At 45.7% G+C, this 72,089-nt stretch overlaps 1 protein-coding gene across 2 annotated transcripts; it reads right to left on the minus strand.

The window, feature by feature from the left end:
* Nucleotides 1–6,115: 6,115 nt before the first annotated feature.
* Nucleotides 6,116–56,802, minus strand: CHPF (chondroitin polymerizing factor). 2 transcript variants are annotated; one of them, XM_033944863.1, is made up of 4 exons: nt 56,421–56,802; nt 51,954–52,518; nt 26,162–26,344; nt 6,116–9,365 (listed from the first exon to the last, which is right to left on the minus strand). In XM_033944863.1, exons 1-4 carry the CDS (start codon nt 56,705–56,707, stop codon nt 8,103–8,105), a joined length of 2,298 nt encoding a protein of 765 aa, XP_033800754.1. In that variant the 5' UTR covers nt 56,708–56,802; the 3' UTR covers nt 6,116–8,102. The 2 variants fall into 2 exon arrangements, with proteins under 2 accessions (XP_033800754.1, XP_033800755.1); XM_033944864.1 differs by having other exon boundaries at nt 56,426–56,617.
* Between the last annotated feature and the right edge of the window lie 15,287 nt (nt 56,803–72,089).

A 72,089-nucleotide genomic window follows, 5' to 3' on the forward strand; every position in this document is an offset into this window, starting at 1 on the left:
AGCCTTGCTAGGACGACCGGCACGTTCCTCATTAGGGATTGATGTTCGCCCATTTTTAAACACATTTACTGACTCATACATTCTTTTCTTGTCAATGCAGGCATCACCATACTGTTGCAGCATTCTTCTATGAATTTCATGAGGTTTCACACATATCCTCCTCCGATCACAAAAATTAGATGACTGCTCCTCTACATACAATCAACCAAAGGTACCACCATTTTGTATATGTGCCCTACCAATTAAGCACACCATTCCATCTATTGAGCAGGGCTAACACTTCCTCGTTGCATGAAATACTGTCAATTTGTTCTGCTTCCCTGCCTCTGAAACCAAGGTGTTTTTTTTTTTTTTATATTAATACTCACCTTAGGTATCTCCTACTGGGGGGAACATTTATGCCAGTAAAGCAAAAGGTTCATTTTCTTCTTGTTGCAGCAGACTGTAGGCCAGTGCTCACTTCTACCATTTCATGCAACACAGTTGTCAGAATCTGTTACACAAAGTAATAATGACCAGCACAAACAGCTGTCTAATCTATTTTTATTAGATTTACAGGTGAATTTACACCTCTGTCTGAGCAAATATAAAATTTCACTAACCACACTTGCAAATTACATATTTCCATAGAAAACAACCCTGGCACACACTATTCCATGAGCATGAGGCGAGTACTCTTCCAGGGTAGAAGAGACATCAGTCACAAAAACAAAACAGAGAAAAGGCCCATTCGAGGCTTTCCTTGATCAGGTCACACTACCTATTCCATCTATCAATCAAAAGGGAATAAAAGTTTATTCAAATTGGAATTTAGGACTTAACACACATTAAAAAAAATGGTTCTAAAAACACTCATTAGCATACAAAGTTGCCTTGTGTGCATAAACAGATACATACCTGAGCACACAACTTTTTTTTAACTGTGATTACCAAATCCAGGGTGAGAGTGGCTAGTGCTGAGAGGTAGGACACCGTTAGGGACTAAGTTAGGTAAAAACACTGCATGAGTTAGGTAAGGCAGCACTGGCATGAGAGTCCAAAGGAAAGGTTTGGAACAGTCAGTGACATCAAAAACATAAAGGGAGCAAAAATCTAAGGAGTGTATGTGACTTCTCCTAATGGAGTACTTCACTGCATGTTTATAGCTCTTTACTTATTCATTGGTCTTCAGAAGTGCCAGTATCAACCAATTGATTTGAGTGGCCAAATACTATGTGGCACTGACCTCCTCATCAGACCATTGTGTTTTATATAAGGTGCTTTAGTGCTTCAATACTTGAGTAAGTAAATAAATAATTAATCTTTCAACTTATCTTTTTTCCTTTTTCTGAGTTTTCCCTTGGTCAGTGATTTCAGGAAGGGACCTGTCATTCCGACATTTTTCGCCCGAAGGCTGTATCAAGAGAAAGTCCCCTGCAATAAAATACATTCATTAAACTCAGTATAAAATACTGATTTAGTAAAAAAGCCTTTTTGCTATTACAAACCTCTCTAAAAACATCTTTAAAGAAAGGGGTCCCCCCCAACCAGCAAACCTTTTAGTAGTTGAATAGTTACCCCTTCTACTTTAGCTCCACACCATCCCGATCACTGGCAATTTTGTGACAAAGAGTCTGCAGCATTTTTTGCTCCTCTTTTTAAACCTCCCTCCTCTCTGACCTCAGGGGCAGCAGTAGCGAATCAGCAATCAGATAAGAGATATCCATTCTATTTCTTGGTTTGCTGGTTGGGAGGGATGTTTTTAGAGAGGTCTGTAATAGCAAAAAGGCTGTTTTACTAAATCGATATTTTATACTGAGTTTAATGAATGTATTTTATTGCAGGGGACTTTTCTTGATACAGCCTTCAGGCGAAACATGTTGGAATAACAGGTCCCTTCTCGATAATCATTGACAAAGGAAAAACTCAGAAAAAGAAAAAAAGAAGTTGAAAGACTAATCAGTGTTCTCCTTAGGGCCTTTTAGCTGGGTGGTCCGCCCAGCTATCATCTGCTGCTGCCGCCGCTGCTGAACATTAAAAAAAAACAAAAAAAACCCGGCTTGGAGATTTCAGCCCGTAGCGAACTAATGCTCCGGGGCTCTAACGTGTGCGTGCCGGCTTCCCTTCTCTCCGAAACCGGAAGTTATGTCCGGGAGGGGGAGAAGAGAAGTCGGCACGCACATGTTGAGAGCCCTGAAGCAAATGTTCGCTACGGGCTAAGGTGGGAGACAGGTTAGTGAAACATTTGCTCTTCTTGCTGCCGGGTCCTGCCCACTTTCTGTTTCCGCGAAGGCAGGACCCGGCAGCATTTCCCCCAATAGGTTGATCGCGATCTTGGGCCGATCAGCCTTCCTCTCCCCGACGGTAGAATTGACGTCGGGGAGAGGAATGCTGGTCGGCCGAAGCAGGGAGAGCTTGGAGCGGCGTCGGCTTTCGGCCTGTTATTTGTGGCGGTTTGGGTCCTGGTCCCCGATGGCAGTGGCAGTGGCTTGGGGGAGGGCAGGGAGAAAGAAAGAAAAAGGGCAGGCAGGGAGACAGAAGGAAAGAAGAGAAACAGAAAAAAAAGAAAGGGAGGCAGAGAGAAAGAAAGGGCAGGGAGAGGAAGGAAAAGTTGGGGGAGGGAATGAGGTCTGGAGGAGAGGAAGCATACAGGCTGAAAGAAGGGAAGAAAGATTGGATGCACAGTCAGAAGAAGAAAGTGCAACCAGAGACTCATGAAATCACCAGACAAGGTAGGAAAAATGATTTTATTTTAAATTTAGTGATCAAAATGTGTCTGAATTTATATCTGCTGTCTATATTTTACATTAAGGTCCCCTTTTACTAAACCGCAATAGAGGTTTTTAGCACAGGGAGCCTATGAGCGTCGACAGCAGCGCTGGTCATTCAGCGCAGCTCCCTGCGCTAAAAACTGCTATCGTGGTTTAGTAAAAAGGGAGGGGGGTATATTTGTCTATTTTTGTATGGTTGTTACTGAGGTGACAGTGCATAGAGTCATCTGATTTGACCTCTTTGAAAAACCCTGGAATAGGAATGATAATTAACATTTTCTATGCATACAGTGTGCTTTGTGTTTTTTAAAAATTTTATTGTTGGTAGATCATTTTGACTTGGACATTTTAAAAGTAGCTCGCAAGCCCAAAAATTGTGGGCACCCCTGCTCTAGAACATCGCTCCTTAGTTTTATCAAGTGGTGCAGTGAGGTGCCAGCACTTTACATCTTATCACCTCATTCTTTCTTTTTTTCTCCTCATGTACATCACGGTTCTTTATTCTAAGCAGCTCTGGCACTAACAGTATTACGGGTGCCTTATGCTACTTTCACTACTACTTGCAGCCAGGTTCGGCATTTTATCATGGTTTTGGTTTTTATTTAGTTTTTCACCAGTATTTTCATTTATTTATTAAAGCAGCCTTTTTTAACAGCTTGATGCCCCTCCCCTATCAGTGTGCATTCAATCCACTGCCAACACATTTTTGGCGCCTCTTTCAACAGATCAAATATCATAGCCCCACTGTCGCGTGTTCACATTTATTCTGCGTACGAGTTTATCTCATCAGTGCAGAGACCTTTTCGTTAAGTCCATTTTACTCTCCCTTTTTTACTTTCCTGAGTGCTGTGGTTTTATTCTTTGGTTTTAATAGAAGCTCATTTGAACAATAATTTAGATCTTTCCCAGGTTTTTCATCTACCCGGTCTTTTCTGGTTTCCTTTCTATAGTCTGCTTTTCGTCTGGAGTCTTTTGAGTTTAGAATTACATTTTATGACATATTTTTGTGGTTATAATTGTATGACATGTCTAAATTGGTCAAGTTATCCATTCTTTTTATTATTTTTTGTCCCCTCATACAGTGGCAGACCGCCCCGGGTGCTAGCCTTAGGGGGGTACACAGCCGGCTGGATCCAGATCTGCTCTAAATGGCACCTGCACCTCAGCGCGGCTGCCGTACTTATTCCGAAGCAGAGTAGGCAGCCACACTGAAGTGCAGGAAGGTCCTGCGATAACTGCATTTGCCGCCTCTGCCTCCGGAAGACATAAGTGGCGTCGGAAGGGGTGGACTGGCAGCTGCAGTCATTGCGGAACCTTGCCATAACTCCCTGGGTCTGCCGACCCGCCCCCCTCCAACATCACTTACGTCTTCCAGAGACAGAGGCAACAGAAGCAGTCATCATGGGACCTTGCTGGTTTGGAGGGAGAGAGGAGCATAGATGGGTGGTAGAGGGAGTAAAAGGGGGTCAGGGTGGTATGGAATGGTGGTGGAGGGAGAGAAAGGGGGCAGATGCTGATGGAATTGGTATGCAGGGAAAGGAGAGAGAAACATAAGGGGGAAGGATACTGGATGGAATTGGGTTGGAGGGAAAGAAAGGGGGCAGATGCTGATGGAAGTGGGGGGAAGAGAGAGGAGAGAGTGAAATGCCAGACCATGGGAGTATGCGAGAGGGAAGGGAAGAGCAGGAGAGAGATGCCAGACCATTGGAGGAGGGAAGGGAAGAAGATGGATGCCAGAATAATAGGGGTGAAGGGAGAGATGGAAGAGGAATACAAGGAGAGAAGATGCCACGTCACCAATTTTTACAACAAACTTCATTGGCTACCCTTAGAATCCAGAGTCCTATTCAAATTTGCCTGCTTCTGTTATAAAACAGTATTTGGCCTATCCCCAAACTACATCAACCCTCACTTCTACCTGAATCGCACAAACAAGCACTCCCGCAGAATTCAGCTGTTCACCTTCCCCTCCCTAAAACTATGTCACTCCAAAAGATTTATCGACAAAACCTTTGCATTCCAAGCTGCCAAACCGAACCCGTGGCTAGCCCAAATGATCCTTGAGGCCCCCACCTACCTCGGGTTTAGAAAATCACTCAAAATTCATCTATTCCATGGACAAGACCCCTAACGTCCCTCTTCAATGAACCATAACATCCTCCTTCTCCCTCCATCACAACCCTCTCCCCCCTGACCTACTTGTCCCTTCTCTTGCTAACCTCAACTACTTCGTTGCTTCCAACTTTGATCCACTTGTAATTTTTTGATAAACAAATGTGAACCGCCTAGAACTCCCTGGGTATGACGGTATATAAGAATAAAGTTATTATTATTATTATATAGAAGGGGCAAAGAGAGGGTAGACAGTGGATGAAAGGAAGAGAGTGACAAAACTATGAGGAAAGCAGAAACCAGAGAAGACAATGTAGAAAAAAATTATATTTATTTTTTTGCTTTAGGGGAGATGCATCGCTGTTTCTGTGGTGTTGCATTGAATACAGAGTCCAGCTTCTTGGTGGTTCAATTTAACCTTTGTCTACGTTTTTCTATTTTATCCCCCCTTTTACAAAACTGTAGAGCGTTTTTTTTAGCACCGGCCATGGTGGTAATTGCTCAGAATTCTATGAGAGTCTGAGCTGTTACCACCATGGCTAAAAACCACATTATAGTTTTGTAAAAGGGAGAGGGGTTAGTTTGTGATTACATATTCCATACTAGGCGAAGGTGTTTTCTGTGTTCTGTGTGTTCGAAAGACATGGTTTTCAGTTAGGATTGACTGTGTAGGATTGATCTGTACTAGACTGGCTTGTTTAGTTTTACAATGGGTGTATTGATATTGTACTGCTCACTGCAGTATGTAAGATGCTGCCTTTTCCTAGGTACACTCTTGTGTGATGTGTGGATTGTTATAAAAATCATGTTTTTCATACAGATGAGGGGGTGTAAAAAAATGATGGGCCTCAGGTGTCACATATGCTAGGTACATCACTGCCTTCATAGTTTATATCTAATCCACAAGCCTGCTTTTAGGACCTAAAGGGTATGTATCCCTCCGATTCATAACAATTTCACTTCTCATGTTATCTTATCCATTCTTTTTATTATACAACTGCCCAGATAAGCATCATTCTTTGACGTGATTGGACCTTGAAAACTAAAGGCATCAGTGTTCTCCCCAGAAATTTTTTCCAGCCATGAAAAACATTTGCTGCATTTAGTGTGCCACAAAAAACATTTGCTCCGTTTAGTGTGCCGGAGTTAAAAAAGTTTGAGAGACGCTGCTCTATACCATTTGAAAGAGGTCAAATATCTAATTATTCACTTCTAGAATTGGATACTTCTTAAATTTAATAAAAAATTATGGAACAAGTGTCAAACCTTAAGAAAGGCTGCCATATTGAGCATTGGAAAATAACTAATAACAATTAACTAATACAAATAGTACACATTTAGGGCTCCTTTTACTAAGCTGCGCTAGCGGTTTTACCACGCGCTTAGCTCGCACAGAATTGCTGCATGTGCTAGACGCTAATGCCAGCATTGAGCTGGCGTTAGTTCTAGCCGTGTAGCGCGGCAATTCTGCATGCTCTAAAAACGCTATTGCAGCTTAGTAAAAAGAGCCCTTAATTTTCCCCACCACCAAATTTCCCCGTCCCGCCCCATCCGGCTACTTTTTCATGCCACCCAGCTGGAAAAAATTTCTGGGAAGAACACTGCTAATTATTTATTTACTTACTCAAGAACTGAAGTATTGAAGCATTAAAGCACCTTATATAAAACACAACGGTCTGATGAGGAGGCTAGTGCCACATAGTCTGATACTGGGATCTCTGAAGACCAATGAATAAGTAAAAAGCTATTTAAAACAAAACTAAAAACATTCTTGTTCCAGGACGCCTTTGGATAACATCTGTCCTTTTAAGGACATCATTTAGATTAAATTGATAATTTTTCCCTAACCTATTGTACTTTCCTTTTATGTTGCACTTTTCTTTCATGATTGTAGTTCTTCCCCACTCTCCTATTGTTTGAAATAAGTCCATATGTCTATCAGTGTTTCGTTATGACGCTTGTTTTTTACCTAGCATCCCTTATTTTAACATGTATTTAAATAATTTTAGAGTGTACACCACTTAGAATACCAATTAAGCGGTTTAAAAAGATTTTTAATAAACTTGAAACTATTAATAAACATGCTGTTTTTGGAGAACACGAGTGATAGTATGACAGTACAAAGGATTGCTGCACATATTACTTGCTCCTAATGGAGAGCATTGGCCTGACCGTCCAAGGCAGGGGGCCAGGAGTGGTCTTGTATGCAAATGCCCCTCTAGCAGGGAGTGACAATATCAGGAGAACTGGAGTGAATACTCTGAGGGGCTACAAGTGGTCATCCATATCCTTCTCTCCAAAACACAAGTCATAAGGCCAAGGATTATGAGGGAGTTAGACACAGCTTTCAATCATGTCCACCCAAAAAACATTTTTAAATACTGCACAGGTCCATAGAGGTCAGAGTTAGTATTGCAACCAGGAAGAGGATAGGGCAGGGTGCTCATGTCAGTCTGAGGGCCACAACCTGGTCAGGTTTTCCCCAATGAAATATATACAAGATCTATTTGCATGCACTTCCTCGTCTGTACACAAATAGATCTTATGCAGCCCTTGAGGATTGACATTAAGAACCTCTCCCCAGGGAAAGGGCTTTAGTGCCTCACTGCAAACCATGCCTACAGCACATGGGCATTGAGCTACCAATTCTTACAGGCCTCCAACCTTCTATATTGCCCCAGTGCTATGCCAGGGATGGGAAGAAGGTTCAGAACCACTGGAGAGAAGCACTTTGTATAAAAAACAGCACTCGTCCCAGGGTAAGCTTCCACATATCATGAACTGCTAGGGTACTTTATGCTGAGCCTGTATGCAGTACTGGTTCTGTGGTAGACTTAGAAGAGGGCTTTATTATAAGCCATTCTGAAGGCCTGAGATTATATACATGGAGACAAGGTGATAAGGGACTGACCCAAGATCACACAGTCAGTGGCAGAGCTGGGATTGTACACGCATAGGCACAGGAAAATACAAAGGGACTTAGCTGAGGTACGATCAGTGCCACAGGACGACCTAAACCAGATTCACAAGCCCCCGTATCTGAAAACAAATGTAATGAAGACCAATTGTCCACATCACATGCACTACCCACCCTGGCACAATATCAGTTTCAAAGGAGCCCTTCCCCCTATAGTCAAATTCAAGATTTATTTTAAAAATATTTTTGTTCTAAAATTGTATTGTGTGCACTTAGTCCATCTATCCTATTCCAAGTCCAGTGGATTGTTGTTTCTCTAGGGCTCATGTGCTGTTAGTCTGCTCCTGCTCAAACAGCAGCATAGCCAGCTGGGAACGGGAGCCCAGCCCCTCCAAGTTACTCTGCACACAGCGGTGGTAGAGCTCTTCACTGAGGCGGGGGTTGCAGTTCTGCTGACGATATTTCTGCCGCAGTGCTGGCTCCACTGCCCGAAACACATGCAGATTCGAGTACTTGATAAACATGTCATAAATATCCATTGTCTCCAGGATCTCCTCATTCTCCTGCACATCCAATGCCATTTTGGTCCGTGCAGCCATATAATCAGCATTGTAGAAGCAGGCTTCATCAAAGACATCCCTATCAAAGCGCCCAGCATCACGCACCAGCTCAACAGTGTCAGGCGGGGGCTGGCCATGGTAGGCAATACTGGGGTTATAGCCCTGGAAGTGGATGGGGAAGAAAACCTGCCAGCTATTGATGGTGTTCATACGGCAACGGTTCAGGAATTCTGTGTTCAGCTCACTGTTCACCCCAGCTATAAAGAACAAGGTGTCCACAGGGTGTTTTTTGGAGATTATGTCCATGATCTTAATCTGTGATGGTGCATCAGTCTTCACGCTGATCCAGGGTATCTTCACCTCGGTGTACTTACGCTCATACACTGCAATATTTGCCTTCACCTGGCCAAAGATATCATTCTGACTGACTTGTTGAGCCTCAAAGGGATCATAGATAAAAAGGAAAGTAAGCAAGGCATTCTCATTGCTTTCAAAGGCAGCAGCTGCATATACCTCCAGGAAATGAGCTACGTACTCACGGTCCGGGACAGTGAGTGGAAGAATAATATTGATACGATTGGCTTCAGTCACGTAAGGCATAGGGATGATTTCCACTTCGCTCAATGGCCGCACCAAGTGAACTCGTTTAGTGAGAGAACGGCTGTGACCCTTCTGGGTAACCAACTCAAGCTGCAGATCTAGGGTATACTCCATGCCACGTGTAGGGTCAAATCGACGATAGCCATTGACCAACTGCTGCTTACGGATGTGCAGTACTGGTTGATACTTCTTGTTCAGTTCCTCCAGTGCCATCTCCATCACATCAGCCACATCTGCCATGTCCACACCATGCAGCTCACATTTGGGGCACCCATCAACACAAGAGTACACATGATCCTCTGTAAAATAGTCCCACCGCAACACTTCAAAGCGCGTTTTGGGCTGGAAGGGACGGTTGATTCCAACTGGCCATGTAGCAAACTGGTTTCCATCAGCAGACAGAGCACTAGTGTTCTGAATTTCAAGCTGTAAAAGAGATGAGGAAAAAATTAATACTGCCAAATATTTAAAACACCAACCTCATCACCCCAGGAAATGGGGACACGGGACATAAAATGTTTTAGCTAATACAAAGATCAGAGATACAGGAAAGCAAAGTTACTTACCGTAACAGGTATTATCCAGGAACAGAAGGCAGCTATTCTCATAAGTGGGTGACGTGATCCAACGGAGCCCCGATGCGGACGCCTCACAAGCAGACTTGCTTGAAGAAACTCGAAGTTTCGAATCGCCCACACCGCGCAGGCGCGAGTGCCTTTCCGCCCAGCGCAGGGCACGTCTCCTCAGTTCAGATAGCTAGCAGATAAGCCAACCCGGGGAGGAGGGTGGGATGTGAGAATAGCTGCCTGCTGTTCCTGGATAATATCTGTTATGGTAAGTAATTGCTTTATCCCAGGACAAGCAGGCAGGTATTCTCACAAGTGGGTGACCTCCAAGCTAACCAAAGTGGGATGGTGGGAGAGTTGCCAACTTAGGAGAATAAATTTTGCAATACTGTTTGGCCAAACCGTCCATCCCATCTGGAGAAAGTATCCAGAAAATAATGAGAAGTGAAGGTATGAACCGAGGACCAAGTGGCAGCCTTACAAATTTCCTCAATAGGTGTAGATCTGAGGAAAGCCACAGAAGCTGCCATTGCTCTGACCTTATGGGCTGTGACTTTACTGTGAAGAGTTAATCCAGCCTGGGCATAGCAGAATGAGTTACAAGCCGCCATCCAATTACAGATTATACGCTTAGAGATAGGACGTCCCAACTTGTTCAGAGCAAAGAAGACAAAAAGTTGAGGAGCATTTCTGTGTGGTTTGGTGCGTTCCAAATAGAAAGCCAAATCAGGTTTACAGTCCAGAGTATGAAGAGCTAATTCTCCAGGATGAGAATGAGGCTTTGGAAAAAACACTGGAAGTACAATGGATTGGTTGAGATGAAACTCCGAGACCACACTAATGCCCAGGTCAAAAAATGCTTTTACACCCTCTGGAAATTCCGTACCATCAAACATTACTTCGACTTCCCCTCCTTCAGACTGCTGGTCCAATCCCTAATCTTAAGCACCCTGGATTACTGTAATATCATATATTTGGGCTCCTACAAGAAAACCATCAAACATCTGAGACTCATTCAAAACACCGCCGTCCGCCTAATCTATGGCCTCAAAAAGTCAGACCATATCAGCCCTTACTACAGAAAACTTCACTGGTTGCCAATAGAAGCAAGAGTCATCTTCAAATTTGCCTGCCTCTGCTTCAAAACCTTAACTGGCTTGGCCCCGATATATCTGTCTCACCACTTTGCGTTCCCAGGCACCAATCGTACGCACAATGCCTATCTGTTTATCTACCCAAGTGGCAAAAGGAGTCACATGTACTGTGGAAGCCATGTAACCCAGAAGAACATAGAAACATAGAAGATGAAACATAGAAGATGACGGCAGAAAAGGGCTACAGCCAATCAAGTCTGCCCACTCTGCTTACCCACCCCTTGTCTATGCCCTAATGACCCAATTTCCTTATCTTGACCCTCGCAGGGATCCCACATGGGAATCCCATTTATTCTTAAAGTCTGGCACACTGTCTGCCTCGATCACCTGCACTGGAAGCTTGTTCCAATGATCAACCACTCTCTCTGTGAAGAAATACTTTCTGGTGTCGCCATGAAATTTTCCGCCCCTGAGTTTGAGCGGGTGACCTCTTGTGGCCGAGAGTCCCTTGAGAAAGAAAATATCATCTTCCACTTCGACACGTCCCGTGAGGTACTTAAATGTTTCGATCATGTCTCCCCTCTCCCTACGTTCCTTGAGAGTGTAGAGCTGCAATTTGTACAGTCTCTCTTCGTACGAGAGACCCTTGAGCCCCGAGATCATCCTGGTGGCCGTCCGCTGAACCGATTCAATTCTGCGCACATCTTTACTGTAATGTGGCCTCCAGAATTGCACACAGTACTCCAGATGAGGTCTCACCATGGCCCTGTACAACAGCATTATAACTTCAGGCTTTCGGCTGACAAAACTTCTATTGATACAACCCAATATCTGCCTTGCCTTAGATGAAGCCTTCTCCACTTGATTGGCAGTTTTCATGTCTGCACTGATGATTACTCCTAAATCTCATTCTGCTGAAGTCCTAGTTAAAGTTTCTCGGTTCAAGAAGTATGTCCTGCATGGATTTCCGCTTCCGAGGTGCATGACCTTACATTTCTTAGCATTGAAGCCTAGCTGCCAGGTTGAGGACCAACTTTCCAATGTAAGCAGGTCCTGCGCCATATAATTCTGTAAACTGCATTCACTTACTATATTACACAGTTTGGCGTCATCGGCAAATAGTGTTACTTTACCTTGAAGCCCTTGAGTCAGATCCCCTATGAATATGTTGAAAAGGAGTGGACCCAGGACCGAGCCCTGCGGCACTCCACTGGTCACCTCCGATGTTTTAGAGAGGGTACCATTAACCACCACCCTCTGAAGTCTGCCACTCAGCCAATCATTGACCCATGCAGTTAGTGTCTCTCCTAACCCCATCGATTCCATCTTGCTTAGCAGCCTGCGGTGTGGGACACTGTCAAAAGCTTTACTGAAGTCCAGGTACACGACGTCCAAAGACTCTCCCAAGTCCAACTTTCTTGTTACCCAGTCAAAGAAGCTGATGAGATTGGATTGGCAGGACCTACCTTTGGTGAATCCATGCTGATTGGGATCCCGAAGATTCCCTTCATTCAAGATCGTGTCCAATTTGCTTTTAATTAGTGTTTCCATGAGTTTGCACACTATTGATGTGAGACTCACCGGTCTATAATTCGCAGCCTTTGCTCTGCAACCCTTTTTATGCAGAGGAACGACATTAGCTAATTTCCAGTCCAGGGGAACTTTCCCCTTACTTAGGGAGAGATTGAATAGCTCAGCCAACGGTTTTTCCAGGACATTGCTCAATTCTCTGAGCACTCTTGGGTGCAAATTGTCTGGTCCCATGGCTTTGTTCACCTTGAGTCTTGCCAGTTCACTGTAAACTTCACCTGGTGTGAACTCAAAATTCTGAAACGGGTCTTCTGTGCTTTGTGTTGCCTTCACTGCGGACCATGTCCCGGTGCCTCACCGCAGAAGTATTCATTCAGTAGTTCGGCTTTATCGGAATCTGCTTCCACGTAACTTCCGTCCGGTCTTCTAAGGCATACTATCCCACCTGTGTTCCTTTTTCTGTCACTAATATGCCTGAAGAAGGATTTGTCCCATAAGAACATAAGCAATGCCTCTGCTGGGTCAGACCCGAGGTCCATCATGCCCAGCAGTCCGCTCACGCAGCGGCCCAACAGGTCCAGGACCTGTGCAGTAATCCTCTATTTATACCCCTCTATCCCCTTTTCCAGCAGGAAATTGTCCAATCCTTTCTTAAACCCCTGTACTGTACCCTGCCCTATTACTCCCTCTGGAAGCGCATTCCAGGTGTCCACCACTTGTTGGGTAAAGAAGAACTTCCTAGCATTCGTTTTAAATCTGTCTCCTTTCAACTTTTCCAAGTGTCCTCTTGTTCTTTTATTTTTCGAAAGTTTGAAGAATCTGTCCTTCTCTACTCTCTCTATGCCCTTCATGATCTTATAAGTCTCTATCATATCCCCTCTAAGTCTCCTCTTCTCCAGGGAAAAGAGACCCAGTTTCTCCAATCTCTCAGCGTATGAGAGGTTTTCCATCCCTTTTATCAAGCGTGTCGCTCTCCTCTGAACCCTCTCGAGTAACGCCATATCCTTCCTAAGGTACGGAGACCAATATTGGACGCAGTATTCCAGATGCGGGCGCACCATCGCCCGATACAATGGCAGGATAACTTCTTTTGACCTTGTTGTAATACCCTTCTTGATTATGCCTAGCATTCTATTTGCTTTTTTTTTTTTTTTTATAATTCTTTATTCATTTTTAAACTTTCAACAAGTGTACAATATAAGTAATACATAGATTTACTAACATCACTTGATAAATCTATCAAGATCATAACAAAGGTATATATATCTAAACCCTTCTTCCCCCCTCCCTTTCCATACAATTATTTAATTGAATCAATCTTTGTCATATTTCTTTTTTTTACATTTTTATTTATTTATTTTTTTTCATTTATATAAACCCTCCCCTTTCCCTTCCAATCATAAATAATGTTAATAAAATGGTGTTTATTCATTACAAAACAATGTCAATGGCCCCCATATTTCATTAAACCTTTTATAATTTCCATTTTGTATTGCTATTGAACGTTCCATTCTATATATGTGACATAGTGAATTCCACCAGAAATTAAAATTAAGTCTTGTGTGATCTTTCCAATTTGTAGTAATATGTTGCATGGCAACTCCTGTCATAATCAATAAAAGTTTGTTATTACTTGCCGATATCTGACTCTTTTTCCTCATAGATATGCCAAATATCACAGTATCATAAGTTAATGCTACAGGATTATCTAATAAAGAATTTATTTGATCCCAGATCGAATTCCAAAAGGCTAATATATAGGGACAGAAAAATAAAAGATGATCCAAAGTCCCTACTTCAAGCTTACAATGCCAGCATCTATTAGACATTGAACTATTTAATTTTTGTAATCTAACAGGGGTCCAAAATGCTCTATGCAAAAGAAAAAACCAAGTTTGTCTCATAGATGCTGACAGTGTACATCTTATTCTCCAAGACCAAATTTGTGGCCATTGAGATGCCAAAATTTGATGATTAATCTCAATGCTCCAAATATCCCTAAGACCATTTTTAGGTTTTTTATTAACCAATTCACTAATAACTTTATACCACTGTGCGGCCTGGTGACCCAGAAAATCTGCCTGGAAGCATAAAAATTCCATGCTGTATTGAAAATTTAAAGTTTTCCATTCAGGGAACCCTGCCTGAATGGCCTGCTTCAATTGCAACCATTTATAAAATTGTGATTTATTCAGTCCAAATTTATTTTGCAATTGTGTAAACTCAAGCATTTTTCCATTTGAAATAACATCATTTAAAGTTCGTATTCCTGCATTTAACCAATGCCTCCAGACAATCTTAGTTCCGCCAATCTGAATCTTGGAGTTTAGCCATATAGATTGATTTGTCGATTTACTAATAGGAATTTCAGTTAAATTACTTACATATCTTAGAGTTTTCCATGTATCTAATAAAAGTTTATTTTCTTTATACAATCTGGGCATCTTGATACTGAGAATGTGACAAAGATGTAAAGGAGACAGGAGTCGCCATTCCAAGTATAACCAATCTGGAGTGTATTCAATGAGATCTGGGAGGACCCAATACATACCTTGACGTAAAATATAGGCCTGATGATACCTATAGAAATTTGGGAAATTTACCCCACCCTCCTTAATTGATTTCTGTAAAGATACCAAAGCAATTCTAGGTGTTTTGCCAAGCCAAACAAACTTAATAATTATTGCATTCAATTTTTTATAAAAAGAGTTCTGAAAAAATACCGGAATCATACACATTTGATAGCAAACCACAGGCAATATCATCATTTTTATGGTTTGAACTCTTCCCCACCAAGATATATGTAATGGGTTCCATTGTTCACATAATTCCGAAACCTTTTTTAATAAAAGTTTTTCATTTTCTTTTACTGTATCTTCTATTGAATTTTTAATCCAAATTCCTAAATATTTTAATCCATCCTCTTTCCATACAAAAGGAAATGAATCAAACATAGATTTTATGCAATGCACATTAAGCGAAAGAATTTCAGATTTATTCCAATTGATTTTATATCCTGAAAACATTCCAAATCTTTCAATCAATTCTAACAAACATGGTATAGATGAACCTGGATTGCGCAAATATAATAAAATATCATCCGCATAAGCAGATAATTTGTATTCCCATTCTTTCAAGGGAATACCCTGTATCCCCCTTGTCTGATTAATAGCTATCAATAAGGGTTCTAAGACAATATCAAACAGCAAAGGAGATAATGGACATCCTTGTCTAACTCCTCTATGTAATTTAAAACTCTCAGATAAATTATTATTAATGTATAATCTTGCCATAGGGGAGCTATACAAAGTTTTAATCATTTGAACAAAACCAGGACCCACACCAAACCAATCCAAAGTCTGATACATGAATGACCATTCTACCCTATCAAAAGCTTTTTCTGCATCTAATGAAAGAGCAAAAGCTGGTTCATTCATCATTTTAGTTAAATTTAATGTATGAAATGTCAATCTTGTATTGTTAGAAGAATGTTTGTTAGCAATGAAACCTGTTTGATGTACATCAATTATGTAAGGAAGAGCCTTTGCCAATCTTAATGCCAGTGTTTTAGCCATTAATTTTCCATCAACATTAATTAATGATATTGGCCTGTAATTTGAAACCATAGTGGGATCTTTATTTGGCTTTGGCAAAACAATCACCATAGATTCTGCCATAGTACTTTTAATACAACCTTTATTAAGTTGAAACTGATATAAATTTAGTAAATAGGGTAATAAAGAATTTTGAAATGTTTTATAGAATTCCACAGTAAAACCATCCCCACCTGGAGCGGATCCAACTCTAAGAGACTTCAATGCTGTTTCTAATTCTTTTAATGATATAGGTTCTTCTAAACTTCTTTTTATATGATCAGGAAGCTTTGGACCCTCAAGAAGATTTAAAAATTCCATACCTTTTTGAACTTTATCAATAGAAGACTCGGAAGAATACAACTCTTTGTAAAAAGCCAAAAATTGATTTAAAATGTTATTAGTTTGATTATGCATATTTCCTTTCTCATCTTTTATTGCACTTATTTTTATTCTTCTCTTTTTTGCTTTAAGATAATTTGCAAGTAAACTTCCTGCCTTATTAGATTTTCCATAATACAAGGTTTGCAGAGAAAACAAATCTTTCCTTGCCATTTTTGAAGAAATTTCATTATATTTGCCTTTAGCCTTTAATAAAGTTTGCAAATTTTCGTGATTCCAATCATCTATTAATTTGGATTCCAGCAGTTTAATTTCTTTTTCCAAATCTGAAAATTGTTTAATAAGTTGTTTTTTAATATACGCAGAATAAGAAATAATATTACCTCTTATAGTAGCTTTAAATGCATCCCATAAGATTTCCGCATTAATATCTGCTGAGGTATTTATTTGGAAAAATTCCAAAATTTTTAACTTAATTTCTTCAAGAAAAGTTGAATCTGAAACCAATGTATTATCAAACCTCCATAATGATCTATTGTATTCATTATTATCTAGTGTAAGTGTAATCCACACTCCTCCATGATCAGACAAAATAATTGGATCAATGGAAGCTTGTGTCACTTGTTGCACTATGGAATTTGATACCAATATGTAATCAATTCTTGAAAAAGATTTATGAACTGGTGAGCAAAAAGAGAACTCCTGATCATTAAAATGAAGAATACGCCATATATCTTTCAAATTACAAGTATTCACCAAATTATCTAACCCTAATGATTTTATATTTTTGCTTGGTTTTTTATCTAAAAAAGGATCCATAACAGCATTAAAATCTCCAGCTACTATTAAATTAGAAGCAGCCAGTGGGAGTATTAATTTTTGTATATTAATAAAAAAATCATTTTGATTCGAGTTCGGGGCATAGATATTTAATAAAGTCAAAGTATTATTTCCCATTCTCATTTCCGCTCGTATCCATCTCCCTAAAGGATCAAAATCTATCATTTTAAATGAAGCTAAACATTTTGTGTTCACTAATATAGCCACTCCTGCCTTTTTCCCTATTGCGGGAGCGAAAAAACAGTGTTTCACCCAATTATCTTCTAGCTTTTTGGATTCAACCACTGATAAATGTGTCTCTTGAATATAATACACATCAGCCTGTTGCCTTTTTAAAAATGCTAACATTTTTTTTCTCTTTACTGGGTGATTAAGGCCATTAACATTGAGTGAAAAAATTTTAATCTCCATCAATCCAAATAATTTTTACAAAAGTTCTTCCAATTATTATATCTGAACAAAAAACTGAAATCATTTGAAATGAATAAACACCACCTTCATTTATATCTCCCAATCCAACATCTCTACCCCAATTATCAAATCCCTTTAACCCCCCTCCCATCCCTCCCTCTCCCACCCTTAATATTGGCTGATAAAACCTGGAACTGCACATACAAGACCAAGTAAAGCTAAACTAAAAGCTCTATACAGACTTCAATTATAAAACAATATTGTATGTAATAATCATATGTATTTTTATAAATAATTTATGTAATATTCTCAAAATATTAAAAAATCAAAATAAGAAACTAAATAAAGATCTTCCACTCACATTATAAATGATAAAAAAGAATGTAAAACTCTGTCTGCTAAAAGTATCAGACTTGTAAGAAACCTATAAATGAAAATTAAGCATTAATAATATATTTTCCTTTTTTTAAAATTATTGTTATTATTTATTTTTAAATACATATATTCCCCTTAAATATTCTCAAAGAAGCCTACTAAACCTTAAACTAGAGTCCCTTGAAAATCTTTGCTAACTGAAATCTTTTGTACTGAATTTTTATCAAAACCTCCATTAACTCATCATAACCTATGATCTAAATCTGCCACTATAAGCTCTGTATATTAATATCTTATCTTCATGAATATATTGCAATAACATATATCAGAGATTCTAATATCTTATTAAGATATGTAACAGCAAAGGAACAAATCATTTCAACTTTAAAAGTCATCCTTTGAGAAAGAGATATTAAAGGCTCACAGAGAAACAAACTGCCTTTTTCATCAACATTCCATTTCACAGTGTCCATTCAAAATAAACAGAGCCAAACTGTCAGTTAGCAGATTCTCAAATATATTAAAGATGAATAACAAATAAAATCAAATAAAAACCAAGAAGAATCAACTCCAACTCCAGGAAGTGAATAAGTCAAATTAAATTGACATCGGCTGCTCCCTTTGATTTAAAAACATTTCCAACTTCACAGGTTCATCAAAGCTCATAGTTTTGTTGTCAATAGTTATTTTCATAATCGCAGGGTATATCAAGCCAAATCTAGCTCCGATTTCTCTTAACTTCGGCCTCATGTCTAGAAATTTTTTCCTTTTATCTGCCGTTGTTTTAGCGAAATCAGGAACGATGTGAACTTTGGCATCCTGACATTTTAAATTTGCATGTTCTTTAGCCATTCTTAACACCTCTAAAACTTGCTGGTGTCTTAGCAACTTGAAAATTATAGGGCGAGGACCTTTTAAAGTATCCAGTCTTTTCACTGGTATGCGATGTGCACGTTCAACTTCTATCGGGTAATTGGATTTGAGGGGCAGGACTTTCATCAAAAAATTTTCCACAAATGAAACTGGATTATTTTTCTCCACCCCTTCCGGTACGCCCAAAAGTCTCAAATTACTCTGTCTCATGCGATTCTGGCAATCCTCAACTTCCCTGGTGAGTGTAAAGATTTTTTCTCTGTCCAGTTTATATTGCCTTTTTTCTGCTTCAAAACTGTCCATTCTCATTTCCATTTTTGTTGTTTTAATCTCCAGCACTTCTGTTCTTTTATTTAAAGTCATTACTTCTTCCTGTATTTCATCCAGCTTTTTGGCGTTTTTTAGAAGAATTTCTTTTATCTCTTGTATTTCTTTCCAGAAATCAATGTCACTTTTCTCTCTTGACAACGGACACTTTGAGGGTGTTGCCGGCTCTGGCTTAGATCTCTTAACACTGCCAGTATTAGAAATCCCCATTTCAGACTTGTTTTGTTTTCCTGAAGCCATCACGTTGTATTTTCCTTCGTTTCTTCAGTTAAAATGAAAATTTTATTTCAGTATTTTATGTCATTAATGTCTGTATGTACAGAGCCTCTGCCCTACCCGACCATCCTCGTGCACTCCCAAGCCACGCCCCGATACAACGGCAGGATAACTTCTTTCGTTCTGGCTGTAATACCCTTTTTGATTATACCAAGCATTCTATTTGCTTTTTTAGCGGCTGTTGCGCACTGTGCCGTCGGCTTCATTGTCATGTCCACCATTACCCCCAAGTCCCTTTCTTGGTTGCTCTCATTCAATAATATCCCTCCCATCGTATAGTTGTACCTCGGGTTTCTGTTTCCAACATGCAATACTTTATATTTCTCAACGTTGAACTTCATCTGCCATCTCGCCGCCCATTCCCCCAATTTGTTCAAGTCCCTTTGCAATTCTTCGCATTCCTCTTTAGTCCCAGCTCCACTAAATAGTTTTGTATCGTCCGCAAATTTTATTATCTCACACTTCGTGCCTGTCCCCCTTTTTAATGTTTTTTGCCAGAATTTCTTCCACTCGAAGTTTTGCCTCCCTAACTGCCATTTTGACCGCTGTAGACCTGGTCCTATATTTTACCTTTGCCTCTTTTTTCTCCGTGCGCTTGTAGGAGAGAAACGCTTTTTTCTTCTCCTTAATGAGGTGTGAGATCTCCGCGGTGAACCATTGGGGTTTATTGTTTCTTTGTCGTTTATTTACTGATTTTATGAAGCAGCTAGTTGCTTCATGTATGGTTGATTTCAGTGTTAACCACTTAGCTTCTACATCATCGTCTCCACTTGGTCCTGCAGCGTCCGATGGACGAAATCTCCCATGCGTGCGAAGTCTGTGCCCCGGAAATTGAGTACCTTTGTTTTCGTGTTTTATCTAGGGAAGCCTTTCCTAAGGTTGAACCATACTATGTTGTGGTCGCTGGAGGCTAATGTATCTCCTACTGAGACCTCTGAGACGCTTTCTTCGTTGGTGAGTACCAGGTCGAGGATCGCCTGGGCCCTAGTGGGCTCCATTACCATTTGTTTGAGACGTGCTCCCTTTATGGAGGTTAAGAGCCTCCTGCTACAGCTGGTTGTCGCTGAAAATGAGTTCCAGTCTGCATCAGGCATATTGAAGTCCCCTAGTAGTACAGCTTCTCCTCGTAGAGTGATATTCTCTATGTCTTCAATTAATTCTGCGTCCATGTCTTCCAGTTGTCTTGGGGGTCTGTAAACCACACCTAGATACAGGCATTTTTCTCTGCCTCTTGCCAGGTTTACCCAGAGGGACTCCCCGGTGTACTTGACATCTGTGATCCTGGTGGTTTTGATGTCCTCTTTAATGTATAGAGCTACCCCTCCTCCTAACCTGCCCTCTCTGTCCTGACGAAGTAGATTGTAGCCCGGTATAGCCATATCCCACCCATGTGAGTCCGTGAACCAAGTTTCAGATATTGCCACCACATCTAGGTCGGCATTCCTTATTTCAGCCTCTAATTCTAGAATTTTGTTACCTAAACTGTGTGCATTGACATACATGGCCCTCCATATCTTGTGTTTGCTAAGTCCCTGTGACGCGTATCCTACCCGAGTCGGTGTGTCTCCTAAAGAACTGTTTGCAATGTGGGTACTTACCTTGGATATGGAAGCGGAGTCTCTACTCACCTCATCAGGATAATTCCTTTCTGCACTAATATGTGAATGGGTACCCTTCCCCGACTTACCTAGTTTATAGCCCTGTGAAGCAGGCGTGCTAGTCGGTATCCGAAGACGTTCTTACCCCTACTGGTCAGATGGAGTCCGTCTGGTCCCTGAAGTCCTTGTAGCGCTTCCCCATGGTTTAGGAATCTGAAATTCATATCCAGGCACCATCCCTGTAGCCACTCGTTCGTCCTCAGGATACGTTCATCTCTGGCTCTTCCCTTGCCTCTAACTGGGAGGATCGATGAGAAAACCACCTGCGCTCCTGTCCGCTTCAGCCTCTCACCCAGTGCTCCAAAGTCTCTGGTGATGGTCTCCGGTGTGTTCCTGGCAGTGTCGTTGGTTCCTATGTGGACAAGAAGCATAGGAAAGTGGTCTCAGGGCGTGAGTAGTCTATCCAGACTGGCGGTGACATCTCGTATCCTGGCTCCAGGCAGACAGCAGACCTCCCTAGATTGCATATCCGGTCTGCAAAATGGTCCCTCTGTGCCCCTCAGCATGGAATCCCCGATGACTATTACTCTGCGCTTCTTTGGGGGGAGCCGGTCAGTTGTACCTGGAGATGGAGCTGTGTGTTGGGCCTGCTCCTGTTCCTGATCGGCAGTTCCTTCCTGAAGAATCTGAAATCTGTTCCGCAGGGTGAGTTGAGGGGTTGATGTATAGCTGCCCTGTTTGTAAGAAGAAGGAGAAGATGAAGAGATTGAAAAAGGGGGGGGGGGTCTCCTATGTTTGCCCATGGAGGAGGTCACCAGCTGCCAGGAGTCACTGCCGCTAGCCATTTCCTGTATCCCAATTGTTGGTTTCAAAGCTGATGATTTGGGCGTCTCGAGGATGGTCTTGTCATGGGCCTGCTCGGTGATTTAGGACAGCTCCTGGACGACTCCGTCAATGTAGGCCTTGTCCTCTCAGATGCTTCTCAGGCTTATCACCTCCTCCCTGAGGCTCCTTAGTTCCTGCATGAGATCTCCATCCAGCTGCGTGGCCTCCTCTGTCTGTGTAGAGACTGTAGTGTAGCGCTGGAGGTCTCGTCGAGATGGTTGGGCGAGAGGAGACCGAATGACAAAGATGGAGAAGAGCCTTCAGACGTTGTTGAGGAAGGAACGCTCTGAGTTGGACAGTATCCAGAACAGTTCCGATGAATGGAAGAGTCTGAGAAGGCTGGAGATGGGATCTCGGAAAGTTGATTTCGAAACAGATAGTTTGCTGGGTCGCTAGGACGACTCCTTGAGACATGGAATCCTTGATGAGCCAGTCGTCCAGGTAGGGAAACACCTGAAGAACATGGTTCCTGAGCGCAGCGGCCACCACTACCAGGCATTTGGTGAAGACTCTGGGTGACGAGGTCAGGCCGAAAGGGAGCACTCTGTATTGATAATGAAGATTTCCCACCCGAAATCTGAGGTATTGACGGGAGGCCGGATGGATGGGAATGTGCGTGTAGGCTTCCTTGAGATCTAGAGAGCATAACCAGTCGTTCTGCTTGATAAGGGGATACAGAGATGCTAGGGTCAACATGCGAAATTTTTCTCTGACCAGAAATTTGTTGAGCACCCTGAGATCCAAAATAGGATGCAGATCGCCCGTCTTCTTCGGAACAAGGAAGTACCGGGAGTAAAAATCCTTGTTCTGCTGAGCCAAAGGAACTGGCTCGATAGCTCAGAGCTGAAGCAAAGCCTGAGCTTCCTGAAGAAGAAGGGCGGTCTAGGCAGAGTTGGAAGGATACTCTCTTGGAGGATGTTCCGGAGGAACTTGATGGAACTGAAGAGAATATCCCTCCCTGACGATGGAAAGGACCCAGAGGTCAGTGGTAACAGTCGTCTATCAGTGGTAAAAATGATGGAGACGACCTCCGATAGGGGGAAAAACGGGAAATGGCAGAACGGCTGAGGTTATGATTTCTATCAGACAGTCAAAAAGGCTGAGCAGCCTTGGGTACAGCAGGTGGCTGAGGCTTCTGCTGATTCCGAGGATGTTGCCTCTTGAGAGGCTGACGAATGGAAGGAGCCTGTTTTGGTGGAAAACACCTTTGGTAAATCAGAGGAGGGCGTGTAATGCGAGGAGGAGCCGGCTTCGGCGGAGAATGGATGCAAAACACTTCTTGTGGTCCGAAAGCTTCTTGGTGGCTGCCTCAATAGACTCTTCAAAGAGGTCATTGCCAGCGCAAGGAACATTAGCCAGCTGGTCCTGCAGGTTAGGATCCATGTCGATGGTCCGGAGCCACACCAGACGCCGCATGGCCACTGAGCAAGCAGTAGCTCGAGCAGACAGCTCAAAAGCATCATAAGAGGACTGAAGAAGCTGCACCGAAGTTGGGATAAGGATGCAAGGACTTCCTGATATTCAAAATGCGCACGAGAATCCAGATAAGGCATGAACTTTTGAAGGATGGAGAGAAAGAACTCAAAGTAGGTGATGAAATGAAAATTATAGTTGAGGATTAGGAGGTCATCATGGTGTTTTGGTAGATGCAACGACCAAATCTGTCCATCATTTTGCCTTCCTGCCCGGAGGAACAGTGGCATAGACTTGAGAAGGGTGAGATCATTTTAAAGAAGATTCAACCAGAAGGGATTGGTGAGACAACTGAGCATTGTCAAACTCCATGTGATGTACAGTCCTATATCTGGAATCCAATTTGCCTGGAACAGCTGGAATGGAATAAGGAGTTTCCAGACAGCAGACAAAAGTTTGATCCAAAAGCTTGTGAAGAGGAAGCTTGAGGGATTAAGTAGGAGATTGAGGAAGATGCATGGTCTCGAGATACTCCTTGGAAGATCCAGTGTCAAGTTGAATATCCAAATCAGCTGCCATCTGACGCAGAAAAGATGAAAAAGACAGCTGATCTGCCAAAGCCTGACCTCGAGAGGGACTTGAGGATGTCCAGGCAGCTTCTTGCTCCAATGAAGAAGGAGACCTGGATGGAGAAAAAGAACCCACCGGGTCTTCAAGATCCGGAAGCGGAAGGGTCAAAGCAGGTGGTGGGGAATATTGAAGAAAAGGCTGCTTCTGATGAGGCGAGGCATGCCTGGATGAATGCTTCGAAGAATGCCTCGATCTATGATGTGGGCTGTGCCTCGAAACAGGCCTCGACAATCGAGGAGAGCGTGTCCTCGCCAAAGCCCCCAGAGAATGGATAGGGCAGGAGGCTGTGGAACGAATCAGAGGCGGTTGAGTGGAAGAACCTCGAGGCACTCGCAAAGACTCTGCTCCTTGCATCGTGTGTATGGGTTCCAATGGAGGCATGGGCAAAGACTCTGCTCCTTGCGATGCATGCCGAGATGCCAGACCAGACACTCGCAGAGACTCTGCTCCCTGTAGAGAATGTGCGTACGACTGAGGCACAGGAGGCGGCTCGCCCTTGTGGGAAACCTCCACATGCCCAGGCTGGATTTGTGAGAGAAGCTTCGGCCCCATGGTAGTAAAGAGCTGAATGAATTGCTTCTCCAATAAGGTCTGGAAGGAAGCTGGCAAGGTTGGATCCGCGTCTCCAACGGGACCACCTGCAAGGGCTTCGTGCTCCCTCGAGGCTGTGTGAGAGTGCTTGGACTTAGAAGCCTTGGGCACTTTAAGCACCACCGGGGGAATGGGCTGCTGTGCTATCTGACCTGAAGAGACAGAGGAAGGCACTGCAGCAGGCGTCGAAGACATAGCCGGTACAAACGAGGCAGGTTTGATGAGGCTCGGAGCAGAAGCTGTGAAAGCCTGGATAGCATCAGATGATGTCGAGGGTGAAGCACCCTTCGAGGACGAAAGCTCCATCGAAGACTCCATGCTGAAAAGCTGCTCCCACAGGATGCAACGATGCTTGAAAACTCGAGACTTAAGTGTTGAGCAAGGCCGGCACGATTTTGGGAGATGTTGAGGCCCGAGACACCAAAGACAGCGTCAATGAGGGTCCGTCAGGGAAATCGCATGCTGACACTTGGAACACTTTTTAAAGCCGGTTGCAGGCCGAAAAAGCTCTGCTGCAAGATCGAAGCCGCGGGGCTGCGGCCACTTGGCCTGCCCGGTCGAACGAACGGAAGAATTTTTTATTTTTTTAAACAAGAAAACAACAAATAAAAACAGCGATTCTGAGAAAAATAACACAAAACCGTGGACAAAAGAAGGCACAAGTGAAAACACTTCACGCAGAGAGTCAAAGACGAACTTCTCAGTTCCGCGGAAAAGTAAGAACTGAGGAGACGCAGTAAGAACTGCGGGAAGGCACTCGCGCATGCGCGGTGCGGGCGACTCGAAACTTCAAGTTTATTCAAGCAAGTCTGCTTGTAAGGCGTCCGCATTGGGGCTCCGTTGGATCACGTCACCCCCTTGTGAGAATACCTGCCTGCTTGTCCTGGGATAATTGGTTGTACACAGAAGCAGGTGAAACAAATCAAAGTTTGTCTTTACATAAGCTCAGGGACACCACTTTGGACAGAACTAAATGTTTCAGTGCTAGGAAAATACCAGCATTTTCCACCCCCTTCTGCCCCAAAATGAAAGCATTCTAGCAACATTTAAAACAGGCCAAAAAAGCCCGAGGGAAAGATCAGGGGAATTGTGTAGGGTTCTCGTATAATGTGGATTTTCTTATTAGGCAAGCAATGTTAAGGAAAAAAAAAAGGGAGACTGACAAAGCAAGAGACAGGACTAAGGAGGGAAGGTAGGAGGCGAGGACAGCAAAGGCATCAGTGATTGTAGTGCCACAACTAGCTTGATAAAACATCACCACCCTCAACCTGTGCATGGGCATGGAGTTCACACTGTTGCCACCACTACTACTTTCAAGCTTCGGATAAGTAGGGGATGAGGAATGTGGTCTTGTTTTCTTCATCAACTGGCCCACATGAATTTGTGTGCGTTAATTTGGTGTTCACGTTGGATAAAAGTAAGCTAAGGTGTTCCCTAGTGTAAAGAGACTAAGTAAGTCTGCTCTCTCCTTACACAGTAAGACAGCAATTCTTGACTCAGCCCTCAGAACACCCCCAGCCAAATCTTCAGGACATGCATGAGAGATATGACATACAATGGAAACATCTCTCATGCATACCCGATAGTCTGGCTAAGGATCTTATTGGTTGGAAGGCAAATACATCTACTTCTCTGTTCCTCACACGTCTAATCTCCTTTTAGCATAAAGCGAGGCCCTACTGTCTTCTCCACACTTTCTCCTTATACAGAAGCTTTTCAGAATATCCACATTTCTGTGCACTTTCTCCATTGTATGCAAATTTTATCTCCTGCCTATCCAGTCTGGATGGAGAACTTCTGCCCTAAGGACAAGCCCCCACTCATTCTCCCTTTACTGTGAGAAGGCCCCAACTTTCCCTCCTCCCCTGCTCCCATTACCTGCAGTTGTTGGATCTCTTCGTAGGTTCTTTCCAGCTCAAATCTGGCAAATTGTTTGTGTAGACGGTACATCTGGATGGGATCCAGCACAGGATGGGCTGTAAAAGCATTTTTAAAATGCAGGTCGCTCACTCTTTCCAGATCCAGGTTCTTCCCCAGCTCAAAATAATGGTACTGAAGACCCTAAGGAGAGACGATGTGAACAGTTCAACATCTCAATATTGCCCCAATATACAAATAACATCCCTTTTGAATATCTGTTCCCAAATCTTTACAACCTTTGTTGTGCGTCTGTTCGTCTTATCGCATTGCCTTCCTTCATTCACCCTCTTTGTACCTCAATTCTTTTTACTTTTTAGAGCTCTTTAATGAACATGTCCAAAAATACATAGACAAAGAAAGTCAAACCACCAACTAGGATACACAAAAACTACAGGTAGGTTTCCATTTCTTCCTTTCAGAATTATCCACCAAAACAGTGGTTACAGCTACAGCCTCAACACCCTGAGGTTGTGGGTTAGAGAATGACACGGTGGCAGTTACCCGTGGCTAGCTGCGAATAACCTGCCAAAACAATGAGGAAAAGCAATTTTACTTACCGTAACAGTTGTTATCCAGGGACAGCAGGCAGCTATTTTCACTAATGGGTGACATGATCCAATGGAGCCCCGATACGGACGCCTCACAAGCAGTCTTGCTTAAACAAAACTCGAAGTTTTGAGTCGCCCGCACCGCGCATGCGCGAGTGCCTTCCCGCCCAGACCAGGGCGCGTCTCCTCAGTTCAGATAGCTAGCAGAGAAGCCAACCCAGGGGAGGTGGGTGGGACGTGAGAATGGCTGCCTGCTGTCCCTGGATAACAACTGTTACGGTAAATAACATTGCTTTATCCCAGGACAAGCAGGCAGGTATTCTCACTAATGGGTGACCTCCAAGCTAACCCTAGTGGGATGGTGGGAGAGTTGGCAACTTAGGAGAATAAATTTTGTAATACTGTTTGGCCAAACTGTCCATCCCGTCTGGAGAAAGTATCCAGGCAATAGTGAGAAGTGAAGGTATGAACCGAGGACCAAGTGGCAGCTTTACAAATCTCCTCAATCGGTGTCGATCTGAGGAAAGCTACAAAAACTGCCATAGCTCTGGCCTTATGGGCTGTGATTTTTTTGTCAAGTGGCAATCCAGCCTGGGCATAGCAGAATGAGATGCAAGCCGCCATCCAGTTGGAGATGGTGCGCTTGGAAACGGGGTGTCCCAACTTGTTCGGATCGAAGGAGATGAAAAGTTGAGGAGCAGTTCTGTGAGGTTTGGTGCGTTCTAGGTAGAAAGCCAAAGCATGCTTACAGACCAGAGTATGAAGAGCAGATTCTCCAGAGTGAGAGTGTAGCTTCGGGAAGAACACTGGCAGAACAATGGATTGGTTAAGATGAAATTCCGAGATAAATTTCGGGAGAAATTTCGGATGGGTGTGGAGAACCACCTTGTCATGATGGAAGACTGTAAAAGATGGGTCCGCGACCAAGGCTTGGAGTTCACTGACTCGTCGAGCGGAAGTGAAGCCAATGAGAAACACCACTTTCCAAGTGAGATACTTCAGGTGAGCCTTGTGAAGAGGTTCAAATGGAGGTTTCATAAGCTGTGAGAGAACAACATTGAGGTCCCAAACCACTGGAGGCAGTTTGAGGGGAGGATTGACATGGAAAAATCCTTTCATGAATCTGGAAACCACAGGATGAGCAGAGAGAGGTTTCCCTTGAAGAGGCTGATGGAAAGCAGCAATTGAACTGAGGTGGACTCGTATGGAGGAAGATTTGAGGCCAGACTGAGACAGGTGAAAAAGGTAGTCCAAAACTGAAGGCAAGGAGGAATGTTAAGGCTCCTGGCGCTGAGAGACAAACCAAACAGAGAATCTATTCCATTTTTGGTGGTAGCATTGTCTGGTAGCAGGCTTCCTTGAAGCTTCCAAGACATCCCTCACAGGTTGGGAAAACTGTAGAGGGGTTACGTTGAGGGGAACCAAGCTGTCAGTTGTAGAGACTGCAGGTTGGGGTGAAGTAGAGATCCCTGTTGCTGTGTAAGCAGAGATGGAAAAACTGGTAGCGGGTATGGCTCCCTGCTGCTGAGTTGAAGTAGAAGGGAGTACCAAGGTTGTCTGGGCCACCATGGAGCAATCAGGATCATGATGGCATGGTCTGACTTCAACTTGACCAGAGTCTTTTGAAAGAGAGGAAATGGCAGAAACGCATATAGAAAGCGATCTGTCCAGTCCAGGAGGAATGTATCTGCCTTGAGGCGCTGAGGGGTGTAGATCCTGGAGCAGAAGTGAGGCAGTTTGAAGTTGTAGGGGACTGTGAAGAGGTCTATCTGAGGCGTTCCCCACAGGGAGAAGATGTGATTAAGGGGCGTGGAGTTGAGGGTCCACTCGTGGGGCTGTAGAAGATGGCTCAAGCTGTCTATTAGGGCATTGTCCACCCCCTGAATGTAGATTGCTCTGAGGAAGGTGTTGTTGCGAGTCGCTCAATCCCACACTTTCAGATCTTCCTGGCAGAGGGAGGCCAATCCCGTGCCTCCCTGCTTGTTCACATAGTACATGGCGACCTGGTTGTCTGTGCAAATGAGGACAACCTGGTCGCGAAGGAGATGTTGAAAGGTGTGGAGAGCATTGAAGATCGCCCTGAGTTCTAGGAGGTTGATGTGGCACTGACGGTCCGTGCTGGTCCAGTGACCCTGGGTGCGGAGGCCGTCCAGATGAGCCCCCCAAGCATAAGTTGACGAGTCGGTCGTGAGGACTTTCTGATGGCGGGGGGTTTGGAACAACAAGTCTCTGGAGAGATTGGAGGATAGCATCCACCAGCGAAGAGACTGTTGCAGAGCAGGAGTGACCCGGCTGTGTTGAGTCAGAGGGTCGGACGTCTGGGACCACTGAGACGCCAAGGTCCACTGAGGCGTCCTGAGGTGAAGTCTGGCAAACGGAGTCACATATACTGTAGATACATAATATTCGTATGTATTGTACTGTTACCTAACAAATGTAAATTTTAATGTGTACATCGCTTTGAAGTTTGATTAAGCGATTCATCAAGATACCTAATAAACTTGAAACTAGAGGCCATGTGGCCTAGCAGGACCATCATCTGTCTCGCCGAGATGGAGGGGCGAGAGGACACTGAATGGCAGAGGTGAAGAAGAGCCTCCATGCGTGGGGGAGGGAGGAACGCTCGGAGTTGGGTAGTATCCAGGATCGCCCCAATGAAGAGGAGAGTCTGGAAGGGCTGTAAGTGGGATTTTGGGAAGTTTATCTCGAATCCCAGATGTTGTAATAACCAGATTGTCTTCTGGGTCGCGAGGGCGACTCCCTAAGACGTGGAATCCTTGATGAGCCAGTTGTCCAGGTAAGGAAACACCTGGAGGCCGTGGTTCCTGAGTGCTACGGCAACCACTACCAGGCACTTGGTGAATACTCTGAGGGATGAGGCCAGGCCGAAGGGAAGCACTCAGTATTGAAGATGGAGATGTCCCACCCGGAATCTGAGGAATCGGCGTGAGGCCGGATGAATGGGAATGTCAGTGTAGGCCTCCTTTAGGTCCAGAGAGCATAACCAGTCGTTCTGTTCAATGAGGGGATACAGGGATGCCAAGGTCAACATGCGAAACTTTTCCCTGACCAGACTCTTGTTGAGCACCCTGACGTCCAAAATGGGTCGCAGATCGCCTGTCTTCTTCGGGACAAGGAAGTACCGGGAATAAAACCCTTTGTTCTGTTGGTCCCGAGGGACCGGTTCGACAGCTCCGAGCTGAAGCAAGGCCTGTGCTTCCCGGAGAAGGAGGGTGGTGGTCTGCGTCAAGTTGGAAGGATACTCTCTTGGAGGATGTTCCGGAGGAACCTGATGGAATTGAAGGGAGTATCCCTCCTTGACGATGGAGAGGACCCAGAGGTCGGTGGTGATAGTTGTCCATCGATGGAAAAAATGGTGGATGTGACCTCCGATAGGTGGGGTTGCTGAAAAGGGTAGAATGACCGAGGTTATGCTCTCTTTGAGACAGTCAAAAGGGCTGAGGAGCCATAGGAACAGCAGATGGTTGATGCTTTTGCTGATGTTTCTGCGGGTGCTGCCTCTTCACAGGCTGCCGGATGGGGGGAGCCTGTTTCTGGGGGTAGCGCCGCTGGTAGATCAGCGGCGGGCGTGATTAACGAGAAGGAGCAGGCCTGGGCTTCGGACGCAGGATGGACTGGAATGATTTCTCATGGTCCGAGAGCTTCTTGATTACCGCCTCGATGGACTCATCAAAGAGGTCGGAGCCAGTGCATGGAACATTGGCAAGCCTGTCCTGGAGGTTGGGGTCCATGTCGATAGTCCTCAGCCACGCCAGCCAGCGCATAGCCACCGAACATGCTGCGGCCCAAGCCACGAGCTTGAAGGCATCGTAAGAGGACTGCATAAGCTGCACCCGGAGTTGGGATAACGAAGCCAGCGCGTCCTGGTACTCGAATTGTGCCCTAGGATCTACGTAGGGCGTGAATTTCTGGAGTACGGACAAAAGGAACTCCAAATATGTTGTGAAGTGGAAGTTGTAATTCAGGACTCTTGAGGCCATCATGGAGTTCTGGTAAACTCTCCTGCCGAACCAGTCCATGGTCTTTCCCTCTCTATCAGGTGGGACGGAGGCGTAGACCTGGGAGGGATGGGACCGCTTCAGTGAGGACTCCACTAGCAGGGAATGGTGGGAGAGCTGAGAGCCGTCGAACCCCTTATGATGAACAGTGCGGTATCTGGTGTCCAACTTACCCGGCACCGTGCAAAGGTCTGGTCCAGTAGCTTGTGTAAGGGAAGCTTTAGGGACTCTGCCAGTGGTTGAGGGAGGCGCATAGTCTCCAGGTATTCTTTCGCGAATTTGGACCCCGTATCCAGGGGAATGTCCATGTCAACAGCCATCTGTCGGAGGAACGAGGAGAAGGACAGTTGGTCGGCCGTTGCAAGGCCTCGAGACGGGCTCGAAGAGGTCGAGGTCTCCGGGTCCATTGGGGACAGGGATCAAGACGGTGAGAGGGATCCCATTGTGTCCTCGAGCTCCAGCATCGGTGGAGGAGTAGTGGTCGGTGGTGAATACTCCAGGTATGCTTGCTTCCAATGAGGCGAGGCCTGCCTGGACGAGTGCCTCGATTGGTGATGCGGGCTGGGTCTAGAGGTTGGTCTCGATGGGCGAGGCGAGTAGGTCTTCGCTGAGGCCCCCAGGTAGTGGATGAGGCTGGAAGCGGTTGATCGGAGCAGGGGTGGTTGCCGTAAAGACTCTGCTCCTTGCATCGAGTGAATCGGCTCCAACGGAGGCACTCGCAAAGACTCTGCTCCTTGCATCGAGTGAATCGGCTCCAACAGAGGCACTCGCAAAGACTCTGCTCCTTGCATCGAGTGCATCGGTTCCAATGGAGGCATGGTCAAAGACTCTGCTCCTTGCGATGCATACATTGTTGCCAGACACTCGCAGAGACTCTGCTCCCTGTTGAGAGTGTGTTCCCCACTGAGGCACTGGAGGGGGCTCGACCTCGCGGGAGGCCTCCACTTGCCCAGGCTGGATTTGGGAAAGAAGCTGAGGCTCCATCGTGGTAAAGAGCTCGATGAATTGCTTCTGTACCATGGTCTGGAACGAGGCCGGCAAGGATGGATCCGCATCTGAAATGGGACCACCTGTGCGGGCCTTGCGCTCCTTCTAAGTGCTTGGACTTAGAAGCCTTGGGCACTTTAAGCACTACCGGGGGAATGGGCTGCTGTGCTACCTGACCTGAAGAGACAGAGGAAGGCACTGCAGCAGGCGTCGAAGACAGAGCCGGAACAAACGAGGCAGGTTTGATGAGGCTCGGAGCAGAAATTGTGGAAGCCTAGACAGCATCGGATGAGGTCAAGGGCTAAGCATCCTTCGAGGACGAAAGCTCCATCGAAGACTCCATGCTGAAGAGCTGCTCCCACAGGATGCAACGACGCTTGAAAGCACGAGACTTAAGTGTTGAGCAAGGCCGGCACGATTTCAGGAGATGTTGAGGCCCGAGACACCAAAGACAGCGTCAATGAGGGTCCGTCAGGGAAATCGCGCGCTGGCACTTGGAACACTTTGTAAAGCCGGTTGCAGGCCGGGACATAGGCCGAAAAAGCTCTGCCGCAAGATCGAAGCCGCGGGGCTGTGGCCACGTGGCCTGCCCAGTTGAACGAACGGAATAATTTTTTTTTTTAAACAAAAAAATAACAAAGAATAACAGTGATTCTGAGAAAAAATAACCCAAAACCACGGACAAAAGAAGGCACAAGTGAAAACACTTCACGCAGAGAATCGAAGACGGACTTCTCGGCTCCGCGGAAAAGTAAGAACTGAGGATACGCGCCCTGCGCTGGGCGGGAAGGCACTCGTGCATGCGCGGTGCGGGCGACTCGAAACTTCGAGTTTCTTCAAGAAAGTCTGCTTGTGAGGCGTCCGCATCGGGGCTTCGTTGGATCACATCACCCACTAGTGAGAATATCTTCCTGCTTGTCCTGGGATAAACGTCGGTGTAGACTTCTGCGGATACCGCCGGGGAGGCAGGCTGTAGGACTTGGGCAGAGCGGGTTTCGCTTTAGCCTGGACCAAGGAAGCAAAGGAGCGTTCGTGTTCCGAGAGGCGTTTCGTGGCAGCCTCGATGGAATCATCGAACAGCTCATTCCCTATGCATGGAAAATTGGCCAACCGGTCTTGCAGGTTGGGGTCCATGTCGACAATGCGGAGCCACGCCAGACGACGCATGGCCACCGCGAAGGCCGAGACCCTAGACGACAGCTCAAATGCATCATAAGAGGCCTGAAACATGTACAGCCGAAGCTGCGACAGTGTATCCACAAGCCGGCGGAACTCCGCAAAGCGCGCAGAAGGCAAAGCGTCCTCGAAAGTTGACAGGGACTTGATGAACCACTTGAGATAAGACGTAAAGGTAAAGTTATAATTCAGGACTCGGTTCGCCATCATGGAGTTCTGATACAGGCACCGCTCGAACTTATCCATAGTCCTGCCCTCCCGGCCAGGCGGGACAGCGGCATAGACCTTGGATGGATGAGACTTTTTAAGGGTAGACTCCACTACCAAGGACTGGTGAGAGAGCTGCGCCTTCTCGAACCCTTTGCATGGCACCGTCTGGTACCGAGACTCCATGTCGGAGGGAATAGCCGGAATAGCATAGGGCGTCTCCAGATTGCGAAAGAAGGTCTGCTGCAAGACCGGATTCAGAGGCAGCCGCAGGGATTCCCTAGGAGGGTATGGTAGCTCCATCTCCTCCAAAAACTCCTTGGTATACCTGGAATCGGACTGAAGGTCCAGGTGCAAGGCCTTCCCCCATATCCAGCATAAATCTAGTGAAGGAAGAGGGCCTGCTCTCAAGAGTGCTCCCCAGGGGGAGTGGTGGAACGAGACCACAGGGCAGCCGAAAAGGAGGGGGAAGCCTCCCTAGAATAGTGTGGGGGAACATCCGTATCCAACAGCATGGATGCCAAAGAAGCTCCGCTGAAAGAACGAGGAGGCGTCGACGAGAGCTTGCTCCTCGAATTCCCCGGAGGTGAGGATCGCGAGGCAAGGACCGTCGAGGTCCGAGGACAGCACCCCGGAGAACCCCGGCCCGAAGACAAGCCTCGGGAAACCAAGGCCGGGTCTCCCGAGGTAGGCTCCTCCCGGATCGGGGAGTCCAACTGGACCGGCGACCTCAACAAACTCGGGTTGGACAGAGTGAGGTCCAAGGTCTTAATGGAGCCCGTAGTGTGAGGACCCAGGGACCTGCCCCTCCTCGGGGCGGAGTCCCGTGGACGTTTCGCAAGGCACCTCGACCGGTGCCTCGACCGAGGCCGGCTCGAGGGAGAAACGTGCCTCGATGGAAGAGGCGAGGAATCCGACGAGGATAGACACCGAGATCGACGTGCCGTGTCTTGAGAAGTCTTGACACGGCGCTCGGGCTGGTCCACCGCTCGCGAGGTCAAAGCAAGCTACGCCAACGCCGAGGAGAGCTCCGAGGAGATGATAGCCTTCAGCACCTCCTCAAACATCGACACCGTGACCATATTCGGCCGGGCAGGTGCAGCAGTGCGTTCCACCGAGGGCGACCTCGAGGATGAGCATTCCCGTGTGGTGGAAGCACGCTTGGAGGGTTTAGAGGATGGTCACGTCGAGGCCAGCGGGACTACACTCACCGCCTGGATGGCCAGACTCTCCGAGGAAGGCTTCTTCGGTAGCGGAGCTGAACCTGAAGGAGGAAGAGGGGACTTACCCGGAGCCGAGGTCTTCGAGGTCGAGGGAGACTTGCCCGGGGCCAAGGTCTTCGAGGTTGAAGCAGGGGCGGCCTCCATGGCGAAAAGCTCCGCAATCTTGGCCCTATGCCGCCGAAGAGCCCGAGGTTGAAGCGTGGCACAGCGAGGACAGGAATCCGTCGGGTGATCAGCACCCAGGCACAGGATACACCAGCGGTGCGGGTCAGTGATGGAGATAACCCGACCGCACTGAGAGCACTTTTTAAACCCGGTGAGAGGCCGGGACATAAGGTTAGACAGCCGCAGTCACTCGAGACCAAGCGGCCACGGCGAACCGGGAGTTCCCGGTTGCCGAACCAAAAACAAAAAACGAAAATTAAAGAAAAGAATCAACGAACAACGCACACAGCGACTCCCGTAGGAAAACAAGAAAGCCGCGGTGAACTAAGAACTAAAGACCACGAGGAGGGGATGCGCCCTCTAGTGGAGCAGGTAGGCACGCATGCTGGGCAGCACTAGCAAACTTTGAGATCTTAAATCAAGTTTGCTTGAAAAGCTGTCCGCGACGGAGCTCCGTGGATGACGTCACCCACATGTCGAAAATATGCTGCCTGCTTGTCCTGGGATAAACAAATGCATTTCTTCCTGAACAGATATTCCCCCTACCGTTGTTGTCTCTCTCCCTCCATGCTGTGCCTTGCCTTCTGATCTTGCCCCCGTGTTATCGGTGCGATTAATGTGGCGTCTTCGGGCCGGTTCCCTGAGTGCTGCAGTGCACAAACCTGTGGGAAAAGGCTCCTACGCACATCCTGCGCCTAAACTGTAAGCCTTTCCTCTGACACAGCACTCAAGGAGCCGGTCGTAGATGCCGCATTGATCACACCGTGGGCCAATGGCTAAAGAACACTGTCTTCTGCCCGATGGACATGCCAGTCCTGTGGACTGGCAGAAAATTTCTGCAGACTGGCACCAGTCCATAAACCGGCGGTTGAAGAACACTGCTCTAGGCCAGTGTTTTTCAACCTTTTTCCACCTGTGGACCGGCAGAAATAAAAGAATTATTTTGTGGACCAGCAAACTACTAGGACTAAAATTTAAAAACCCCGTTTCCGCCCCATCTCCGTCCACACAAATCATCTGATCCTATCCGCACAAGCCTCAGTTATGATTTTATATTAAATGTATTTTATTAAAGTATAAAAAGAAACAATATTCTGTACAATTGTCATTTTATAAATACAAATAATACAGAGCAAGTATAAACAAAACCCCTGTCTCCCCTCCCCTTCACATATATCCCCTCTACTATCAAGAAAACTGAACAAGCCAAATTATTACTGAATGTTACACAGAAATATCATGCTAACAGAATACTGCAGTCACACATGACAGGAATAGTGTTAGGGGAAAGCAACTAGGGCAACTGCCCCCTGGTCAGAGAGCACCCTAGGCCAGCTGGAAGCTAAAGAAGCACTGCCTGGGCTTTGCAGTCCCCAGTTATGTCTAACACCAGCTCTAGCAGGATATATATTTCAAATCTGAGGCGATGAGGAGTGTAGATCCTGGAGCATAACTGAGCCAGCTTGAAGTTGTGGGGGGCTGCAAAGAGGTCTATCTGCGGCGTTCCCCACAGGGAGAAGATGTGATGAAGGGGCGTGGAATGGAGAGTCCATTCGTGAGGCTGCAGAAGACGACTCAAGTTGTCCGCCAAGGCATTGTCCGCCCCCTGAATGTAGACAGCTTTGAGGAAGGTGTTGTGGCGAATCACCCAATCCCAAACTTTCAGAGCTTCCTGGCAGAGGGAGGCCGATCCCGTGCCTCCTTGCTTGTTGACATAATACATGGCGACCTGATTGTCCGTGCGAATGAGGACCACCATGTCGTGAAGCAGATGCTGAAAAGCAGTGAGAGCATTGAAAATCGCCCTGAGTTCCAGTAGATTGATATGGCACAGACGATCCGCACTCGTCCAATAGCCCTGGGTGCGGAGACCGTTCAAATGAGCCCCCCCCCAAGCATAGTTCGAGGAGTCGATCGCAAGGACCTTCTGATGGGGAGGCATGTGAAACAGCAAACCTCTGGAGAGATTGGAAGAGAGCATCCACCAGCGAAGCGACTGTAGCAGAGCAGGAGTGACCTGAATGTGTCGAGTCAGAGGGTCGGAGATCTGCGATCATTGAGACGCCAGGGTCCACTGAGGAATCCGCAGGTGAAGTCTGGCAAAAGGAGTCACGTGAACTGTAGAGGCCATGTGGCCCAGAAGCACCATCATGTGTCTCGCCGAAATGGAAAAGTGAGAGGAGACCGAGTGACAAAGATGAAGAAGAGCCGCCAGGCGTTGAGGAGGAAGGAACGCTCTGAGCTGAATAGTATCCAGAACAGCTCTGATAAAGGGAAGAGTCTGGGAAGGTTGAAGATGGGATTTGGGAAAGTTCATCTCGAATCCCAGACTCTGCAGGAACCAGATCGTCCTCTGGGTTGCCTGGACGACACCCTGAGCCGTGGAATCCTTGATGAGCCAGTCGTCGAGGTAGGGAAATACCTGAAGACCATGGTTCCTGAGTGCTGTGGCCACCACAACCAGGCACTTGGTGAAGACTCTGGGTGACGAAGCCAGGCCGAAAGGGAGCACTCTGTATTGAAGATGAAGATGTCCCACCCGAAATCTGAGGTATTGACGGGAGACTGGATGGATGGGAATATGAGTGTAGGCCTCCTTGAGATCCAGAGAGCATAACCAGTCGTTCTGCTCGAGGAGGGGATAGAGAGAAGCCAGGGTCAACATGCGAAACTTCTCCCTGACCAGAAACTTGTTGAGCACCCTGAGGTCCAAAATAGGACGCAGGTCGCCCGTCTTCTTCGGAACAAGGAAGTACCGGGAGTAAAAACCCTTGTTCTGTTAGCCCACAGGGACCGGCTCGACGGCACGAAGCCGGAGCAATGCCCGAGCTTCCTGAAGAAGGGCGGTCTGGGTTAAGTTGGAAGAATACTCTCTTGGAGGATGTTCCGGAGGAACTTGATGGAACTGAAGAGAGTATCCCTCTCTTACGATGGAAAGGACCCAGAGGTCAGTTGTAAAAGTCGTCCATCGATGGTAAAAGTGATGGAGACGACCTCTGATGGGAAAAAACGGGGAGGGCAGAACGATGGAAGTTATGCTCCCTACGAGACAGTCAAAAAGGCTGAGGAGCCTTGGGGATAGCAGAAGGCTGAGGCTTTTGTTGGGGTTTCTGCTGGTGCTGCCTCTTCACAGGTTGACGGATGCTGTGCGCCTGCTTCGGCGGGTAGCGCCTCTGATAGATCATAGGCGGGCGAGACGGACGAGCAATAGCAGGCTTGGGCATCTGGCGGAGAAAAGATTGAAAAGACTTTTCATGTTTCAACAGCTTCTCCGTTGCCGCCTCGATGGACTCGTCGAAAAGGTCTGCTCCCGCACAGGGAACGTTCGCCAGCCTGTCCTGGAGATTCGGGTCCATATCAATGGTTCCGAGCCACGCCAGACGTCTCATGGCCACCGAACAAGCAGCAGCTCTGGCCAAGAGTTCAAAAGCGTCGTAAGACGATTGAATCTTCTGCAGGCGAAGTTGGGACAACGACGCCAGGACTTCCGAGTACTCGAAGCGAGCCTGAGAGTCTAGATATGGCAAAAACTTTTGTAGAATGGAGAGAAAAAACTCAAAGTAGGTCACAAAATTAAAACTATAATTCAGGACTCGAGAAGCCATCATCGAGTTCTGGTAGATGCGCCTGCCAAATCTGTCCATGGTTTTGCCCTCCCGGCCAGGAAGAGTGGAGGCATAGACCTGGGAGGGATGAGACCGCTTCAAGGAGGACTCAACCAAGAGGAACTGGTGAGAGAGCTATGCCCCGTCGAAGCCCTTATGGTGCACCGTGCGGTACCTGGTATCCAACTTCCCGGGGACAGCAGGGATTGAGTAAGGAGTCTCGAAGTCTGGTCCAGAAGCTTATGGAGAGGTAGACGAGGAGACTCAGCAGGAGGTTGGGGAAGATTCATCGTCTCCAAATACTCCTTAGAAAACTTGGAACCCGAATCCAGGGTAATATCCAGATCCACCGCCATCTGCCGCAGGAAGGATGAGAAAGATAACTGGTCAGCCAGGGCCGGGCCTTGAGACGAGCTCGAAGAAGTCGAGGCGGCCTGATCCGCTGAGGCCGAGGACCAGCAGGGAGAGAACAATCCCACGATGTCCTCAAGTTCCGGCATAGGAGGAGGAGGCGAGTAATCCGGTGAAAACTCCCTAAAGGGCTGCTTACAATGAGGCGAGGCATGCCTCGAAGAATGCCTCGATGAATGTCTCGAGCGACGACCCGAACTGTGTCTAGAAGCAGGCCTCGAGCGTCGAGGCGAGCGAAGCCCAGACGAGGCAGCCATCAAGTAGATGGGGCTGGAGGCTGTGGATTGAAAGAGGCCCCTTGAGGCACTCCCCAAGGCTCGAGGCTCGGCATCGAGGAAGGTTCCGCTCCAGGCTAGGTGGAGGATTCTGCGCCATGCATCGAGTGTATCAGTTCCAAAGGTGGCATGGGCAAAGACTCTGCTCCTTGCGAGGCATGCCCCGAAGCCAGACCAGACACTCGCCGAGACTCTGCTCCCAGCAGCGAGAGTGTGCGTCGAGGAGGCACCGGAAGCGGCTCAACCTCGCGGGAGGTTTCCGCGTGCCCAGGCTGGATTTGGGAGAGAAGCGTCGGCCCAATCTTAGTAAAGAGCTTGACAAATCGCTTCTCCATCATGGCATGGAACAAAGCCAGCAAAGATGGATCCGCATCCGCAATGGGACCTCCAGCACGGACATCGCTAACTCGGCTGCCAGGGGGCTTGGGCTTAGAAGCCTTGGGCACCTTGAGCACCATTGGAGGAATGGGAGGCTGCGTTACCTGACCTGAGATGGCGGAAGGCACCGCAGCAGGCGTCGGAGTCGAAGCCGGCACGAACGAGGCAGGCTTGAGCAGACTCGAGGGCAAAGAGGTTGAAGCAGAAGTCGAATGCGTGGCGCTCTGCGATGAGGGCAGCTCCGGGGACGCCTCCATGCTGAACAGCGACTCCCACAAAATGCAGCGACGCTTAAAAGCACTTGCTGTAAGTGGAGCAAGGCCGGCACGATTTTGGGAGATGTTGAGGCCCGAGACACTGAAGACAGTGTCGATGAGGGTCCGTCAACGAAATCGCACGCTGGCACTTGACACACTTTTTAAAACCGGTGACAGGGAGGGGGGCATGGCCGTGCAGAGCACAGGGAAGACGTGTTCTCTCTGAGCTCCGAAGTTCTCCCTCCAAATCAGCCCTTTTGAACTAAATTCTATGAGCGGATTTATCCAAGCGCTAGACCACTGCTGCCCTCGGGTCTATAGAGAAATTTGTGCTCAAAAACAGCACTGATATGGCAACAAAAAGTGGCAGGAAGGAGCGGGAAGGGCTAAAATCGGGCCCAGGGCCTGATGGCGGGCCAGGCAGAAGCACCAGACCTCGTGGGTGAGTATATGGTATCACGGCTCACGGATGCCATGGTTCTAGCTCTGGGTTCCCGGCTTGATAAAGTTCAGGAATCGTTGGGAGACGCTTTCTACTTCTGTGGCTGATTTTAACACACGAGTGACTGAGGTGGAACACTGTGTGGGCACTGCGGAGGACGCGATTACCCAGGTGCAGGAGGAGCTATGCCAGCTTAAAAGCACGGTGGTGAGTGCCACCGACAAACTGGACGATTTGGAGAACCGCTCAAGGCGCAATAATTTGCATCTGGTGGGTATTCCAGAAACCATTTCGGATGCGGATCTCCTGCCTGCCCTGGAGAAATGGCTGGCTGAGGAATTACTGGTTTCCCCTGCTTTTGGCCCGCTTCGCATTGAGAGGGCCCATAGACTGGGCAGGAAGCAGGAGGGGATGGCAAAACCACGAGTGGTGATAGTTCGTATATTGAATTTTGCCATAAAAGATCTGCTCCTTAAAAATTTCCGCCAGCGAAAAGATTTTCAGTTTCAAAACCATCGTATCCTGTTTTTCAAAGATTACTCAGCACAGGTGGCTGCTCTTCGACCAGGCTTTTCGCCAATCTGCACTGCCCTCACGGAGAAGAAGATTCGATTCACATTGCAATTCCCTGCTAAGCTCCGGGTTATCCACAATGGCACACCGGTGGTGTTTGAAACATGTGCGGTGGCCAGAACCCATCTGACCACGTGGTTCCCTGACCTGATGCCGGGAGCTTGATCAGCCTTTTTTGTCTCTGCGGAGGGTATGCACATTTGACTCGGAGACCCTGGAGAGTGAGGGAGACTTCTACTTGGGGAATCCGGTTTGGGACCTGGACTATGTTTACTTTATTCCAGTTTATGCAGGTTTGATGTGACATTTTTGTCTTGCTGCTGCTGCAGCGCTTTGCCTTCTTATTGACATTTTTATTTCTTTATTTTTGCTCCCCTGCTTGCATTGGCTATGTATCCTCTACACTGACAAGGACTCAGTGGGGGTGGGGAACTGTTTTTTGATATATATGTTCTATTTCAAACATTGTCTTTAATTTTTTTCCTTCTTGGAAGCTTGGGCTCTGTTTTTCAGGGGCTGTGAGGGGGGGCTTCTGGCCACATGGAGTCCTTCTTGGTGTGGTGGTTTTTGGTCTGTTGGGGGGGGATGGGTGGGAGGAGGGAGTGGGGAGTTCAGGGGGGGGGGAGGGGGGAGGCTCCTGACCTGTGTGTATGTTGTTGATTCATGTGAGGAAGTGATGTGGAGACTGGGCTGCTGGGGGATGGGCTGGGACTCTCGGCAGCTGTTTTGTGCTCTTTTTCTCTTTTGGTATATCTGGTTCTTTTTTTTTCTTATGCCTGTTAAGAAGGGTTTGAGGTGTGTGTCATGGAATGTATCTGGTATCAATTCTCCTATCAAGAGAACTAAGATCTTGCAGAGCCTAGCCAGACATCAGGCTGATGTAGCTGGACTGCAGGAGACTAAGCTCACTGAACGGGAACATAGTAAATTGTGTCAATCCTGGGTGGGGCAGTGTTACTCGGCCTCTTCCTCCAAAACTAGGGCTGGGGTGGCACTGTTGATCCGCAAATCGGTGTCTTTTACTGCATCTAGGGTCCTCTCAGATCCAGAGGGACACTATGTTATTGTCCAGGGTTCTCTTAATCGGCGCCCTGTAATTTTGATGTCCGTATACGCACCCAACAGTGCACAGCGGTCCTTTTATAGGACACTATTGGGGGTACTGCTGTCTGTATCACAAATCCATGAGTCTCAGAAAATCTTTTTGGGGGATTTTAACTCTATACTAGATCCGCTTCTGGATTCCTCTAAGGGATCAACTCACACCTCCGGTAGGTCCGATAATGGGCTTGCCACTTGGTTGGAGGCTTTGGATCTAGTGGATGTCTGGCGGACCCTACACCCAGGGGAGCGGGATTTCACTCATACGTCTAAAGTGCATAATTCCTCCTCTAGAATAGATTAAATTTTCCTCTCGCGCTCCTTCTTTTATGCGGTTCATGCGGCTGAGATTGGAGCACTGGATCTCTCGGACCATACCATGGTGTGGATGGACATCAGCTTCTCGGCTGGCGCCCTGGGGGGAGGGAAGCACTGACGATTCCCGATAGCGCTTTATTTGGACCCGGACTTTAAATCTTACTTGGAGCAGCAGTGGCGGGACTATGTGGAATTTAATGGGGACCATGTGGATAATGGAACTTTATTTTGGGAGGCTGCCAAGGCAGTGCTCCGAGGGGCTGTGATAGCTTACTGCGCACGACGTAAGAAAATGCTAGCGGAAAAAATCTTGGTTCTTGAACGCAAGGTGCGGGATAGTAGACTTTTGGTCCTTCAGAATCCTACCCTGTCTCATAAACATGCTTTTCAGACGGCCCAGTCAGCACTCCATGCACTTCTTCATGAGAGAGCCCACAAATCCCTTTTCTATTATAAGTACCGACTACATCGTTTTGGTAATAGGCCACGTAGAATGTTTGCCCAGATGACTAAGGCGCGGCGAGGTGCCAATTTGATTACCTCGCTTAAAGATGATGGGGGAAGGTTGGTCCCGGATCAGTCTCAGGTGGAACAGCTATTTGTCACCTTTTATAGCTCTCTATATACTGCGGAAGTAGTAGGTCGGGAATCTCAGATTCAGGCATTTTTGGAATCTTTGCCCTTACCAAAACTATCAGCGCCGGACTTGGAGGTCTTGGCTTCCCCTATAACCCGAGAGGAGGTGCTGGGTGTTCTCAAGCATCTACCTCTTTGTAAATCTCCAGGCCCGGACGGCTTTGGGGGGGAATTCTATCGTCTTCTTCAGGGGTATGTGGCTGATCCGTTACGGGGCTACTTTGAAAGTGCGGCAGAGGTAGGGCAGTTTCCTCTTGGAGCGAATCTAGCGCTGATTACTGTATTGCCTAAACTGGGAAAAGACCCCTTGCTTGTGGGATCCTATAGACCTATCTCGCTTATTAATGTTGATCTAAAAATTTTAGCTCGGGTTCTGGCTAACCGTTTGGCCCAGTTTGTTCCCTCTTTGGTGGGTGCAGATCAGGTAGAACATAAGAAGCGCCATCTCCGGAACAGACCCTAGGTCCATCAAGTCCGGCGATCCGCCCACGCTGAGGCCCCGCCAGGTGTACCCTGGCATAGTTTTGGTCCCCATATCGCTCCAAGCTTCTCGTAAAGAGAAGTGCATCTAGCCTACCCCTACCCATGTCACTTCATGCCACTCATAAGGAGATGTACATCTAACTTACCCTTAAATCCTAGAATGGTGGATTCCGCAATTACCTCTTCTGGGAGAGCATTCCAGGTGTCCACCACTCGTTGTGTGAAGCAGAACTTCCTGATATTTGTCTTGAATTTGTCCCCCCTTAGCTTCAGCCCATGTCCTCTTGTCCGTGCCACATTGGACATTGTAAATAACGTTTTTTTCTGCTCTACCTTGTCGATTCCTTTCAGTATTTTGAATGTCTCGATCATATCCCCTCGTAGTCTCCTTTTCTCAAGGGAGAACAACCCCAGTCTCTTAAGTCTTTCCTCGTAATCCAGGTTCTCCATACCTTTCACCAGCTTTGTTGCTCGTCTCTGCACCCTCTCTAGCAGTATGATATCCTTCTTTAGGTATGGAGACCAATGCTGGACGCAGTATTCCAAGTGTGGTCTGACCATCGCTCTATAAAGTGGCATTATGACTTTCTCCGATCTACTCGTGATTCTCTTCTTTATCATGCCTAGCATTCTATTCGCGTTCTTCGCTGCCGCCGCACATTGCACCGACGGCTTCAGTGTCCTATCGATTAATACTCCCAGGTCCTTTTCCTGTTCAGATTTTCCCAGAGTTGCACCTGACATACTATACTTGTGTTCTTTATTTTTTCTGCCTAAGTGCATCACTTTGCATTTTTCTACATTAAACTTCATCTGCCATTTATCTGCCCAATTCTCCAATCGGTTCAAGTCACTCTGGAGTTCTTCACTGTCCTTCTGCGATTTGATGGCCCGGCATAGCTTTGTGTCATCTGCAAACTTGATGATCTCACTGGATGTTCCATCCTCTAGGTCATTGATGAAGATATTAAATAAGATGGGCCCAAGTACCGAGTACTGGGGCACACCGCTAGTCACATTTTCCCAGTCCGAGAACTTCCCATTTATGCCCACTCTCTGCCTTCTGTTCTCCAGCCATTTGCCTATTCATCTTAGTATATCTCCTTCTATTCCATGGCCCTGCAGTTTCCTGAGGAGTCTTACATGTGGAACTTTGTCGAACGCTTTCTGAAAATCCAAGTATATAATATCCACCGGTTCTCCTTTATCAATTTGTCTGTTCACTGTCTCAAAAAATTGAAGTAGGTTCGTCAAGCATGACTTCTCTTTCCTGAATCCATGTTGGCTGGCTTTCATCAGGTCGTGTGTGTCTAGATGCCGGGTTATGCTATCCTTGATCAGCGCCTCAACCATCTTCCCAGGGACCGACGTGAGACTCACAGGTCTATAGTTGCCCGGTACTCCTCTTGATCCTTTTTTGAATATCGGCGTGACGTTTGCTATCTTCCAGTCGTCTGGTATCTGCCCTGTTTTGATTGACAGATTGGCAAGTTTTTGGAATAGTTCTCCGATTTCCACTTTTAGCTCTTTCAAGACTCTCGGATGAATTCCATCCGGTCCAGGGGATTTGTCGCTTTTGAGTTTGTCGATCTGGCGGTATATCTGGTCCAAGTCCACGTCTACTGTGGTAAGGCTGTCCTCTGTTACTCCTTTGAACACTTTCACTGCTTCTGGAATTGTTGCAGTGTCTTCCTTTGTAAAGACAGACGCAAAGAATGAATTTAGTCTGTCTGCGATTTGTTTGTCTTCCTTGATGTACCCTTTCCTTCCCTGGTCGTCCAGCGGTCCCACCGCCTCATTTGCGGGTTTTCTCCCTTTCACGTACTTGAAGAAGGGCTTGAAGTTTTTGGCCTCCTGCGCTATTTTCTCCTCTTAGTCCTTTTTGGCATCCCTCACCGCCCTGTGACACTTCTTCTGATCACCCTTGTGTTTGTTCCAAGTTTTGAATGTTTTCGAGCGTTTCCATGCTTTGAAGGAGTCCTTCTTTTCTTTTATGGCTTCCTTCACCTCTTTAGTAAGCCACGCCGGCTCTCTTTTGCCTTTGGTTTTCTTTGCTTTGGATATCCTCGGAATGTAGAGGCTTTGTGCTTCCATAATAGTATTTTTCAGAAGGGACCATGCCTGTTCTACCGTTTTGACTTTGCCCATTTTTTTCTTGATCCATTGTTTCACCATGGCTCTCATGCTATCATATCTTCCCCTTTTGAAGTTTAAAGTTGTGGTTGAGGTTTTGGTACTTTTCCCCTTCCCGACATCGAGTCTGAAGTTCATCATGTTGTGATCGCTTGTCCCCAGCGGGACCGTGACTTCTACTTCCTTTGCTGGCCCCGTAATGCCAAGTCCAAGGTGACGTTTCCTCTTGTCGGCTCTCCCACCAATTGTTCCAGAAAGCAGTCCCCTAGCACTTCCAGGAACATTGCCTCCTTGCCACAATTTGAAATTCCCAGGTTCCAGTCTATTCCAGGAAAATTGAAATCCCCCAAGATTATGACATTACCTGTCTTACATTCGTGTTTAATTTCCTCTATCATTTCCACGTCTGTTTCTTCCATTTGTCCTGGCGGTCGATAGTAAAGGCCAATCTTTGTGTCAGCTCCGTTGTGTCTGGGAATCTTTATCCAGAGGGATTCCAGCTTCTCTTTCTCTTCTGTCATAGTCTCTCTCACAGATTCTATTTCTTCAAGAACATATAGTGCAACACCTCCACCTTTCTGCACCTTTTGTGCGGGGGCGATTAGCAGGTCAGAATATTAGGAAGCTCATCCTTGCTTTGGCCCATTGTGTTTCTCGGCAGCAACCAGCGCTGGCTATTAGTTTTGATTCCGAAAAAGCCTTTGATAGAGTAGAGTGGGCTTTTTTATTCCCCTTGTTGCGATATTATGGCTTGGAGGGGTTCTTTATGAGAGCTCTTGGGGCCTTTTATTCTCACCCAGTGGCGGCCGTATTGGTTAATAGGGTAGCTTCTCCGGACTTTGTGCTCCAGCGGGGCACTTGCCAGGGCTGCCCCTTGTCCCCTCTGCTTTATATATTGTTTTTGGAGCCTTTGTTGATTTCCCTTCGATGCCATCCTCAGATAGCTGGAGTAGAGCTGGGGAATTCCTCTTTGCGTTGCATGGCTTTTGCCGATGATATTATGGTAATGTTGACTGACCCGGTTTCAGGCCTCCCTAGATTATTGGAGATGTTTCACCGGTTTGGGGAAATCTCGGGCCTAAAACTCAATGTGTCTAAATCGGAGGCGCTTCCTCTTCATATAAGTATCTCGCATGCGTGGGCTGATTTCCCGCTTCGGGAAGCACCACAGCAGGTAAAATATCTGGGGGTTCTGATACCGTCATCCCTCACGCGACTCTATGAGATCAATGTGAAGCCCCTGCTCCGGAGCACGGTTGAGCTCCTCCGCTTGTAGGGTGATTTGCCGGTATCCCTTGTGGGGCGTATATTTTTGTACAATATGATGATTGTCTCTCAGTGGCTTTATCTGTTTCAAACTCTTCCGTTGTGGATGCGGACCGGGGACTTAGCTCTGTTGTATAGTGCTTTGAGGACTTTCTTGTGGCGTGGGCGCCAGCCTCGGCTATCTCTTCGTATTTTGATGTTGCCTGAGTCACAGGGGGGATTTGGACTGCTAGACATTCGCGCCTATAATCTGGCATGTGGGACTAGATTGATTCGGGACTGGTGTATGGAGAGCTCCTCTTTTTTAATGTTTTCCGTGGACAGGAATTTTTTACACCCTATCTCTGGTTTGTTTTTGTTACATGCTCCAGCTGCCCAGTTGGACTCCGTCTACCGGGGACATGTCGTTTGGTCTTATATGAGACACATTTGGAAATTACTTTGTAAGCATCTGGGCATCAACTCTAACATAACTCCTCTTCTCCCGTTGGTGGGTAATTTGCATTTTAAACCGGGCAGTGACAGCAAGGTGTTTAGGTTTGGATCCGGTTTTCTATGGTGTATTCTAATGTATGTTATAGTATTGGGGTGCTACGATATGTCCTGGGGGGGGGGGTTTTCAGAGGGTTTTACATGGAAAATTGTATTGAGCACCTCTTGTTCCTGAGACATCTGATCTTGGTTGTGTTTATGACCTTTTCTCTGTATGCCCGGTAGGGCGGATTTTTTCTGGATTGATGGATGTCCCTTTATTCTGTTATGTTATGTTATGTGTGTACTGGTTTGCTCAATAAAGAAATATTATATATTTTAAAAAAAACCAAAAAAACGGTGACAGGCCGGGACATAGGCCGAAAAAGCTCCGCTGCAAGATCGAAGCCGCGGGGTCGCAACCACGCAGCCTGCCCGATCGAACGATCAAAATAAATTTTTTTTTTGAAAAAACAAGAAAACGGAACGTGAACCAACGATAATGAGCAAAGAAAACTCAAAACCGCGGACACAGAAGGCACAAGTGAAGGGACTTCGCGCAGAGTCAAAGACGGACTTCTCAGCTCCGTGGAAGAGTAAGAACTGAGGAGACGCGCCCGGTGCATCGGGCGGGAAGGCACTCGCGCATGCGCGGTGTGGGCTACTCGAAACTTCTGAAAGTTTCTACAAGCAAGTATGCTTGTGAGATGTCCACATCGGGGCTCTGTTGGATGACGTCACCCACTAGTGAGAATACCTGCCTGCTTGTCCTGAGATAATGAGAGGGCATAGGATGAAGTTAAGAGGTGAGAGGCTCCGGAGTAACCTAAGGAAATACTTTTTTTTACAGAAAGAGTGGCAGATCTGTGGAATAGTGTCCTGGTACAGGTGGTGGCGACAAAGACTGTACCTGAATTTAAGGAAGTGTGGGACAGGCATGTGGGATCTCTTAGGGAGAGGAAGAAATAGTGGATGCTGCAAGATGGGCAGACAGGACGGGCCATTTGGCCTTTATCTGCCGGTCATGGTTTCTATGGAAGTAGAGAATGACACGGGGGAAAAATCTGTCCCCGTCACCGCCCCGTCCCACCATCCTCTGCACTGCCCCGTCACCGCCGTTTCCCTTCAGCGCCCCGTCACCGTCATCCCTTTCACCGCCCCGTCACTGCCATCCAACTCACCGCCCCGTCACTGCCATCCCACTCACCGCCCCGTCACCATCCCCGCAGCATCCATATAAGCCTTAGTACTGTAATATTTAGCTTATTCCTTTCTTATAAATCAAAGTTCCTGCTGCTGAACTAGAGAAAGAGATGTTTAGCTGGCAGGGCTTTGTTTATAAATTTTTATCAACACAACTAATATACTACTTTATCTTAAAACAAAAAATAAATATAATTTTTATTTTTTCTACCTTTGTTGTCTGGTTTCTGCTTTCCACATCTTCTCAAGCAATTCCTTCCATCCACTATGTGTCTTCTCTCTGCGTCTTCCATTTGCTGTTACTGTGCCTCTCCCTTCACCCCCCCCCCAACTGGTCTAGCACCCATCTTCTTCCCTCCACTCCTCCATAGTCTGGCATCTGTCTTCTTCCCTTCCAGCATCTTCTCTCCACTCTGTCTTCCACATTTCCCTTCAGAGTCTGTTCCTCTCCACCCTCCTTCAATGTCTGTTCTATTCCTTTCCACCACCACCCTTCCCTCCCTCCTTTACCATCTGTTCCTTTCTACCACCCTTCAGCTCCTCTCGCGTGGCCTATCTATCTACCTTCCTCCCTCTTATTTTCGTGGCACATTACAATGTACATTTGTGCAAGCCACTGGAGCCTGCGAGCTCGGTCCCTGTCCCATCCCCACAAACCATCTCGCTTTTATGCTATTTTCCCCATTTTCTATGCCATTTCTAATATCTCCCCTATGTATCTGCCATTGCCCCCCCCCCCCCCGTGTCCATATACCATCCCCATGGCATGTCCCCTTTATGTCTCTGTCCCTTTGCCCCATGCACATAATTTCCCCTCTTTCTGTTACCTTCCTGTGTCCAGATTTCCCCTATCTTCCTCTTCCATATCAATGTGTCTCTTCTTTTCAACCCCGTCTAGCTTCTTTCCCTCTTTCTTCCCCCCCCCCTGCTTCCAGCATCTAGCTCACCTGCCTGTCCTCCCCTTTCTTTCCTGCTGTGAGTTTTTCTTTCCCTCTTCATCCCCTTGGCCCAGAATCCTTTACCCTTTCACTCCCTCCTTCCAGTGTGAGTCGGGAACACATGTGATCGTGGGGTCCCAGCAGCCCCCACCCGCCCGCCCGATCGATTGATTGTAGCGTTTAGCCAGCTCCTTCCCTTCACCTCACCTTAGTTTGCAGGCTTTCTTTTTCAGCGACCTGCACGCGCGACTGCTCAATCTTCTGCTCTGCTGCAACTTCCTGTTTCCGGTTACGTCAGAGCAGAAGATTGAACACTGAGCTGCCGCGCATGCGCGGCGGCTCTTTGAAAGCGTGCGGGTCGCCGAAAAAGAAAGCCTGCAAACTAAGGTGAGGTGAAAGGAGGGAGCTGGCTAAACGCTACGATCGATCGGGCAGGCAGGGGCTGTGGGGACCGCGCGATCCTTGATGCCTCACTGCAGAGACAAGACCATTCACCGCTCCACGGGGCGGTGAATGGCCTTGTCCCCGTCCCCGCAGCGACTGCTATTTTTCTTTCCCCGTTTCAGCGAGTTATCCGCAGCTAAACACGGGTAACCGCCACCATGTTATTCTCTATATGGAAGCTCTGGAATGAGGGGGCATATGATGAAGGTGAAAGGGGATAAAGTAGTAACCTAAAATATTTTCATGGAAAGGGTAGTAAATGCATAAACAGCCTCCCAAATCCAAGAAAGCTTGGGACAAGAGAGAAGAGGACACAGTAGATGGCATGGTAGGCAGACCAGATTGAAAAACATATGGCCTGTTTTCAATCTAAATGTTAAAATAATTTGGATATTTGGAGTGTGGGGGCCCATTAGGGAACAGGTCCAAGAGTTTGGGATTTTTTTTAAATCTACTTATTAAGCTCCCTTCCTTTTAGTGCATGGGCTCACCATCTGACGGAAAGGGAGATTTTACTCCCCGATACAGCAAAACATCTACTCCTTACCTGGCACTGCGCACTTTTAACATAACGTTAATTTGCCTGCTATTTGCTTCCAGCACTGGAAGCAAATTTGAGTCATTCCATGTCAAGGGGTCCAATTTTGAAATATTCCCAGCTGACCATCTCAGAGTTTCATGAAATGTTACATACGAGCAGCCTAAGGTCTTAAACTAAGCTTTGCAAAAATATTAGACTCAGGTACGTACTTGTTCCTGAACCAGAGCATCTGATGAGAGGGGGACTCTGGTTCCGGTCATGTACAGACTGACAAAAGTGGCTACTTTCAGTATCTAAACAAAATAAGCCAAATCTGAGCTTTGGTTTATCTATTCAGATTTTGTTGCTGAATTCAAATATACTGATGGAATTAACCAAATTTAATTACTTTTTTCATTATTGCTCAGCAGAATGGACTGAAAAATTCATCGCACACAATGAGGCTCATACTTTTGGTCATCGATAAATTTTGAAAATATGTTATCAAATGCCTCAACTTTACAATTACAAATATAAATTGAACTGTCCAGCAAGAGTACGTGCAAAAATATGGCATGGTAAAAAAATGCCCTCGTAAACTTGTGCTTTAACTTTGTCTCGTTTTCAGGGCAAAATATCTCCATGTGGGTAATCTCAGAATAAGCAATGGTCAGCTTCTTGCTCCCAGACCTTCTATGGCCTTTAAAACTGCTTGAAACACAAGCATGTTCCATGATGCATTGTACATTGGGAATGTGTGTTGGATTACTATTTCAGGTTCTCATCATGCTTTAGGTCCATTGTGGCTTTGCTGTCAGTTCAATGAACAGGTAACCCCATTACCTAGGGGTCACACCCAATAGCCAGGCAAGGCCAGCCATGAGTTAGGAATCAGTACTGACCAAATGAACAGAAGGTGAACTGAATTATCTCCTCCCTTTAATGTGGGTTCCAGCCAGTGGATCCCAAGCCAGCAAAATGGTCTGATCCAGTAAGGTTATTCTTATGCATAAAGTTTCATGGAATTCCGAGGTGGTCAACTGAAGACAACTTCACATGGAATGACCCTCTTACATTAAGGCAATCATGTGCTGAGCTTCAGCACAGCCCTAACATAGAAACAGAGAAAAATAAAGGTAGATAAAGAGCATATGGCCTATCTAATCTGCCCACCCATGCCATATACTATCCCCCCTCCTCTCCCTTAGAGATCACAACATACTTGTCCCTAGCTTTGTTGAATTCAGAAAAGTCTGGATTTTCTATTATTAAAAAGAACTTGCCAGTCTAGGATCATACATCAGATATGCTGGCTTAGCAGTGATGTTTATTGCCATCATGGTATGCATTAAACTAATCCATTTGGAGACACTGCCCCTAATAAAGTTCTGCACAGGTCTACTGCTGTCTCTCAATACTTGAGACTGACTTTTAGCCTATCAGCTGCTGGATACACAAGCATAAAAAATTAGGGAAGATGGGACAAGGTTTGCAAGTCTGAGAAGTGGCAGTGTAGTCTGCAGCTCTGGCCAGCTTACAAGTAATGGATGTTGGTAGCAAGGCTGCTTTCTCAGGGGACCCAGCCTGAACAGCAAGGTACTATGTCAGCTGGTTCAAAACCAAACCGAGAGCTACTGATATTTATTGTCAGTGTGAGAAGGAAAAACCTCCCCTCCCCAAGCCACAATAAAACCCTTTCAGTTAGGCCCTGTGAAATACACCCCATACTGACTGGCTGAAAACTAACAGGATCCATTCATCCCCCTTCCCCACAGGCAGAAATGTCTTAGACAAGCCCTGAGCCAATGGCTGCTTGTACCCATGCAGGCTCTTGCTCAATTTATTACTGCCTCCCACTGGACAAAACACGACACACATGCTACACCCCTGTTAGCAATGTTTTCTAACACTTCAACTCCATCGTATCCTATAAAACTCGCCACTCATTCTCTCCTCAGCCTCCGCCTTTACCTGGTGTTCCTGCACGCAGTTGACATTGGTGTAGTCAATAATGCAGCGTCCCAGCCATTCGTCAGGCTTAGCGCTCAGAATGTCATTACGGCAGCTCTCCAGATGTGGTTGTAATTTAATTAGGAGGCTTCGGGACATCAAGTAGCCAAAGCCACTATAGCAGTACCGGCCCTCGGTGTCTCCCCCAATGAACTCCTCAGGCCGGCCCATGTACAAGTCTGTGTCGATGCTGAGGTGACTGACCAGACACTGGATTCGATGAGCATCTGTGTATGTGTCATCCTGCACCAAATAGAACCAATCAAACTCATTGACATAATGATCCAGAAGGTACTTCACTGTTTGGTACATGTTCCAGATGGGTCGGTCATCACCATGTGTGATGACCGTCATGCCATGGGGCACTTTGCGACTCCTCATGCCAGTGAAATACACCAGTTTCTCCAGCCGGTGTCCCAACGTCCTGTTCACAGCCACGGCTAGTGTGTTCAGCGTTGTCTTGGAAGTGAGCACAGCGGCAAAGAGGCGCTCCCGCATGCCAAGCTCGGTGCTTATATACCTGGCCCTGAAATAAAGAGAAAACATGAGGTCTACACTAGTGAGATAAATGACAACCAAAATGACAAGAAAATGGTAAATAGGTGTCCGGACTCGTAGAACGCAGTCAAGTCCATGCTCCCTGCCTTCCCACAATGTGACCAGCATACAGTTTTTCTGTTCAATCCTATGAAATGTTTGATTTGAATCTGGGGGTGGGGGGGGGGGGTAGTTGGGGGTGTTTGAGAGCAGAGAACAGAGGAATTTTTGGACAGCTGTTTTACCATCCGTAAATTAGATGCAGAAGCTGGAACTCCAGCCATAAAAATGAACTGAGCTATTAGCTAATCCAGTACAATAGAAAAGTGTTCATCAGGAGTACAATAGAAGAAAAGGATTGCCAGGTCCAAGGCAGTTTAAAAGCATTAACAGCCCAGAAATATTAACAAAGATAATTTAACCATGAACATACTGTATAATGAGTGTGACTATTGGGCAGACTGGATGGACCATTCAGGTCTTCATCTGCTGTCATTTACTATATTACTTAATGTCGTCATCCTCCAATCCATTAGCGAAACACACTAGATGTCATGTGCCATCATGAAGCGTCCTGCAGACAAATACTAAGGCCACCAAGTTCTTAGCACAGATTTGCTTTTCTTCTTGGTTCTTCTGTTACCAATGTTCTCTGTACTATCCCTATGATCTTTACGGGTTCTTAATATTGTATAAATCACCTTGATCCTCTAGCTATAGAGCGATCTGTCCCAGAATGGCAATTCTTATGATTGGATTACTAGAGAAGAAACTAAGGATTCCAACACCAATGTTGTTATCCACTTGGAAACAAGGGACTTGGCCAACAATACCCTACTTAACAGCGCAGAAAGCTTCTCAGGAGTTGGGGAAAGGGGTTAAAAATTTGTAATGACTGTAACTTTTATGGAAAGGGAGAGGACAGATTACAAAATTCTGAACTTCAATAGGGGGTTCAAAGTCTGCTGCCATCAAGGCGGCTTTAGATACACAGAAGGATGGGGCAAGAGACTATGGGCTACATGCACTAAAGTCAGCAGTCATCACTAAATCTGTTTTCACAGCTTTAATGACGATCGCTTTTACCGACCCGATGAACAAGACAGCCTACCGTGTGTTTTCCCCTTGATCACCCATTTTCTGATCTGGCCATGCAAATTAGCTAAAACCCCATGCAAAGTAGCCAAGCGATTGATGCACTAACATCGCTTGGCTATTCCCCCCCCAAAAAAAAAAATTAAAAAAGTGGTTTTAGTGATCCTAAAAACTGACTGGTCTAGCTTGACCTGTTGGAAACTGTGTCTGCCTGTTTTTGTTGTTGTTTTTTTTTTTCCATTTTGTTTCAATAGCACAGATATTTTGCCTGCATATGTGCAAAATATCTTTCCCATAAAAAAAAAAGTCCTCCACCACTGATGACTGCCCTTCCCTGATGCCCCCCCAATAAATATGGCATGAAAGAAAATTGGCAGGAGAGATGTCCAAAGTCCAAGGGGAGGGGCCTTAGGTGTGAACCAATCAGAGCCTTTGGCCCCTCCTTATGCATCACATTATACACAGGGAGGGGAAAGCCTGTCATTTACGACTGGATCTCCACCCTCCTGAACAAATCCCTGAACTAAGGCCACCTACCTAAGAAATGGGAAAAATAGCATTGACCCCCAAACCAACCCCCCACCCCCCATATCCACAAGAGTACTAGCACACCAAGGCCCAGATGCACAAAAGTCACCGATCATCACTAAACCAGTCTGGTTTAGTGACCGACTATTTGCCGACCCGATGCCCAAAACGGCCCATCATGTGTTTTACCATGCGATCACTCATTCTCTGATTTGGGCATGCAAACGGTCATTAATAATAAAATTCCATGCAAACTAGCCCAATGATAAGATGCTCTTAACATCCAACAAAAAATAGCAATTACTCCTACCGACTGATGACAGCCCTCCCTGACGACCTCCTGACAAACCGGCACAGGGAATCCACCCCCACCCCCCACAAAATTCAGCAGGCTTGATGCTCACTCCCTCCTCACTGCCACCAGATGCTCCTCCAAACTTTTGTGAGAAGTTGAGAGGAAAGACCCGCCAATCCAAAATGACTGGCTGAGATGCCTAAGGCCCCTCCCCTCACTTGAGTCCAATATCTATCTTCAGGCAGCACTGTTGCTGCCGGCCCTCTCTGCTGCTCCCCATCTAATGCTTTCACCCTTCTCCCCACAATTGACATTTTTCCCATTCTAACCCCCTCCGCCACATCTACCTTTAGTTTTCTGTAAAAGTTGTCAGGTGGTGGTACTGATTTCCTGCATCTTTTCTCTACTGCAGCCCGCCCTCTCCGACAACTTCCTGTTTTACACTGTTTAGGCTTAGCGCAACTCAGAAATAGATTAGAGCTCACCTTTAGATCAAGAAGAGGTGCACATTCAGGTATGGTAGGTAGGTCCATTGCTCAGATGTTTTGAAATCTAAATCAAACCTGGTGAAGTAGATAGCTCAAGGCCACAAAGAGCCAGTGGGAGAAGCAGTATTTGAACCCTGGCTTTTCCAGATTCTCAGCCCACTGCATTGATTATATGTATACAAAAATTAATATGATTTACTAGTCTTCTCTGTGCTGTACAAATTAAACTGAAATATGAAAAACAAGATGAAGGAATATGCCTTGTGGTGATGCTGGTTACGTGCTGAGAAAGACTGGCAGAAACAGACCGGATAAACTTTTGAGCTCTTTATAACCTACCTAAGCAGCTATACAAAAGGGATCTTTACTATAGGAAACATGCTTAGTGAACAAGGCTCCTAGTATACCAGTTTCAATCTAGCACAGTTTATGAAACATGCAAGGATGTACGCTCTTCACAATCACACACAGTCCCACTTCTTTATAATGATACATTATGCTTTTCCCTTTCCAACTGCTCAGATGAGCTTATGCTAAAGTAGGGCATGTGCAGTGCTGAAACATTAGCAGAGGCTAATGCATGCATCCCATGAGCAGCAGTGCCATCCACCACCCTGAGCAAATTTTATCAAAAAGGACAGAGTAGCTTAGTGGTTAGTGCAGCGGCCTGGAAACTGGGTTTGATTCCCACTGCAACTCCTTGTGATCCTGGTAGAAAATAAGCTGGACAAAATTGCTCTCTGATTAGCAGAAAAGACTATTCCAGGATCCTTCTCTCGCCCAACCTCTACTTCTCATCTCTTAGGCACAACTAGTTCTGTTACCTGGGAACTATTTTTGGTTACCAGCTCTGTACAATCCATAATTTGTTTGATCATCATTCTCACTTACTCTTTTTACATCCAGACTCGATTACTATAAAATTGTTTATTCTAGCATCTCATTCCCGTCTAAAGGAACTTCAGACCCTACAGAATTCTGCCTATCCTCCTACTCTGTCATTCTGGTTACCAGTCGAATTTGGGGTTAAGTTGAAAGATTTCGCTTTTAGCCTTTCCTATAGGAACTCCAATAACTACTCTATGTGGTCCTTCTGGGACTCACGGCCTTGATCTATTCTTGCAGAACTTTCCAAGCTGCTATTAAGACTTGGCTTTTCTAACAGGCAAAAACTCCAGCTGAGAATCCAATTCCTCTGATCTGAGCCACTCACTTGTTTCCTAACTGACTTATTTGTTGTGACAGTGTGAATTTTGTTATTTCCTTTCCTTATGGAATTTGCTTTGATTGGAGAAATTCGCATTTTTCGTTCCAGCTTACAAACCATTTTGTAAGGAGACTAAGCGAAAAGGCCGCTCTGGTTCTCAAAACTAGGAAAGGAAAGGACTAGAAACGATCCCAGGAAGAGGAAGAGAGGCTAGTTGTGTAGTCCGCAAAAGTGGCAAAGAAAAGGCTGAAATTGGGCTAGCAGCACCCCCGCCTCACCTCACCGTCTTCTGGGGGGCCGGCTGCGGCCCGGGCGGCTTGTAGGGCACGATTCTGGGCTGCCAGCTCTCCGCCTCGTCCGACGCCGGGCCGCCCGCCACCGAGTTGGGCTTCCTGGCCGCGTTGATGGCGCCTCCCGCGCGCGGCGGCGGCGGCGCCGGTTCCCCGTCGACGCACGGCTCCTCCACCCAGGTGACGCTCAGCAGGCTGAGGGTGAAGCCCAGCGACACCCCCACCACCACCGGACCCGCCGGACGCACCAGCGACAGCAGCCTCGACGGCCGCATGGCTCCGGCATCCCCGGCTCCCAGCGGCCCCTTCGCACAGGGCGCGCGCCGCCCCCAACCGTTGGCCGTGACGTCGGCGCGCGCGCAAAGCGGCTCTTCGCAGCGTCCTAGACCAGGGCCACCTTTTTGATTTTGCATGAGGTCAAACACTTGATAAAGTATTATGCCTAAATCTTGGAAATCCTCTGTTATTCGCCCTATCATTAAAGATCATAAGATTAGTTCCGAAAAAGTTTCAAATTATAGGCCAATAGCTACTCTCCCTTTTATGGCAAAACTGACAGAAAAGATTGTGTTCAACCAAATTTCAGAATTTATTGAAAAAACCAATGTTCTTCATCCAAATCATCATAGCACAGAACATTCATTAATAGGAATGACTTCAGTTTTATTAATATCTATAGACCTTTCTGCTGCCTTTGACACCATAGACCATCATATTTTATTAGACAGACTGCAATCAATTGGCATTACTGATCAAGTATTATTATGGTTCAAATCTTATTTTACAGATCGTACATCCAAAGTTGTATTTAATAATTTAAATTCTGAAAGCTCAATATCTTCCCATGGATTCCCTCAAAGATCTATTTTGTCTCCATTACTTTTCAATATTTTTCTTGCACCTTTAATGACAGTCTGTCAATCTATGCATTTGGGGATTAATAATAGGAAGGAACCGTATATGCTGGGAGGAGAGAAGCTGATATGCACGGACGGGGAGAGGGACCTTGGGGTGATAGTGTCCGAAGATCTAAAGGCGAAAAAACAGTGTGACAAGGCAGTGGCTGCTGCCAGAAGGATTCTGGGCTGTATAAAGAGAGGCGTAGTCAGTAGAAGGAAGAAGGTGTTGATCCCCATGTACAGGTCATTGGTGAGGCCCCACTTGGAGTATTGTGTTCAGTTTTGGAGACCGTATCTGGCGAAAGACGTAAGAAGACTTGAGGCGGTCCAGAGGAGGGCGACAAAAATGATAGGAGGCTTGCGCCAGAAGACGTATGAGGAGAGACTGGAAGCCCTGAATATGTATACCCTAGAGGAAAGGAGAGACAGGGGAGATATGATTCAGACGTTCAAATACTTAAAGGGTATTAACGTAGAACAAAATCTTTTCCAGAGAAAGGAAAATGGTAAAACCAGAGGACATAATTTGAGGTTGAGGGGTGGTAGATTCAGGGGCAATGTTAGGAAATTCTACTTTACGGAGAGGGTGGTGGATGCCTGGAATGCGCTCCCGAGAGAGGTGGTGGAGAGTAAAACTGTGACTGAGTTCAAAGAAGCGTGGGATGAACACAGAAGATTTAGAATCAGAAAATAATATTAAAGATTGAACTAGGCCAGTTACTGGGCAGACTTGAACGGTCTGTGTCTGTGTATGGCCGTTTGGAGGAGGATGGGCAGGGGAGGGCTTCAATGGCTGGGAGGGTGTAGATGGGCTGGAGTAAGTCTTAACAGAGATTTCGGCAGTTGGAACCCAAGCACAGTACCGGGTAAAGCTTTGGATTCTCGCCCAGAAATAGCTAAGAAGAAAAAAAAAAAAAAAAAAATTTTAAATTGAATCAGGTTGGGCAGACTGGATGGACCATTCGGGTCTTTATCTGCCGTCATCTACTATGTTACTATGTTACTATGTTTATGCATATGCAGATGATATTCAACTTCTGCATCCTTTAGATCCCAATAAAGCATCAGACATCATATTAATTAATAATAAACTCGAACAAATCCATCAATGGCTAGATATAAATAGGTTGGCTCTTAACATTGAAAAAACAAAAACATTACTTTTTCCATGGAAAGAAACTCCTAAAATTAGTGCACCTATCACAATAAAAAATTTTCCTTTACAATCAGTTAACAGTATTAAAATTCTAGGAGTTATATTTGACAGCAAATTAACCTTTCATGAGCATATAGGCAGTATTGTCAAAGCATCATTCTATAGACTCCGTCAAATTCGATCTCTGTCACAATATCTTTGTTCTAAATCATTAAATATTCTTACACATTCTTTAATAATTTCCAAAATCGATTATTGCAATGCCCTTTTTAAGGGAATTGCACAAAATGAAATAAGACGGTTACAAATAATACAAAATACTGCCATTAAACTAATAACAAAAAAGAAAAAATTTGATCATGTGACGCCACTTCTTAAGAACGCTCACTGGCTTCCAGTAACCCATAGAATAACATATAAAATATGTCTACTTACCTTTAAAGCAATGCTTTTTAAAACTCCTGCTTTTATCTATAAAACACTGATTCCCTATTCCACAAATAGAATTTTGCGGTCTAACGAACAGCATTTATTGACAATTTCATCTCTTAAAATTATAAATACTAGAAGACAATTTATCTTTTCTGTTACTGCACCACAAATGTGGAATTCCTTGCCAATCTACCTAAGAAAAGAGCATGATATTGAAAAATTCAAGATTAATTTAAAAACGTTCCTTTTTAAAGACGCCTTTGATTAATAACTTATAATCTGGATCACAATAATTTAATAATTAAAAAAAAAAAATTTCCCACCTTATGTTTTTCCCCAACCTTCTTTTATTATATTTTGTAGTTCTTATCCCCTTCTCCTTTTACTCATGTTTTGTTAAATATGTATTTAGGATTTTATATTCTCTTTTAAATTAATTTTTAAGGTTATGTATAATTAATGTCTTAATTTTTATTTTTTATATTGTAATATTAATTATTTCTATTTATATATATGTATATTCATCGCTTTGAAAAAAAGACAAAGTGATTAATCAAAAATTTTAATAAACTTGAAACTTGATAGTTTATACATCTTTCCTTTTGGCTAAGTCTTAATAATTTATAGCTAAAGAGATTTGATAAAGAAACTATTTTATTTTACTTTTGTGATTCTGATAAACATACCAAGGGACTCAAAATAGTATCTGGCGGGCCGCACGTTTGAGACCACTGTCCTAGAGGAACTAGAGAAATGATGAATAGGCCTTGCGCCTCATTTATGTCCCTCTGTCAGACTCGGTTCATAGACGTCAGCACGCTGACAATCGAGCGCCAACAATTCGGTGCAAAACGGGGGGTTTGGGATGGCAACCCCCTCCCCCCCCCCCCCCCCCCCCGCTGCTGTTGGAGGAGGGTTCGGGGGGTTGGAAACCTCCATTATAGCGAAAACTGAACTTTTTCTGATTTTTTTCGGGAAAAGTTCCGTTTTCTCTATAATGTGGGGGGTTTCACAGTAAGAGAAGGGAATTGCTTCACAGGGACCTGGAGGGGAAGGGAAATACCGCTGCTGCTTCTGCAAAGGAAAGTGGGGGGGAGGACAGACAGACAAAGGGTGCCAGGGAGAGAGAGAGAAAAATAGCAGGAGGGAGAGAGACAGAAAGAAAGGAAGAAAGAGACAGGAGCAGGGAGAGAGACATAAAGAAAGAAAGGCAGACAGGCATATATTCTAGCACCCGTTAATGTAACGGGCTTAAACACTAGTACACACAATATCAGGAGCCACACTAAAAAATATAAGTGTTGCAGAACAAATATCGCTTTAAATTTTTTTTTAAGTATTCAAATCTTTCTGTTGCCTAATGTATAATATGTTATTCCAAATTTCAGTGCCAACACAAGAAAAATAGCTTACTCTGGTCATCTGCAATCTCATTTGCTTTATAGTTGGAATATTCAGGTCCATGCAATCTGCTGAACATAAGGTTCAAGATGGCACATAAGGGAATAACTATCAACCAGATATTTTGGTGCCATCCAACACAAGCACAGATACGTTAACAACAGCAGTCTATCTAATGTACTTGGGGCAGTGAAAGATTAAGTGACTTGCTCAGTGCCACTATGCCACACTCTCCTTTATGCAGGATCTGCTCAACCGGAAGTGATTTTTATAGAAAGAAACCCCAGACAGAACATAAGAAGTTGCCCCCGCTGAGTCAGACCAGAGGTCCATCTTGCTCAGCGGTCCGCTCCCACGGCGGCCCATCAGGCCTAGTGCCTTAACAGTGGTCCCTGATTAATTTTATAACTTACCTCTAATCCCATCCCTATAATCTACCTCTACTCTTATCTGTACCCCTCAATCCCTTTGTCCTCCAAGTACCTATCCAAGGAATAGTCAACACACATACAAAAGAGCTTTAAACATTGTCAGAAAATCTTTATTAGAAACTTCCAAGAACAAAGCAAACTCTTTCCTATTCTGCATTATGTAATGACATTTTTTTTAAAATCATTTTTATTAATGAAGCAACAAGAGAAACAAGCAGAGTACATAAGTAAAATAGCAAAAACCGCAACGGATGGTATTAGTACTGTCTTCAGTCATTGTGGCATGTGCACTGTATCCACTCTGTTCACTGAAAGCCAAGCAGTGGCTTAAGAACTGCTAGAGGCCCAGGCAATAAAGTAGAAGCCATGCTAAAGTCTGTATCTGGGTTTTTTTTTTTCTGTTTTTAAGCTTTTGCAAATGAAGTTATGTTTGCAATCTATATAATTTTTTCATGTGCTTTCTTAGCAAGAAACCTAAAGCTGTGTTTTTTTCATATGCTCTGCTTCCATTAATGGATGTTTTCCTCTAATTAGCAAATAATATTGCTGTTTGCCCACAAAAATAGAAGGTTTTTTATGCAGTATATATCTGTTTTGATAATAATAATAACTTTATTATTCTATACCGCCATAACCAAAAGTTATCCCAGGACAAGCAGGCAGGTGTTCTCACATATGGGTGACGTCATCGGACGGAGCCCCAATGCGGACGCCTCACATGCAGACTTGCTTGAAGAAACTAGAAGTTTTGAGTCGCCCGCACCACACATGCGAGGTCGTCTCCATCATTTTTACAACAGATGGACGGTCATTACATCCGACCTCTGGGTACTTACCATAATAAGGGAAGGATACTCTCTTCATTACACTCAGGTTCCACCAGAGCTTTCCCCCAAGAGAGTATCCTTCCAATCCATCCCAGACCACCTTTCTTCTTCAGGAAGCTCAAGCTCTGCTTCGTCTCCATGCCATCGAACCAGTTACTTCCTTGTTCTGAAGAAGACGGGCAATCTGCGAACCATTTTGGATCTCAGGGCTCTCAACAAATTTTTAGTCAAAGAAAAGTTTTGAATGTTGTCCCTGGCATCCCTTTATCCCCTTCTTGAGCAGAACGACTGGTTATGCTCTCTGGATCTCAAGGAGGCCTACACTCATATTCCCATTCATCCAGCCTCCCGTCCATATCTCAGATTTCGGGTGGGGAATCTGCACTTTCAATACAGAGTTCTACCCTTCGGCCTGGCCTCGTCTCTCAGAGTGTTCACCAAGTGCCTGGTTGTGATAGCGGCAGCTCTAAGGAACCATGGTCTTCAGATATTTCCCTATCTTGACGACTGGCTCATCAAAGATTCAACATCTCAAGAGGTTATTGTAGCGACCCAACGGACCACCTGGTTCCTACAAAGTTTGGGATTCGAAATCAACTTCCCCAAATCTCAACTTCAGCCCTCACAGAATCTACAGTTCATTGGAGTCTTCTGGACACTGTCCAACTCAGAGCGTTCCTTCCACAGCAATGCCTGGAAGCTCTTCTTCATCTCTGTCATACAGTGTCTTCCCGCTCTTCCATTCCAGCGAGACACATGATGGTACTTTTGGGTCACATGGCCTCCACAGTACACGTGACTCCTTTTGCCAGACTTCACCTCAGAATTCCTCAGTGGACCCTGGCATCTCAATGGATGCAAGTTTACGACCCTCCTTCTTGACATATTTCAGTCACTCCTTCCTTGAAGAAGTCTCTCCATTGGTGGATGCTCTCTTCCAATCTTTCCAGAGGCTTGCTTTTTCAAACGCCCCATCATCAGAAGGTCCTCACGACAGATTCGTCAACTTATGCTTGGGGCGCTCATCTCGATGGTCTCCGTACTCAAGGCCATTGGACCAGTACGGATCGTCAATGTCACATCAATCTGTTGGAACTCAGAGCGATTTTCAAGGCTCTCAACGCTTTTCAACATCTTCTTCACGACCAGGTAGTCCTCATTCGGACGGACAACCAAGTTGCCATGTATTATGTCAACAAACAGGGAGGAACAGGATCTGCCTCCCTTTGTCATGAAGCTCTGAAAGTGTGGGACTGGGCAATCCACCACAACACCTTCCTCAAAGCCATCTACATCCAAGGGGCAAAGAATTGCTTGGCAGACAACTTGAGTCGTCTTCTGCAACCTCACGAATGGACTCTCCATTCCTCGCCTCTTCATCACATTTTTGTACAGTGGGGAACACCTCAGATAGACCTCTTTGCTGCTCCCCACAACCACAAACTGCCTCAGTTCTGCTCCAGGATATTCTCTCCTCACTGCCTCAAGGCAGATGCTTTTCTTCTGGAATGGACGAATCTCTTCATCTACGCATTTCCTCCATTCCCTCTCATTCTCAAGACTCTAGTCAAATTGAAGACCGATCATGCCACCATGATTCTAATTGCTCCTCGGTGGCCAAGACAACCTTGGTATTCCCTTCTTCTTCAACTCAGCAGCAGGGAGCCATACCTTCTACCAGTCTTTCCTTCTCTGCTTACACAGAGTCAAGGATCGCTGCTTCATCCCAACCTGCAGTCTCTACACCTGACAGCCTGGTACCTCTCAATATAACCCCTCTTCAGTTTTCTCAGTCTGTAAGAGATGTTTTAGAAGCTTCTAGAAAGCTTACAACTAGACAATGCCATCACCAAAAATGGACTAGATTTTCTACATGGTGTTTCTCTCATCATAAGGAGCCTCAACATTCCTCCTTATCGTCTGTTTTAGATTATCTTTTGCACCTTTCCAACTCTGGCCTCAAGTCTACATCTATACGAGTCCATCTCAGTGCAATTGCAGCTTTTCATCAGTCTATTGAAGGGAAACTCCTCTCTGCTCATCCGGTGGTTTCCAGATTCATGAAAGGACTTTTCAATGTCAAACCTCTTCTCAAACTGCCTCCTGTGGTTCAATGTTGTCCTTTCTCAACTCATGAAGCCTCCATTTGAACCAATTGATACGGCTCATCTGAAGTATCTCACTTGGAAAGTAGTGTTTCTCATTGCCCTCACTTCTGCTCGATGAGTCAGTGAGCTACAAGCTTTAGTTACTGATCCACCATTCACTGTGTTCCATCACGACAAGGTGGTTCTTCATACCCATCCGAAATTCCTACCTAAAGTGGTCTCAGAGTTTCATCTCAACCAGTCTATTGTGCTTCCAGTGTTTTTTTCCAAAGCCTCATTCTCACCCTGGAGAATCAGCTCTTCATACTCCGGACTGTAAACGTGCTTTGGCCTTCTACTTGGAACGCACCAAACCACACAGAACTGCTCCTCAACTTTTTGTCTCTTTTGATCCAAATAATTTGGGATATCCAATTTCTAAACACACCATTTCCAATTGGATGGCAGCTTGTATCTCTTTCTGCTATGCCCAGGCTGGATTACCACTTCACAGTAAAGTCACAGCCCATAAAGTCAGAGCAATGGCAGCTTCTGTAGCTTTTCTCAGATCAACACCGATTGAGGAGATTTGCAAGGCTGCTACTTGGTCCTCAGTTCACACCTTCACTTCTCACTATTGTCTGGATACTTTCTCCAGACGGGATGGACAGTTAGTCTCCTAAGTTGCCAACACTCCCACCATCCCATTTTGGTTAGCTTGAAGGTCACCCATATGTGAGAATACCTGCCTGCTTGTCCTGGGATAAAGCACAGTTACTTACCGTAACAGGTGTTATCCACGGACAGCAGGCAGCTATTCTCACAACCCACCCACCTCCCCTGGTTGGCTTCTCTGCTAGCTATCTGAACTGAGGAGATGTCCCCTGTGCACTGGGCGGGAAGGCACTCGCGCATGCGCGGTGCGGGCGACTCGAAACTTCTAGTTTCTTCAAGCAAGTCTGCTTGTGAGGCGTCCGCATAGGGGCTCCGTCGGATGACATCACCCATATGTGAGAATAGCTGCCTGCTGTCCCTGGATAACACTTGTTACGGTAAGTAACTGTGCTTTCTAGGCAGTTTACACTAAAAAGAGCTGGACAATCAGCAAAATACAATAATACAGTAAAAAATACAAATATTTGTAAAACAGAATTTCAATAATAAAACTCACTAAGTAATAAACTTATCAAAAAAGTGGTCTTAATTATTTTCCCAAAACAGCAATAGGCGCCTTATTAAATGTATTTTGAGCTTAATAAAGCAAAAATAAAAACCCAGAGAGTTATTTAGCAGATCATATTAAGGACGTCCAAGCTGTGCCTAAGTTCCATCCATAGAACTCAGGTTTATCTGAAGCCCAAACTATGCTTAAAAGTAGACTTGGCTTTCATTTGTCTACAAGGTAGGCATGAGATGGATGACCAAGGTCGCTCAGAGTTATGCAAATGAATTGAAGAACGCCTATATTGAAGCCTTGCCCATGTCTATTCCATTGGGCATGAGTTTTCCCAATGGCATCAATGAAATTGTGGATGCGCCTACAAAGTGACGTCCACATCCTTTGGATGTCCATGTGCCAATTATCGCTCATTAAGACCCTTAAATAGCTCATTAACCACTTAGTTTGGACGCCTAAGTCCCGCTCAGCGTTAGGCGGGATTTAGGCACCCTTTACAGAATCGGGGCCTGGGTGTACAAGTGACAGATGAAATTTAATGTGGACAAAAGCAAAGTGATGCACATTGGGAAGAATAACTGAATCACAGTTACTGGATGCCAGGGTCCACCTTGGGAGTTACAGCCAAAGAAAAGGATCTAGGTGTCATCGTAGACAATATGATGAAACCTTCCACCCATTGTGTGTTGGCGGCAGCCAAAAAAGCAAACAGGATACTAGGAATTATTTAAAAAGGGGATGGTTAACAAGACTAAGGGCTAGGTTCACTAAGCAAACCGATCATGTACCGATCGGTTTGCGACCCAATTTCCCTCCAACCCAATTCACTAACCTCTGTCCCTATCATCCTCCGATCCGTGCATGCAAATGAGGGGGAATAGCATTCAAATGTAGGCAGGCAGCGATTCACTAAACAAAATAAGGGACACTGACTAGGCTTACCAATCCAAAAATAAACAACTAGTCGCTCAGGTCCTTTCCGACTGCCCTGTCTTCTGCCCCGATCTCCTGCTCTCAGCCCCCGACTTTCCAGCTCTGTCTGCCCCGATCTCCTGCTCTCAGCCCCCGACTTTCCAGCTCTGTCTGCCCCGATCTCTTGCTATCAGCTCCAGACTTTCCAGCTCTGTCTGCCCCGACTCTCCTGCTATCAGCCCCAGACTTTCCAGCACTCTGCACCGATCGCCTTGGTCTGCACATGCTTTGGGATCACTGGAGAGCGATCCAGGCGGTCAGTTGGGGGTGTGATTCCGAACACCCTCAATTGCATGAGGGCACTTCATGAATCAGCCCCCCAGCCATGGATCGGATCCGATCCATGGCCTTAGTGAATCTAGCCCTAAGAATGTTATAATGTCCCTGTGTCGCTCCATGGTGCAACCTCATGAGTATTGCATTCATTTCTGGTCCCCTTATCTCAAGAAAGATATAGCAGCACTAGAAAAGGTTATAAAAAGAGCAACCAAGATGATAAAGGGGATGAAACTCCTCTCGTATAAGGAAATACTAAAAAGGTTAGGGCTCTTCAGCATGAAAAAGAGATGGTTTAGGGGAGATATGATGATTGAAGTCTACAAAATCCTGAGTGGAGTAGAACGGTTAAATGTGGATCGATTTTTCACTACGCCAAAAATTACAAAACCTGGGGGACACTCAATGAAGTTATAGGGAAATGCTTATAAAACCAATAGGAGGAAATATTTTTTCACTCAGAGAATAGTTAAGCTCTGGAACGCGTTGCCATAGGATGTGGTAAGAGCGGATACCGTAGCTGGTTTTAAGAAGAGTTTGGACAATTTCTTGGGGAAGCCACTGCTTGACCTGGATCGGTAGCATGGAATATTGCTACTGCTACTTGTCCTTTTTGCCTGGTTGATTAGATTGTAAGCTTTACTGAGCAGGAACTGTCTCTTTAATGTTTTCATGCATAGTGCTGCAAATGTCTAACAGCACTATAGAAATGATTGGTAGTAGTTATAGTAGTGCCATGAGATTAGCGCTCCAATTTTATAGAACAGATGCGCATAAAAGCCAATTAAAGGCATCAATCCCTCATGTATGTGCTTGTATTCCGTAAACCTTGGTGCACAATTGGTGCCACATATAGATTTGACCTTTCCACTTCTAAGGACAACAAGATAACTGCTTATGTTGCTCACTAGAGAATGACACGGTGACAAAATTCATCACCGTTCCCGTCCCTGCGGATAACCGCGGGAAATAAACCCATGTCATTTTCTAGTGTCTATTTCATCCTCTGTCCTTCTACACCAGCATTATTCAAAGCAAAGCTTGCGGGTCAGTGGTTGTGGCCATTCATACTCTGATTCTTCCCTCTTTCCTTAAAGAATGACATGAAGATGGTTTCCCGCGGGGACGGGAACGGTGATGAATTTTGTCACCATGTCATTCTCTATTGCTTACGTTATAACATAACCTTGCCACGTTAGGTGTTGGCTTTGGAAATGTGTTTTTCTATCCTCAGAACAGGACAATTGGTGCTTGATTTGTTCATTTCAGACCAGTAGGAAACTGCTCAGCTGTTGAAAAGACTCAGATAACATAGTTAAGGTCAACACTGATCTCATTCTGAAAAACAATGAGGCTGATACAGTAATCTGGGCCATCTTTTAACCTGTCCACACTAATCTTATTACGTTGTCCCCACTGGCTTTCAGAAGTAGATCATTGATAACCCTGTACATGTTGTCTGAGCCTTTCCACAAATCACATGAAACCAGACAAATTGAATACCACTCCAGATGTGAGAAATCACCAGATATTTTGACATGTTTTTCACTTTTGCATAGGCTCTTTAGTTCAGGGGTGTAGTCAATCAGTTTTGGGCAGACTTGAGTACAAAATAGGTGGGCACAACAATACTGCCCTAGGTGATGGGGAGGGGGGTGATCACTGAACTCCACTCCCCTGACCACCCCGGTACCTTTAAATTCTTTAGGTCTTTGCCAGCAGTGAAAAGCAACTCACACTAGCTCTGGTCCCTTGAGCAGGGGAATTGTATTGCTGCTTGCTGCTGGCAAAGACTTAAAAGATTTAAAGGTATTGAGGGCTTGGGGAAATGGAATTAACTGATCTCCTGGAGGGAGAGATGCCAGGAGTCTTCATCTTGTGGGGCCATATGGGTACTGTGCCGTTGCGAGGTGGGCCTGTGCCCACTCTTGGCTATGCTACTGTTCAGCTCAGGCCTGAAGTACATAAAGGTCTACACAGGAGTAACAGGGTCATTTGAGGTGAACTTCCCTTCAAAAGACCCATGGCCCAAGTGATCCCAGTAGCCACCCTACCCCTGAGGCTGTATAATTCAGGGTATCCCTAGCCCAAGTACCCTGGCAAATGGAGACCCTCATCCAGAAGTCCTCTATGCTGCTGCAACACTGCACCAAAAGCACTTACCTGGTATGGAAGGGGGGGGGGGCATCTATATCTCTTGCTGCCATCCTGGAAAATGGGATGCACCACTAGGGTTCAGTCTACCTAATAAGGCACCCTAAAGCACTGCTAGGAGTCAGGTACAGCTATTTTCCAAGATGCCTTCCCAGATCAGGTATTATTGGTCCTTTGGGTCACGGGGAAATTTTTGTGGGGTGGAGATAGGTTGGGGAGTCAGTGCATTTTTTTATGGTAGTGGTGGGTAATTTTTCTTCCTGCCTGTCCTTGAGCTAATCCCCTCTTACACAATGGCAGGAAAGGTGACATTTATACCCAGTGCAAGAAACCACTAGCTGTAATGATTTACCTTAACACATTGGGAGTAAAAGATGGTTGTAGCTCGTGCATTATGTTGCTGTTCACTGTTCTAACACTTGGCTTATTACATCAGCCCCAACTCGCAAATTACAATTCCATCAGCCTATAGGTTCCTTCTGCTAAAAGATTTCAAACGTGTTCATTTCACCTTTCTCTTTTACTTTTTGATTCTTAACATACAGTACATCGATCCAGTTTTCAGTTAACACTGTGTATTAAAATTTGGAATTTTCTCTGTCACTGAACCACATCTATTTTCAATGACTCTTTCTCCATACTGTGTTCTGTATCACTCCTGCCTCCCAACTTAAAGATGTGCTGGGAGTGGGGGGAGGGGAACTCAGGTTGCATCAGTCAGTTCTGGGGTCAGGGATCAAAGGGGGCCACTGAAGTTGTTTGTTGGGTTGGGAGGAGAGGAGTGGCAAAGAAGCTAGAATTTGCCCTTGTATGCTTTATTTTTAAATCTCCCTTACTCTCAGTGCATGACCCAGTCTCTGCTCATGTCCTGCCAGGTAGGGAGATGTTTATTCATGTTGCAGCAATGGCTGTCTGTGTATGGCCGTTTGGAGGAGGATGGGCAGGGGAGGGCTTCAATGGCTGGGAGGGTGTAGATGGGCTGGAGTAAGTCTTAACAGAGATTTCGGCAGTTGGAACCCAAGCACAGTACTGGATTCTCGCCCAGAAATAGCTAAGAAGAAAAAAAAAAAAATTTAAATTGAATCAGGTTGGGCAGACTGGATGGACCATTCGGGTCTTTATCTGCCGTCATCTACTATGTTACTATGTTATCTTACGGCTATAGCATGCACTGGGTTGTTGTGTGTTGTTTTTTTCTGACAGCACACATTTTTCAATGCAGCAGTAATGTGTATGCCATAAGAATTGGTATACTTGAACAGACAGATTGTCCATCAAGCCCAGCATCCTGTTTCTAACAGTGGCCAACCTTGTCCTAAGTATCTAGCTAGATTCCAAATAGTAAAACAGATTTCATGCTGCTTATCATTGGAATAAACGTTGGATTTCCTTAAGCCTTCTCAATAATGGCTTATAAACTTCTCTTGTAGGAAATTATCCAAACCTTTTTAAACCCCGCTAAGCTAACTGATTTCACCACATTCTCTGGCAACAATTTCCAGAGTTTAATTACATGTTGTGAGAAGAAATATTTTCTCTGTTTTGTTTTAAATCTACTACTTTGTAGCTTCACAGCATGGAGAAGAGACAACTCAGGGGGAATATGATAGAGGTCTATAAAATGAGTGGAGTGGAAAGGGTGGATGTGAATCGCTGTTCACTCTTTGCAACTAGGACCAGTGGGCATGCGATGAAGCTACTAAATAGTAGGTTTAAACAAACCGGAGAAAATATTTCTTCACACAACGTGTAATTAAACTCTGAAATTTGTTGCCGGAGAATGTGGTGAAATCAGCTTAGCAGGGTTTTAAAAATGCTTGGCTAATTTCCTAGAAGAGAAGCCCAAAGGCCATTATTGAGATGGCTTGGGGAAATCCACTGCTTATTCTTAGAATTAGCAGCATAAAATCTTTTTTACTATTTGGGATCTAGCTAGGTACTTGGGATTTGGGTTGGCTTGGCTACTGTTGGAACATAAGAATAGCCTTACTGGGTCAGACCAAATAAGAACATAAGAAGTTGCCTCTGCTGGGTCAGACCAGAGGTCCATCGCGCCCAGCAGTCCGCACCCGCGGCGGCCCTTCAGGCCCATGACATAATAACATAAGAAATGGCTTCGCCAGATCAGACTCTAGGTCCATCCAGTCCGGCGACCCGCACCTGCGGAGGCCAAGCCAGGTGTTCCCTGCTGAGAAACCTTGTTTACTTGTATCCCCCAATGTGATTTGCAAGAAGGTGTGCGTCCAACTTGCTCTTGAATCCCAGAATGCTGGTCTCCATCACGACCTCCTCAGGGAGAGCGTTCCAAGCGTCCACCACTCGTTGTGCGAAACAGAACTTCCTAATATTTGTCCTGGGCCTGGTGCCCCTCAGTTTCAGTCCATGACCTCTTGTCCGAGTCACATTTGACAATGTGAATAACGATGTTTCTTGCTCTATTTTGTCAAATCCTTTTAGTATTTTAAAAGTCTCTATCATGTCTCCTCGCAGTCTTCTTTTCTCGAGGGTGAACAATCCCAGTTTTCCGAGGCGTTCTTTGTAGCTCAAATTCTCGATACCTTTTACTAGCTTCGTGGTTCGCCTTTGCACCCTCTCCAGTAGGGTTATATCCTTCTTTAGGTAGGGAGACCAGTGTTGAACACAGTACTCCAAGTGTGGTCTGACCATTGCTCTGTAAAGCGGCATTATGATGTCCGCCGATCTACTTGTGATTCCCTTCTTTATCATGCCCAACATCCTATTTGCTTTCTTTGCTGCCGCTGCGCATTGAGCCGACGGCTTCAGGGTCCTGTCTATCAGTACCCCCAGGTCCCTTTCTTGTTCGGTCTTGCCCAGTGTCATACCTAACATTTTATATTCATGTTCCTTGTTTTTCTTACCCAGGTGCATCACTTTGCATTTTTCTATGTTAAACTTCATCTGCCACTTTTCTGCCCATTTCTCTAGCTGGTTCAAATCTCTCTGAAGTTCTTCTCTGTCCTTTTGTGTCCCAACTACCTGTACGATGATCTTAGTCTGAACCCGTAAATCCCCCTTGGTCTCTATCTATACTCTTTCTATATCCCATCTCTACCTCTATCTGTATCCCTCAATCCCCCTATCTTTCAGGAATTTATCCAATCCGTCTTTAAAACCCCGTAGTGTACTCTGTCCTATCACAACCTCCGGCAGCGCGTTCCAGGTGTCCACCATCCTCTGAGTGAAAAAGAACTTCTTAGCATTGGTTCTAAACCTGTCCCCTTTCAGCTTCTCCGAGTGCCCCCTTGTGCTTGTGATCCCCCAATAGTCTGAAGAATCTGTCCCTGTCTACCTTCTCGATGCCTTTCATGATCTTGAAAGTCACTATCATGTCTCCTCTGAGTCTCCGCTTTTCCAGGGAGAAGAGCCCCAGCCTTTCTAACCTGTCTGCGTATGAAATGATCGATGTAGCCCAGTATCCCGTCTTCACAGAGGCCAATCCAAGTCATAAGTACCTGACAAAACCCCAAATATCGTGTTTCCTTGAAAATAAGACCTACCCCAAAAATAGGCCCTAGCATGATTTTCAGGGTAGGTCTTAATATAAGCCCTACCCCCCAAAATAAGCCCTAGTCGCCAGCGACAGCAGCACTCCCTCTGCGACCCTTCTATCTCTCCCACCCATCTGACCCTCGACTGTGACACCGAAATACAGTACCTTATAACAAACCGCATTGTTGACAGCACAGGCCCCATCACGGCGATCTCACGCCCTGGCATTCCTCTGCTGCATTGCTGATGATGTTATCAGCAACGCAGCAAAGGAATGCACGGGCGTGAGAAAGCCACAATGGGGCCTGTGCTGCCGACAATGCAGTTTGTTATAA

This window comes from Geotrypetes seraphini, chromosome 5, assembly GCF_902459505.1.
Source record: "Geotrypetes seraphini chromosome 5, aGeoSer1.1, whole genome shotgun sequence".
NCBI lineage: Eukaryota > Metazoa > Chordata > Amphibia > Gymnophiona > Dermophiidae > Geotrypetes > Geotrypetes seraphini.

Coding starts and splice junctions, on each gene's coding strand:
- CHPF (XM_033944863.1), bottom strand. CDS start 56,707: ATGCGGCCGTCGAGGCTGCTGTCGCTGGTGCGTCCGGCGGGTCCGGTG. Junction 52,519..56,420: donor GCCCCCCAGAAGACGGTGAG/GTGAGGCGGGGG, acceptor TCTTTATTTCAG/GGCCAGGTATATAAGCACCG. Junction 9,366..26,161: donor AAGAGATCCAACAACTGCAG/GTAATGGGAGCA, acceptor TCTCTTTTACAG/CTTGAAATTCAGAACACTAG.